Consider the following 72,089-nt stretch of genomic DNA (forward strand, 5'->3'; position numbering starts at 1 on the left):
CGAGGTCTGGCGGATATAACCTTTCACCCACTCCAGACGTCTTTGGAGTATTTGGGAAAAGGGGTCTGAATGAGAAAGCACGACTGAGTTACTCTAAATGTCTTACGTTAGTTTTATCGCCCTTTCCAAACGCGTTGGGCGCCATGTAGTGTAGTTCCTATCATCCCAATAGGCTCTGCGCATTGGAATAATACCTACAGCAGTAAAGGCCTAGACCAGACGTTAACTAGGTCTACTACTGTCGATACTAGACTTAAAGTTTTGGGTTTGCCAGCGTAGCTCAGAGTTCACTAGAAACTTTCTCGAATGTTCAAGGAGGACTTAACTTCCCTGATTAGACAAGAAGGGATTTAGTTTCTGACAACCATAGAACATGACAACTTTGCTCTCCCCTAATCAAGAGTAAATCTCGAGAGTCGTGTGAACAAAAGGCAATTTATTTTACTCAGTCAGTACGTGCATTCTTAGTCTCATCAGTTTGTAGAGAAAAGGAAGAGACGGGCGTGTTCAATAAAAAGGTGTTATTTATTGATCAGTCTCTTTTCTCATACAAGAGAAATGGATCGATATTATTGCAATACTTATAGTTAAGTAAAGTGCATACATTAAAAGCAGCAGTATAAAATAATACTGTAAAAACATTGATATGGTTTCTAAGCCATAAGATGTTTAAAATGAATAAAATATATTACATACACATATACTTTTGACTAAACGTACTCAACTGGTGTTTCTAGATACGCCTACCCCGTGTACCTGACCTAAGTCTAATACGAGGGCGGGAATAGAAAGTTACAGTTTAAGTTAAGTTTGTTTTTGCCAAGTGAATAACTAAAGAATTCTCTGTGAGGGGTTATTCAGTTCTGTACCTGGAATCTAGGTTGAATGAGGGATGGTATCTCTCGTCTCTGGTCTCGATATTCCAGGCTGCCTGTGAGGGCTACCCAGAAACGCCGGTGCTGGATTTCTCGGCAGGAGAAAGCAGCTTCTCTCAGCGCGTCAGGAAGGCGGGGCTGCGCCAGCGGGGTCTGCTCTGCTCTTCGCTTCGGCAAGTATGGCTGCTCCGTCTCGTCACCACGCGTGTGTTTGCATAGGGCAATATCGGTAATATTTATACCTTTAAGGTGCCGAGATTGACGTAAGGATGGACATAGATACGTCAATAAGGATGTCATACGACTTGCTCGTTAGCACATTCTTTTACTGAAGTTCTCGGTGAAATCAAAACAATGGCCGCAGGGTTTTGCCCAGGTTGTCATAGGTTTGATTAGTTATGAGAACTCCGTATGCCTTATCAGGGGCTGGAGGAATATCGCTTGTCTAATTAGATCACAAGCGTTATGACCTAATCAGATAACACGTTCCTGTGCCGTAGTGTGACTGCGTCAGATAACGGTATCTGCATCATGGGGGTTTTCTGCCTCATGGGCTGACTGTTAGTTAACTTGTTGGTTTGTTTAACCAGAATAGGGTCAGGAATAGGGGGATCGATTCAGAACCTATAGGAATACATCACAGAATGAAGTGATAAACCAGTTCCAGGAGGTCAATGTGTGACCTGAAAGTAAGCAACACTTGGACAAAGGCTTTGGTCTTGTCATCTGACCATTGGGAAACCACTTCATACTCCTGGGCTACTTGCCCTACCCTACATCATGTGCTCTGTGCTACGGGTAAGAATAGTCTCCATGGAGTACAGATAGACAGAATTGTAGTTACCCCCCCCCCCCACTAGGTGCCGTGCAGCTCCAGACACTGTAAGGAAAATGGGCTCTTGTGATTCATTCACCCCAAATATTTGGGAGAAGAATTGATTTCAATTGAAAACTTGGGAATGGCAACTGTTCCCAAGACAGAATATACGCTGGCCACACAAACCTATCTGGGGTTTACTTTTCACACCCGCAGATCTGCACAGTCGTGCAAAGAAGGCAAAACTTGAGAAAGGATTGTGGTACCCTTCCTTTTTATGCGCAGCTGGCACATTGAGGCTCGTTAGCCTGCATCCTCGATTGGAGCACGCCTACTCCCAAGTGACACTGACAACATCAGGAAGTATGATGCATTACTGCTACACCTTTTCTTCTTGTGACATGAGGACAGAACCGGCATTTGAGTCTGCAATTTGCACCATGGCTCCATGACTATGGGCCATATGTATCAACATCCTCATTTGCGATTCTCAAATAGCAATTTTTTAGAAATCGCTATTTGAGAATTGCAAAACGGGATGTATTAAAGAAATCGCAATTTTTTTGCGAATTCTTAGTATTCCTTAATTGCGAATAGCAAATTGCGAAATCGCAATTAAGGAATACTTTCCCATTCATTTCTATGGGCCAGGAGGCCCATAGGAATGATTGTGAAGTCATTCTCAATTAGCGATTCGCAATTTGAGAATCGCAAATTGAGAATAATTTCAAGGGTGCAAGGGTGTCTTAAGGACACTCTGATGCACCCCTGAAATGAACATGTGTGCGCATATGGCGCACATACATGCCCTAAGGGCATGTATGTGCACCACATGGCACCATTACAAATGCCAAAAAGTGCAGTTGTGAACTTTGAAGTTGGTGTTAATTTGCGATTTCTTAGGGAGAAATCGCACAACTTGGGTGCTTTATACATAGCATTTAAGGAATCTCAATTTGCGATTCCTTAAATGCTTACGCAAAATTAAGGATTCGCAAATTTTGCGATTCCTTAATTTTGCGATGAAAAAACAGCTCATACATCAGGTTTAGCGATTTTTAATTCGCAAATGCTGTATTTTTGCGAATCACAGCATTTGCGAATGAAAAATCGTTTGATACATATGCCCCTATGTCTTTTCTCCAAGCAGTGTGATAAGCCGGGTGGGACCATGTGACTGAGACTTGCAGCACTGACCGAGCTCCAAATTAACAAAATTACCCAGGCTTAATTTATTACAGACACTAAAAATGTTTGGGGTAACATATTGATCGAAGGTTGTCTGAACTATTTTTAATAATGATGAATTTGTTTTTATAGTGTTTATTATCGTGTTTATTTATTAATTACTACTGTGCCAGATGCATTTGAAACGTGTATTTTATCATGCAACCGAATATTTTGTAACTACCTGGCCACTAGATCTAAGTCAGTCGTTCTCTTTCCTAGTTTGAAATGTGTTATACATTTTTGTAACGGTTCTCATCACAAACTTGAAATGGCTTTTATTAGCTGAGTTTGAATGAAATAAAAAAAACCTGCAGCACTGCTGCAACTTTTTCTTCGACCAAAGTAGCAGACTGTCACAGACTTGTTCGACCGCTCATACCAGAATGGCTCGAGGAGTGCAGTCCCCGTTCCCTGCTTTAGTGAAGCATTATGGCAGTTATTCATGGTCTGAAATCAGGTATTGAACTGTGTGGTTAGAAATTCTCCACAGCAGACATTGTGCTTTGGGTACCAGAAGGGGATTTACCACTAAATATACCCAGTATGACTGGGCATAAAGCAGTAGTGTAGTACAAAGTTGTCGAAATGCCATTTCATAAAAATGGTAAAAGGCATTACAACTTGTTAAAATTGCTGTGCATATTTTCATAACTGTAATTAAAAGACATATCTTTTTCAAAAAGAATAACACTTATTGGACATTACATTAATTGTGAGTGATAAATGTGTTGTATAAAAAAAATGTTTACCCATAGCAGTTTCCAAAAGTAAGCCTTGAGTGTTCCACTTCAATATCAATGAAAGTCAACATCTAAAAAGCTTTGGCAAAACCAATAGGTTTCACCGATGTGGGAGCTATAGGCTTTGCCAATTTCTTTGGGCCATGTTGTACAGCAGGGTGGGTGCTGGTCAGCATGGCTAAAAATTAGTGGCATGGCTTAGAGCAGATTGATATATAGAAGAGTGGGGTAGAATGGCGTGGCGTTGAGTGGAGTGGCGTAGAGTGGCTTAAAGTGGAGTAGAGTGACAGACTGGAGTGGCATAAAGGGGAGTGGTGCAGAGTAAAGTGGCATAGGGTAGAAAGGCATAGAGTGGAGTGGCTTGGTGTGGCATAGAGTGGAGTGGTGTAGTGTGGCGTAGAGTGGAGTGGCATAGAGTAGAATGGCAAAGAGCAGAGTGGCATACAGTAGAGTAGAATACAGTACAATGGCATAGATTGGCACCAGGTAGACGGTCATAAAGTAAAGTGGCAAAGGCAGAGTAGAGGGGTGTAGAGAAGAGTGCCATAGTCAGGAGTGGTGTAGAGTAAAGTGAAGGGGCGCGAAGTGGCATAGATTAGAGTGGTACAGAGAGGGGTAAAGTAGAATGACACAGAGTAGAGTGGCATAGAGTGGTGTAGAGTAGCAAGGCATACAGTGGAGAGGCAGAGTGGAAAAGCGTAGAGGGGTGTATAGTAGAGTGGCATAAAGTAGACTGGCATAGAGAGGAATGATGTAAAGTGCTGTAGAGGACAGTGGCATGGAGTAGAGTGACATGGAGTAGAGTGACATTGTGTAGAGTAGCATACATTAGAGTTGCGTAAAATAGAGTTGCATAGAGTACAGTGGTGTAGTGTAGATTGGCATTGTGTGGTGGGCAGTGGCATAGAGTAGACTGGTGTACAGTGGTGCTGAGTAGTGTGGAGTAGAGTGACGTATAGTGAAGTGCTGTGGCTTAAAGTGGCGTAGAGCAGAGTGGCATAAAGTAAAGCAATGTAGAGTAGATTGGCACTGTGTGGAGGGGAGTGACTTAGAGTACAGTTGTGTGGCATAGAGTAGGCTGGTGTTGAGTGGCATGGTGTGGAGTAGAGTGGAGTTGCATGGAGTGAAGTGGAATGGTGTCGAATAGAGTGGTGTAGAGTAGGGTACAGTTGATTGGTGTACATTGACATAAACTAGAGTGGGTTAGAGTAGAGTGTTATAGTGTAATGATGCCCTCTTTGAAGTGGAGTGGCGCAGAATAAAGTTGAGTGGTGTAGAATATAGTAGTGCCAAGTTGAGTGGTGGGGAATAGAGTAGAGTGGAGTGGCATAGAGAAGAGTTGTGTAGAGTCTAATGGCATGGAGTGATGTAGAGTGGAGTAGAGGGGGTGGAGTGCAGTGGCATAGAGTGGAGTAGCATAGACTAGAGTGGAGTCGCATAGAAGAGTGGCATACAAGAGTGGAGTAGAGTGGTGTATAGTGGACTGGTGTAAGAGTGGAGGGGAGCAGAGCGGGGTGGTGTAGTGAGGAGTTGAGTAGAGTGGGGTGGCACAGAGAGGAGTGGCATAGAGTGGAGTAGATACAATAGAGTGGAATGGTGTAGAGTGACCAAAACTGGAGTAGCTTAGAGTAGCACAGAGTAGTAGAGCTGTGGGTGTAAGTAAGTAAAGTGTCAAACAGAGACAGCAGATAGGGTGAACGCAACCTAAATAAGAAGCCATATGCCTGTGTTAAAAGTAGGAAACCACTTTGCACGTCCAGGAAAAATACTGAAATGCTTATAAAATAAAATAATATAGTGTGTTGCAAAAAGTCGCGGAACAAAACATGTACTTGGTTCATGCTCCAGGGCAGAGCTAACACAAGAAAGGAATGGAAGTATCCCACAGGAGCTAAGCAATGGAAAGATTGCAAATGAGAGTGACAACGAAAACAACTAATGGTATGCTGTTGGCAGTTCTAAGCTCACTGAATTGTAAACAATATGTCTTGCAGCACAGTGCATGCACTCTGTAGGCGAGACCTAAAAAGGGGGTTCTTGGCATATTAGAGAGCCCTCAGCAGTTGTCCAGCCAGTAGATTGCTGTACTTCACAATGGCGCTACCAGGATATTAAAAAGAACTACTGTACCAATATACTGATCATCTTTGTGCATGCCTAGCTTAAGCAGACAGTGTGTTGGGACCATGCCATATAAATATTTACAGCTTATATTTACAGCTTATATGATCCTTGTAATTTTACAATAAAATAAAGAAGAGAGCTCTCAGTAGTTCCTTGTGTTTGTGTTTCCAGTGACAACAGCAATATGTCTAGTAAAGACTGTTCCTCTACCAGATAATAGAAATCGTAAGGCACGTCTCCTTTCCTACCCCTAAAGCTAAACGCACAACTGTGGAACATTCACCATGATCCTAGATTTCTCACCTTTGAAAGTGCACCTTCTGATTTTAAAATTCAAATTTTCCTGTTTCAATAAATAAGGATGTGAAAGTTTTGAATGGAAAAAGGCTTGTGAAGCTAAGTTACACATCCTGAAAACCTGTTGTAACTTCAGTACTTTGCTATAATTTATGCATTTACTAACAATAACATTTGCCTTTTTGGAAAGGGGGTTCCTGGCCCCAAGAGACTGCCCTGAAGCCAGGGGACTCCATCCCCCATCATGCCAGGAGGTGCGTTTGCTAACACTTGTTAGCAAACGTGCGTAGTCTAATCAAGCTACAAAAGGCTTATGCAGTCCTCTGGGACATTTGCCTTTCTGGAAAGGGGGTTCCTGGCACCACAGACTGCCCTGAAGCTATGGAACTCCATCCCCATCGCACCAGGCAGCGTGTTTGTTAATGCCTGTGAGGAAGGAGGCATGGCCTCATCATGCTATAAAGCGCTGCTGCAGTCCCACCATGTGGGAGGCACACGGGCAAGGCCAGGCCTGTCTTGTGCCTGTCTTCACCTGGAGGAAGCTAGGCTGGGCTCGGCCAACCCTATGACAACTGCAAGGCCAGAAGGTATTTGTGTGCTCCACTGTATATCTATTTGATATAAGCAATGGTATTTGACATGGGAACTTTGTGCGTTGTTTCACTGTCTCATGGTGCATGTCCCATGGTGCATGGTACTTTTAGAGGAAGAGGCTTGTACTTCACAATAGACTTTATTTTTGCCTCTGTATCTTTGCGGGATTCTTGGTCTCATCTTGACATAAGAGTCTCTGGTTTTAGTGATCAATATTGTATTTCTGTTAGTGTTACCAACTTGTTTATTCGAGCCCTGACTCAGCATTTTTTAACCATTTGGAGGACATAGGTGCTGTTCGGGGAAGGAAGGTGGTCGAAAAATTGTGCAGGGGATTTTTTGAAAGGCCTTCTGAAACCTAAGTGAAAAGAATTGGATCCGTGTTTGGGGGACTGATGTGAAGATATAGCGTTTTACTAGGTGCTCATTCAGTGATTGAGGCAGATGCCAAAACCAGGTTATCACTCCCCTCTAAACCAGTAGCAAATAGTAATCCCCATTGCTTTGACAAAGATTGTTTGAAAGCGCATAATTCTTTTAATGGCTACACTCAAAGCTCAGCCCAAAGACCGGTGTCAAATAGCCACTAGACGCATTGCCTACAAGAAGGTGCTAGACTCAAGGAAGAGAGCAATTAAGGAGGAAGCTTAGGGCCGATAGCAGTCAATTCTGGTAGGTTATTAATTGTCCATTATTTAATGATAACATGTCCCATACCACTTCCTCACATATCCTTCCCGAGAAGTGGGTTGAGCATTTTGAGGATACCTATAAATCTCTGGACATTGGTGTATAAGATGAACCATCTTTGTTAACTAGGCATCAATGCAATGTCATATTTAATATTGAAATTTAATGTTGTTGATTTCATGCTCACCATGGGATGCATGACTGGTCATAAGGCTCCTGGACTGGACCAGATCCCTGCTGACTTGCTTAACATATCAGCTGAGCTCTGGGTTCTGATTCTAAACCGTATACTTAACTTGGCAGTACGTGGAGGCCTCCCACTTTCATGGTTACAGTCCGTCACTATCCCAGTATACAAAAGGGCTCCAGAGACCAGCCAAGCTGTTACAGGCCCATCTCTCTGATTGATTTGGTAGTCAAAGTGATGGGCCGGGTTATTTTGGAGAGGACGATGTCATGTGCGGAGGATGGCTCTATTCTTTCAGATCTACTCTTTGGGTTTCACCCAGGTTTAGGGACGTGTTACCAATGCCTAAACCCTATTCTACTAACCAAAAAGTATACTGTGGTTGAATCAGGGCCACTGTTTATTGCATTTATGGATCTGTTCTTTGCCTTCGACAGAGTAAACGGATCCAAGTTATGGCCCATTTTGCTGCACAAGAGAATGGACATAGATATTGTTTATTTCCTCAGGGAGCTGCACAGGGATATGACACAAGCTGTGTGATGTAACTCAAATGGGTCCTGTACTAGTTCCTTCCCCTTAAAAGAGTGGGGTAAGACAGGGATGTATATTGGCTCCTTTTTTGTTCACCTTATATATGAATGGCTTGGGGGAGAGGCTGTTAGAGAAGCAGGTGGATTGTCCTAGAGCAGAGGCTTGTCAGGTCACTGTGCTGTTAAAAGCGTATGACACGGTTTTGCTGGTGAGAACTGCCTTGGATCTTCAGACACTGTGTAAGAAGTATTTAATCCAGAAAAGTTTTATTCCAATTGCAGCACAGTAACATATAGATTTCTTATCTTCATTAGGGTTCAGTGCAACTGACCCTTCAGATGGTGACCATTCTAAAGTAAGGTTCTTAAAGAATTAGAATGTAGAACAAGTAATAACAAGTATTCTTAGTACATGAATATTGAGATGTAACATATCTCCCTTTTTTGAAAAGAAAAGAAACAAGCATAAAAAGAAAAGAAAACAAAGGAAACACTGTCTAACAAAATCGAAAAATTTCATGGGTAAAAACCTTGAACGTGTAGAGTCTTTAACTCTACCAGCAACAGTGTCATTGTGGGAAAACATGGTATCAGAGATGTTATTTTGTTGTTGATGTGAACTTATTGGAATGGCTACATCTGAACCCAAATCAGAATTGTTAATTTTCTTAGCTTCAAACGTGGTCCTAAAACTTCCAGGACACTTAGCAAAACATGTCTAATATTCGATAACTTGCCATCCTGAGTGATGAGAGTATCTCCAAAAACTTTAGTGATCTTAATAGGTTTAGAAAACTTAGTCATACACTCACCCACAAAACCTGGTTTCTTAATTCTCACCAAATCTCCTACTTTTAAATCATGCTCCTTGGTATTCCACCATTTACCATATCATTCTTTAAAGTTATTTTATTTTTCTTTGACTTTTATACTGGTATCAAGCACATTATAATCATTTTTTAAATTATTTTTGCATTTCTCTTTTAGCCACCAAGGGCAAATATTAGAAGCAGGATCCCTGCCCTTTAACAGATGGAATGGACTCACTTTTGTATTGGAATGTAGAGTAATTCTATACATCCATAATCTTTCCCTTAACAAGTTTTTTCAATCATCACTTTGCTTAACCACATCTGCAATGTAACCCTTCAGAACCCTATTGAAGCGTTCCATTTGACCATTTTCATGGGGTGCATACAGGGAAGTGGTATCATGTTTTATATTGTGACACTTAAGATATTCTTCAATCTCTTTTGAAATAAGTTGAACACCATTGTCTGTTACAATGGTTGAAGGACAACCTTCCCTTGCAAACATTTCCTTGAAAAATTCCAACACTCTAAGAGCTGTAGAAAAAGGAACAAACTTGACCTCAGGCCATTTCGAATGATAATCAACTGGCACTAAAGCATATCATGAATCAGATAGAAGATTCATAAATGGGCCAGAAATATCAAAGGCCAATTTCTTCCAGGGCTCTTCTGGCCACTCAGTATTCTTAACAGGAGGAAAATTAATTTTGAATATTTTTTCACTTTAAATGCATATATCACATTCTCTTACTGTGCGGTCTGCCATTCGATCCATTCCTGGCCACCAAAAATAAGATCTTATTAAACGTTTCATAGCAGACGTCCCAGGATGAGAATTATGGGCTAACTAGAATCGCATCACACACACCAAAAGGAGGTAAACATTTACCATTTTTGTAAACTAAATCTCCATCTAATTCTAATTCCTCTGCAACATTGAAGATAGGCATTAGTTCTTCAGTAATATTTTTTTTGTTTGCCAACCTTCTATAATATACCTCCTGACATTTTGCCATAATGAATAATCCTCTTCACTGGACCGCCAATTCTCCTCTGAAATATCTGCAAAATCACCAACCAGCACATCCTGAATGGTAGTAACAATTTCTAAAACATCATCCTTTTTAGACAGTTGTGTCTCACATGGATGACGTGACATAAAATCAGCTGTGACATTTTTCTTACCTGGAACAAACTCAGTATTAAAACAATATTCCTGTAATCTTGAACTTAATCTAGAAATTCTCGCAGTAGAATTCCAGCCTCCTCCTGGTGAAAGAATATTACCCAAAGGTTTGTGATCCGTCCCTAATGTAAAATTGCTTCCCCATATATAATTCCTAAAGTGTTCAATCGCCCAGACACACGCAAGTAAATCTTTTTTAATGACTGTATACCGTTGTTCTGTTTCATGTAAAGTTCTCGAAGCAAAGCAAACATTCCATTCCTCATTTCTACACTTTTGTGACAAAACCCCACCTTACCATATTAACTTGCATCTACAGTTATAATGCAGTGTTTGTTCATACAAAAAGGTTTTAAAGTGGGTGCATTTACAATATCCTGCTTAATGGTAAAAGCATCCTGTTGATCTTTACCCCATTCAAACATGGCATTGTGTCTTAAAAGATTCCTCAAGGGCTCCATTTTTTAGGCAAAGTTAGTGACAAACTTGCTATAATACTCACACGTGCCTGCAAAGGACAATAATTGCTCCTTTTTACTTGGAGAAGGAGCATTTACAATGCCGTCAACATTCGATTTCTTTGGTATTACCCCATCACCAGTAAGAGTATGACCTAAATATTCAACATTTTTTTTAACATTTTATTTTTGTGTGCCTTAAGTGTCAAACCACTTTGTTTTAGCCTAGAACAAACTTCTGATAAATATTTGAGATGTTCTTCCTCGTTAGCTGAAAAGATTAATGTATCGTCTTGAAAACACTTTACGAAATTATCAATGTCTCTAAAGATGTTGAACATGACTCTTTGAAATACTGATGCCGCCGAGGCCAAACAAAAGGGCATTCTGGTATATTGAAATAATCCTTGTGGAGTGATAAAAGCCGTCGATTCTTCAGTAAGCGGAACTTAATGGTACGCAGACCTCAAATCAAACGTGGAAAACACTTTGGCACCCTCCAACAAAGAAACCACCTCATTAATGTTGGGTAAAGGGTGACAGTCCACAACAATGCCTGCATTTAATGCTCTTAAATCAACACATAATCTCAATTTTTTATCCGGTTTGCGAACTAAAATAATGGGTGAAATCCACTCAGGAGTTAATCGGTTCAATAATCCCTTCTGATGCTAGTTCTTTCAACATGTCCTTTAACTCCTCTCTAAAATTAATGCGTACTGGTCTAATCTTTTGTCTGACAGGTGTTACATTACTCTGAAGTTTGATCTGATGAGAGTAATCTTTGAGTTGTCCTAAAAAACCTGTAAAAACTTCCTTGTAACTGTCTTTTATATATTTTTCCATGTCTTCACAACCTGTAACTGAAATATTATTAGTGCCCATAGATTCATCCAAAATGACTGGTTCTTTAAGTCTTGGATTTAAAATTATCCCAAGCTTCCATTGGTCCCTCCGACCAAGTACATTTATCCCTTTGACAGATACATATAGCTGTATGTTGGCCTTTCTGTACTTAAAACATAGCTCTGTGTAAAAATAACCTACCATGTCAATACGTGAACCGTCATAACTTACAGGATTTATATCAGATGTTAAAATTTTATGAATATCAAAAACACCACTAAGTTTTTCTTCAAAATATTGTTTATAATTAATAGTCCAAGGAGATCCAGAATCGGCCATCAGATTTAAATCCACATCTGAAACTTGAACAATACACATAGGCGAATTCCTAATGGGCATGTCATCAGAATTTTTGATATTTGCTATGCTATCTACTAATGACACAAAACCTTTATTTTGTGAGGTATTATCATCGCCTCCATTTTGTAGACTTCCTGTGGGTCCCTCTAATGCACATGAGACTCTTGCTCGATTTTGAGATGAAAATTTCCTTTGATCTCTACACATTTGAAAAATGTCCAATCCGTCCACAGTTCTTACATTCTCTTTTTATAGCAGGACATCCTCCAAATGAAACCATATGGTTTTTGGTTCCACACCTGTAACAGGCTAACTATTTCTCATTTCTATCAAATCTCTTTAAATTATTGTAATTAGCACTATCAGAAGCGTTAAAATTAGGAGAGTCAATTTTGACTTCACTTTGACGTTTGAGTGCACAAACGTCTTCTGATTTATTAGACTTGTTATTTACATTTCTCACAGTATTCATCCATTTTTTCACTTTGCTCAGATGCTTTTGCAGTTGAAATGGCTTCTGATAGTTTTGGATCACTCATCACCCATAACTGTTCTTGAGTTTTTTTTACAACTTTACAACTCACATGAACAATAATTTGGTCCCTTATCATTTCATCAGACATGTTTCCAAAGTTACAATGTACACTCAATGTTCTTAAGGATGTTAAAAAATCATCAAATTACTAATTTTCCTCTTGTATCCTTATATAAAATTTGAACCTATTCAGAGCTATATTACTTGTAGGCTTAAACCTTTTTTCCATCCTGAGTAAAAGCCTCCTTGCAAACCTTAGTAGCTTCTCCATTTTATGCAATAACAATTTGCAGTAAAGCTCTGAAATCATTTGTCCCTCCAATCCTAGACAATGTAACAGAATACTTTTCTTTCTTTCTGCACCCATTCTATCACCATCAATAGTCTTCATGTAGTTGATGAATTCCTCCTTCCATCTGGACCATGGTAATGGAGGATCACCTTTTGATTGTAAAAACGTAGCTGGTGGTTCAAATTGCATATTTTCTAAATATGAGTTTCACAGAAATGATGTAAAAAATAAATTCCTTAGTTTATACTGTTTTTTTTTAAAGAAAATGTAACCAAAAACAGGGTTTGAATATATCGAAATATGTCAAATCAGGTTTAAAATATTGTAATATGTTCCTTTGAAATAATAAATTATATCCTTTTGTAACTATGAGTTGAAGACAAATCCTCTCGAGTATGTATTATTTATTTTTGTATTTAAAAATTAAAAGCACTTACTTAGTTAATAAATAACTGTAGAAACAGTTCTGGCATTAGTGATTTTGCTCAGCAAAACAATGTCAAAGTATGTTTAAGGAAAACTTGAGCCACGTAGTGGTTGCTATGCCCGTTGCTATGAACACATAAAATGGCTGCCACGTCGTGTGTAGGGTGCGCACACGCTCCAAACAATGCAGACAACGTTGCGGATCAGCGGTGCTGAAGCAAGGTGATTACATTTGAACTTTTGACTCGCGCAAAGCTAAACTTTTAAGTAGACAAGAGTTAAGTGCTTACCGTCAATTCTTCAAGCAATAAACAGTCTAAAAATCCCCATAAAGCTCCGGTTTAGCGTACGCTGATCCGATTTTCTTTTTTTCTTGATCAATATTTTCCTTTCATTTTGAGATGAATCGATGACTGTTAGATTAATAAATGATAAAAATATGGTTCAGGAACACAATTCTTCTGTGCTGCAGCTCCTTGTTGAGAATGGTGTTCCTCCCTTCGTCGCCAAGTTTAAAATAGTTTATTCCAATTGCAGCACAGCAACATATAGAAGTCTTATCTTCATTAGTGCTCAGTGCAACTGACCCTTCAGATGGTGAGCATTCTAAAGTAAGGTTCTTAAAGAATTAGAATGTAGAACAAGTAATAACAAGTATTCTTAGTACATGAATATTGAGATGTAACACACTGCTTGATGGTTTGATCACGTACATGAACTGCCTCAGCCTCTCTACCAACTATAGTAAATCTCAGATGATCGGTGTGGGTCCAAGACGGATGAAGTCAAGATCCTTTCATGTTCAGGGCCACAAACTAACCAGGGTCAGACTTACACATACTTTGGTGTGTTTTTTTTATAAATGATTCACCTGGGCCCCTTTGATAAATCTAAGAGATTATCCCTGTACCGCTCTGTAGGGGCAGGTTTCTCCTCCTTCAGAAGTGGTAGTAAGCCTCTAGGTGCTTTGATTGAAATTTACCAGGCTAAATCGGTCTCTGTGTCCACAGTTGGCGGTGACGTCTGGGGATATATGGAATTAAGGGAGTTCCAAGTGGAGACAAATGGATTCTGTAAACGTCTTTTGGCAGGGCCCATATCTTCTCCCACCTTTATGGTTCATGATGAGTTAGGGTTGCCCTACTTGTCAGGTCGTATTGCGTGTGCCCCATGCTTAGTATCCCACCATATGGGTGAGACCTGCAAATCACTTTAACAGAGATATACTCATGGATTTATGCAGCTACAAGCGTGGAGGTCAATTATATGGCTGGCATACAAACAGGACACTTTTGGTAAGCTAAACTGCTCTGTAAAACTCGCCACATAATATTCTGGAGGCAGATATTCATTGGACACAGAATAGTTATCTATCATGATCACCCAGGTGTATGTTAGATTTCCCATGTTAGACTAATGTTCTGATTTGTTACCTTTGCCTCAAATTGTAAAGCGCTCTGATATCCTTTGGGATCAAGTTTGCGCAATATAAAACTTTATAAATAAAGAAATAAAATAAAGAAATGGGAAACTGCTGAGAGAGAGGATGCAGAACTCAAGAAGACGTCGGTGCGGGGGGACACAGTTCCTAACTGAACCAGCTGTTAAACCCTATCTGCTTAACATGTCCAATAGTCACCATAGGTTTCTTCTTACCAGATTCAGGTTTAGTCAATTTCACTGGTTGCTGGCTTTTCCAATGCCTGACACCTGGAACATGCCTTTGGGGCCTGATCATTTTTTTGTGCAGGATCTTATGCATTTTATATCTTTCTGTGGTTTTTATGATGTCACTCATAGAACTATTTTATTAACCCTGCTGAAATATTTGAATTTTGCCCAGGTCAAGCCCACTTTTATGCACCTTCAGTTACTATCGGATGTTTCTACAACCTATGTTGTTGCATGTTTTCTGCTGCAACATTGAGCTTGGGGAAGACGCTAGATATGAGTTTAGAGCTAGAGTGATCCATTTTGAAGTATGCACTTTATTATTGTTTGAAATTTTTTAGGAACATCTGATGCCTGTAGGGCTAGTTGGCTCCAGTGGCAGCCGGCATAACTTGAGGGTGGTGAGGCGGGAACAGTCGCAGGGCTGCGCAATGCAAAAATAAATAAAATATATACACTTACCTTGCCGCCGGGTCCCGCGTTTCTGCTTCTGCTCTCCTCGTGGGTCTTAAGGAACAGAAAGTGAGGAAGAACAGCTAGGCTCCCCTGACCAATCACAACGTTGCAATGTGATTCGTTTTGAGCATCCTGGTTCAACGCTAAACCAGGAAATGGGGGTCTGGGCATGTTCTCCACGCAGGCTGTAACACAGGGAAAGGCTGCATGACTGTTTGGGCGTTCCGAGAGGGCCGCCAAACTGTCATCTGTACTTAGTAGTGGGCAAACCACTCCTGCTGTGCTCTGAGAGCACAGCAGCCCCTTACCACCTACAAAGGAATCATAAAATGATAATAACTCAAAGTTATTATCATTTTATATTTCCTTTACTTTGCACTGCTCAAAACTACTGGGGCGACGCTCCTCCGCCAGAGCGGAGGAGCCGCCTTTGGTTGGCAATGAATGTAATGTACGTTATTGTGATTTGCTGCTTTCATGGTAGTGTTTTGGTCTCTCCCAAGTATGTGATGGGTTGGCTAGAATTGCCTGGATGGGTTATATTTTTAGCTAACTTTTTTTATTATGTCAATTGTATTTTTTTATGTATATTCGAGGATGGAACTGGTGACATTTTACCCGATGCATTAACCTGTATTCGGTTTTTTATTGATTTTATCTGAATAATGATAATGCATTCTGTTTACGGACTGATTGAAGTATGTAATGATCTTAATATGCACTTTTATGGGCTAATTCAGACTACATAAAGTCACTTTGATGATGACTAACAATATTTGTAGTTGAAAATATGTTTTTGAGATCCAAAGCCATTATTTTTCTATGGAAGAATTCATGTGATGAAAATGAAAGTATGTCTTATAGTTTGAGTGTGGCGACAACATTCACATATCTTCACCTCTGAGTTCAGTTTTTGAATTTCAAATCTGTATGCTGAAGCTACATTCTCGAGTCAAGAGGCCGGCCTAACCTTAACGTAATATTATTGGTTCAGAAAAAGCTATCATTAACAAAACAATCGTAAGCACAAGAAAAAGTACATTCTAGTATCCTTGCATGGTTAAGCCATTGAGAAATCTTTTAAGATGGAGCAATCAAAGGAATAAAAGGATCTCATTCAGAGAAGGGCAGATGAGTGCCAAAGCACTGTTGGTTATGCAGTAAGGTAAATGCTGCAAGTGCTTTTTAATGTTTTGTAGGATTTCGGGAGATGTACCACACCACAGCACAGGGATGCAGTGTCCCAAAGGAGATGCAGTAAGGTTGTTGTAATGATCCACAAATAAATGCAAAAGAACTGGCGGAAACTTCAAAGCAAAGAGGTGCATCATGATTATGGATGTGGTAATGCAATGATCAATCAATTTATGCCTGTAGATTCCCCATTCAGTCCTGGATATTATCTGTAGGATATCAACTATGGCTACTCGCTCCTGAATACTTGTTGCTTGCACCATCATCTGACTGACTCCAGATCTGCAATGGCTGGCTGAATCCATCCCATGCCGTTGACTGGTCTTCTCCCACCCCTGAGTGGACCACATAGGGCTTCTATGCAGCTTGTCTCCAGGAAGCGGCCTTGAGAATCTCCACTCAAACTCCTGTGGGTCACTTAAGCCATCACCCATGGGTAGTCCACAAAGATATCGTACTATTATTGTATCTTTTCTGCCTGACAGTGACTTAGATGCTCCAGTGGACTTAGGCCTCAATCTTTGTTTTTGCCACCACATACAGTTGTCTGCTGGGCTCCGGGCTGCTATCCACGCCCCTGCTGCCGCCGAGGCCACGGATGCCATACCCTGGTGGGATTCGCTGTCCCGGGGTACATCGCACCACAGCACCCACATTGGATGCAGCTGTCGCTGGGGGAGGCATGGTGATCGTGCTATAGAGCGCTGCCTCGACCCCCGTGGTGCGGGACGCTCCAGTGGGCTTTAGCCCTCAATCTTTGTTTTTGCCACCACCTACCATTGTCTGCTGGGCTCCGGGTTGCTACCCACGCCCCTGCTGCCCCCAAGGCTACGGACACCATACCCTGGTGGGACTCGCTGTCCCAGGGTACATCGCATCACAGCGCCCACATTGGATGCAGCTGCCGCTGGGGGAGGCGTGGTGATCGTGCTATAAAGCGCTGCCTCGACCCCCGCGGCGACGGACGCACCCGGGCAAAGCCCAGGCCAAGGGCGGGCCCATCTGAGCCCGTCGGGGGCCGGAAGAGGCTAGGCTGGGCCCCACCTCTTGGTTTTTTTCCTGCAGCTGTGGGGCAACATTGTAATTCCAGACTGGGACTTTGTCCTTCTTTTGGTGGACTGTATGGAGAAGTGTATAGGTGTAGCACCATATTGCGGGTGAAGTATCACCCAAACGGGACTTCTTTGCACACTCACTGTTGTACGGCAGGGGCTTGTAATGGTCTGTCAGGCCGATATTGTTTCTTTCATCCTAATCAGGGTATTAGGTGCTGTGTTGTTATCTTTGCTTAAGATTTGGGGGCTTATTTTGTTATTGTGTCATGGGGAGGCGGACGACTCAAATGAGTCAAGGAGGGACAAAGGCTGTAACCAGGAATAATGTCACAACCATGGATGCTTTTCTATCGAGAGCTGCTTCAGTTATAGACAAGGAGATTGAATTAGTTAATAGGCGTCTTTCTAGATCTCCTTCTAATGGCCTATTCTCTCTCCTTACTGGTCCTATCAACCCCATAAGGGAAGTTGTTATGGAAACACCGAGTATACCCTTGTCCCACGTGCTGGGTACCGACTCACAGCCCAATGAAGCTTCATCTCCTTTGCAAGGAATCTCTTGTGAGGTGCCACATAGGCCATTTTCTCCTGCTGTTATTATTGTGAACAGGGCAAATGGTGTTTCTACGCTAACGACAGGGATTGGTGGCATTAATAGTCATAAGTCCCCCAGAAGCACCCAGTAACATTGGCCCCTCACAACAACCAAGGGTGGTCCAAAGGTCATGTGGGAGCACAAAAAGAAAATCGAAGTCTAGCGAGAGTCAAGCCAAAACAATAAACCAAATGTATCCACCAAGTTAGTTTCTAAAATCATGGTACCTGCATCACCAGTAGTAAATACAATTCACCCGGCTTGATGAAACCAGGAGGGGGTGATTGTATTGTTGTGAATTTCAATAGATCTCTACATTTTGTACGTACACATCGTGATTCTGGTATCCAGGTTCTCCCGTTGTTTTTTTTCTATAAGGCTGACTACATAAGGCGCTCAAACACAAGCATTTCATGTGATAGGTGGTTTCAAAGACCTCGTGAGGTTATGGGTGGTAGCCATCCACAATCCCAAGGGGTCCAATCCCGAACGACTGGGTATCAGCCTGCTACTTGGTTAGAGCTATCCAACAGATTTTCAGCTCTATCAAGGTTGGATGAGTGCGACTGACATAAGAGCTTAGAGCCCGTTGGAGAGTTACCGGATCATCAGGGGTCCCTATGCATTTCTATGCGAAATGTTGTGTCCTGCGCTATGGAGTCATCCGGGAAGACTAGTCCCCAGCAGCGGGTGCTTTCACCGGCTCCACACCAAGGGATGACCGCAAGTGCAGACACTTATAATGTACTTCATAGAATATTGCAGGCTTGTTGGGAACATTTCAGGACCCCTTATTGATGCAGTTCATCAGACAATTCCCTGTGATCTTCTCCAGGAGACTTGGCTTGTGAACTGTAACCTGTTTTTGGAGGGATATAAAGCCTTCTTTGTCCCTGCGTCCCCGTCTCCTTGTGGCAGAGCTAGGGGTGGTTTGGTGATTTATATATCGTTGGCCGTGAACTGCAGGATCCAGCAACTGCCTACTGCTAATAAGGACTCTCATGTTATCGCTCTAAGGAGAGGAAATGACATCATGGGCATTATTCATTTTTATAATGCAATAAGCGTTCAGGGGGAGTGCAAGATTGCCCAGCTGGGTTGCCTTATAAGACAGTCCTGCGGTTCTGTTGCACATAATCTCATGGTGGCGGGGATTTTAATATTCACCCTTGTGGTGATCCCAAAATCAGATGCATGGCTGAGCTGGGATGTGCCAGGATGCAGGGATTCCACTTCGAGCATTCTGTCCAGGGGGACGCACTGAATAATTTGCTTAATGAATTCGCCTTGCTACCATCAATGTCTTTATATGCCCCCCTTAGCATACAGGCCGGTTCCTTTTTTAAAGGATTAAGTGATGGTTCTTTTATAGATCACATCCTGATCTCCACTGGACTCCAATCCAATTTCCGGGGGTTTATAATTATGGATAACGTTTTTAGCGACCATAATCCTATGTGCGTGCACCTTGGAGTTAGGCTGTTGTCAACACAAGCTAGGGTGACAGGCCCAGGCATGTTGAGACCTGTGGATGGAAGACGCCGCCTAAAATGGTCGCAGATATCTCCAGACTCATTTTATGGCGAGGTACAAGTGTCATGTGCAACTGAATTAGCTTCCTGTGTGTCATCTAGCTCCCACCCAGGGGTGTCCTCAAGGCTTTTGACATCATTACTACCAAGATAGGGGCACTCTTAAGCGCCCCTTCACATAGGACGGTGCTATCCGACCCTAGATGGTTCGACCCACTATGTTCTAAGGAAGCAAGACAATTAAAATATGCTTTAAAAGCTACCCCGAGAAATTAATCCTTGATTTGCGCCCGCCGTCTTGAGTACAAAGGGGCATTGGCCACACGTAAGGGCAAACTGAAGGAGGAAATGTGGAGAGATCTATTGGATGCAAGTACCTTGGGGAACAGCGCAAGGTTTTGGGCATTATTAACCAACCTTTATTTGTAAAGGCTAGGGATGGAGAAGTAGGCACTAATATAACCGAGGATGAATGGGTGTCTCATTTTAAATCTATTTTTAGATGCCCCATAGATCAACCCCAACTCCAAGGCAGGGCTAATACCAATGCTCCAGTAACGTTTGAGCAGAAAAAGGTGGATAAGGGCATTTTAGGGCTGACTTGCAACAAGGCCACAGGCCTGGACGGCTTTCCTCCAGACCTTTTTAAATCAAACCCACTTCTCTGGGCTCCGGTTCTGACGGCTGTGCTCAATGCGGTGGCCAGGATTGGCTGCCCGGACTCCTGGGGCACCTCCACCATTGTGCCGGTTTTCAAGAAGGGCGATCGTAATAGCACTTCGTGTTATAGACCGATCTCCCTTCTTGACTGCGTGGTTAAGGTTGTGGGTGGGGTGTTACTGGGAAGATTATCCTCCTGGGTGGCAGAGAACAAGATCATCTTCGATATACAATATGGGTTCCGTACAGGGTGATCCACCATGGCCCAATGCCTTAACTTATATTTGATCCTGGGGAAGTATACAATCGCCCGCCAAGGTACGATCTACATGGCCTTCATGGATCTTTCCTCTGCTTTCGATTGTGTCAACCGGGGGAAACGGTGACAATCCATGAGGGCCATGGGGGTGGAGGATAATTTGGTTGACTTCCTGGAGGATCTGCATAGGGACACTAAGGCTAACATTAGATATGCCCAGGATCTCTGTCTATTTAGGGATTTTAAAGTAGAAAGGGGGGTGCGGCAGGGGTGTATCCTGGCTCTCTTTTTATTTAATTTATATATTAATGACCTGGAAAAAACTCTGGTAAAAACAGGGGTCGATTTCCCATATGTGGGGCGATGAGGTCTGACCGTCGTGCTATATGCGACTACGCGGTCCTCGTTGCTAGGACGTCAAGGGGACTTCAGACCCTGCTCAACACCTTTTGGAGCTTTATGGAAGCCCGTGACCTCGCAATTAATAATTCTAAATCTTATATCATGAAGGTCGGGACCCACCCGAAGAAACACTACCCCTTTAAAGTGGGTAATGAGGAAGTACCAATGACCTCGATATTCTCTTACCTGGGTGTTTTAGTAGATGACCGCCTGAATTGGGGGGCCCTGAATCAGAGGAAAAAAGGGGAGGTCATAAGGGTGAATGCAGCAATTTTCAACTTTGCCGCGAAGATGGGTAAGCGCCCGATTGCGGCAATGGTGAAAATATATCAGGCCAAAAGTGTTGCCATACCTAGTTATGGGTGCAAAATCTGGGGCTATGCAGCAACTGATGCTCTGCAGGTGGCAGAGAACACCTTTTTTAAAATGCCTCCTAGGAGTGCCCAGCGGAACATCAAACCTCGAGGTACATGGAGAATTGGGGTTGCCATTTATATGTGATACTTTGGCTATGCGCCCTTTGTTGTTTTGGCTTAACTGTTGGCTAAACAAAGGTTTAGCTCTAAACCACCAGATCTTAAGAGAAAATATGAGCCTTGATCATATGTCACGCATTCCATGGTTAACATACATTAAGGGCTGTTTTGAAGAGCTGGGGCGGCCAGGCCTTTTTTAAAGCCTGACACTATTACTTTGGAGGATGTGGAATTTTTAAAGAAAATTTTTACTACCCTAAAAAAGCTTGGTAGAGATGATCTAGAAATTGGAAAATCTAGAGTCTGTAAACATGTGATGCTTAAAACAATCACATCCATTGAGCCATATCTCTTGTGGCCATTGACGTCTCATGAGCGGTTTTTATTGATTAGGTTCCGATTCGACTATTTCCATCTGTTGCTTGCAGTCCAAAAAGGAAGCTGCAGAGGTCAGGTGTTAGCATCCTGTGGCTGCAACGGAGTGTCTCCTCAGGATTTGCTACACTTTATGTTTTTCAGTAAATTTTATGAAGTACCTCGCAGATATTTTTTAACTCCTCTTTTAAAGAAGTTGAATTTTATCCTGGTCCACCCAGCTCTTTTTTGTTTACAACTGCTGAAACCAGAATGTATATCTTTTATAGTAGGCTTTCTGAAATCCTCATTGAGATCTAGGATATGTATGGAGAGCTAGTAAACCCTCAACATTGGTAGGCACCCCCCAATACCACCTATAAAGATGAAGTTTTGTCTTTTGGCTGTGTGTTTTTGCACCCCTATTATACCTTGCACTAGATGTATATATTTTTGCTTTTTAAGGGACTATCTTCCTCCATATTACTGTTATGAATTGTATGTTTTAATTGCTATATGGAGTTGTGTAACTTTTATGGTTTTATTCTAAAACCGAATAAAGTATTTTGAAAGAAAGAAAGAAAGACTTAGACCCTACGTCTTCTGGAGGCACCTTCCATGGATGACTCAACGCAGTCCACCCACCTGGGTTGCTCTCCTCCCAGTTCAGCTGGATTATATTGATGCTCTCCAGTGACTGGCTGCATTCAGTGCATGCAGTGAATTGCAGCTTTGTTGCTCATGGGTAGAGGTATAAAGACAGAGAATCAGTGAGAGCAACGCGGTCAATCTCTCACTCCTTTTTTCAGCCATTACAAGCCCAGGAGCAGCGACCAATGACAAGATAAGAGCAGCATCACTCCGATCATTAATGCGCCTCACCGAAACACATCCACACTGTGCCCAACGCAGTTCAAAACTCTTACAACTAAGCACACAGCCTTGGTGCATCCTGCTAACCCCCTGCTAATGGCTTTGGTGCCTTGCCAGAGGACTATGAAGCACTATATTGTTTAAACACAACTCCAATACAATAGAGGGAAAACAGCATTTTCACTGTTGGAGTACACAGAAGCAGAAGAGGCAGGGAAATGGGTCTAAAATCACAAAAAACACTTAGACAAAGAGGAACAGCATGAAAGTAATATTTGGAGAAAAAAACGAAATATGGAGATTGTATCAGAAAGGACGGAGAGGCGGGATAACTTCAATTTTAAAAAGACAGCACACTCCTTCCCAACCTCCATACCCTCAACCTTATACGGAATGTCCACAATGAACATTACCACGCCCGCAGTCTCTAGTCTGCACAGCACCCCGTTTACAGAACTAGCCTGATTTGGGATAAAATAATATTATAATATTGATGCCTTACGCTATATACAATATCTTCCACCTCTCTCTTTTTAATCCTTAGAACTAAGCTCACTCCTCTGTATTAAACAAACTGTACAACGGGCAGGCTAATAATTCCTTATTCCCAGGATTTAAATCGTGATTAGCATTAACATTTTGAGGGGAATGCAGATAACAGAGTTTGTCACCAGAACCCTTTCATGGGTCCACTATAGGTAATAAGAGCAATAAGAGCATAAACCATCAATGTATTGATCAAAAAAGAAGACACTTATTCAATGTGAAAGTCCTTACTCTTTATTAAACAAATAGTAATAAATTAAAAAATTCCAAAAAAACATAATTCATGAATTACAGAAAGAATATTTGAAATGGCTGTGATTCTGGGTTCTTTTTAAACATACTGTGAACGTTCCACTTTTTACATCCAATCAGAGTGAGTGACCACTAAGACCCCTATGCCTGTGGTACGTGCTAGGCATAATTGACTAGTATTGTACAAATGGCCCAGTGTTTTATGGTTAGAGACCAAATTATTTTTTTTTTTTTTTTTTAGAGAGCTTGGTCTAGCTGGGACTCCAGCACTCTTTACTAATGTTGCACTGGGGTAAATAAGCAGCAGGCAGACTTCACTAAGGTGGCCAGTCTGAGCTCCTCTGCTAGATTGTCCAAAAACACCTACGAACTTAGGGCCTGATTTAAAAATGGCCAGACAGCCCTTTTTTCCACCAGGAGAACGGAGTAATTCACTCTGTTCCCCTGTTGAAGGGACCGCTCGCCACTGCCGTCATTTATAATGCATTGTCGGGAACCGATGTGATAGCGGCTCCTGCCAATGGATTTCACTGCTTAGTGCAGGACTCCATCACCAGGATAGAACCCTGCACTAAACAGTTTCATTTTCAAAAATAAAATGTTGTTTTTGAAAATAAAAAAATCAAGTGCCCATTTTGCCATGCAAGTCATCTCCCATGGTGAGGGAGGGTGCCTTATTTTTATTTTACTGACCCTCACCGCCTAGCGTTTGGCTGGCGGCGACGGGCAGTAAACAAAATGGCTATATATCTGCCCATCATAATTGAGGTTGTTGGGGGGCGGCTGAGAGACATACTGCTATTTTTTAGACAACCCTTACTCTATTAGGCCATTGGAAAGGCTTGGCTATGGAGGTGACTGAGAAGACACCCCTGTAGCCAAACCTATCGTCTGCTCACATCAAAATCTAGTGGGCAGACCATTATCTTGGAGGTATAAGTACTCTGTTGCCATTGGTTGTATGACATTACAACGCATGCTAATACATCGCATGCCATTACATTGCGGTTTTTACAATGCAAGTCGTTACAACGACTTGCGTTGGAGGGCGCTGGACTTAGGAGTAGTATAATTTACTATTCCAACTCCAGTCTACATACAGTAGAGAAGGTGTTGGATAGTAAATTATACTATTCCTTGTCATAGAGCGCCATCCAGCATCGCGATGTAATGACCGCGTTGTAAACGACGTTTCCCGTTGCCATTGCAATAGAGTACCGATACCGCCAAGATATAAATCAGGCCCTAGATCCCTTCCCATGCTCCTGGGGTGTCCAGTTTGAGTGTTCAATGTTTATTTAACCTTGTCAGAGTGAAGCGTAACACAATAGCTTTTTACCTGATCACCACATCAGAAAAATGGCAAAAGATAGACTCTGAGAGGATAGATGGACTCATGGCCTACATTGCAAGTTTCCCTTTTACATGCGGCATCTCCATAGTTGCTTTTATTCACACAAAAAGTCTTCAGCTGTATGGCCTGTGGCCTGTGCCAATTTCTTACTCGCATCAAGATGGCTAGAGCTAGAGGGACTCTCAATGAAAGGAGGCCAGTTATCTATACAGCCAACAAAGCCAGATCTATTAGAGTTATCAAGAACACGCACAAGCAGAAGAAATGCAATCAAACATGATTATATGCTCGCAGAATCTGGCTCTCATCCATTAGGTGAGTACCTATCTAATAATGGCATTGGAGAAAACTGGACTCATGTAACGGTCTAAAAACTGTTGCCAACTGGACCAAAAGCAGTAATTGGTCAAACCTAATTAAAGAGGTTGTGTTGTTAATAATACTTTCAACATTCTGTCAATTTCTATTTTTAAATTCTTCCAATCCCCATTTGTACCCTCTTTGTAATCTTGTACCTACATTGGCTGTCCTTGTTTTTAACTTCAACAGCTGAAACAGGGCCAGGCCCTGAGGGGGTGGGACATAATGTGTTGTGATCTCTTAGAGCAGCAGATGTGAACAACAACTTCCTTGCTTTGCACGCGGCTATTGTACCAGATCAACAACTAATACTTCCTGTCCTTCACTTAATTATGCTTCTCTGATAGGCTGAAGCAGAGCGGCATCTAGGTACCAGAATTGCCTGCAAAACAACTTTTCAACTTTTTATTATCCATCTGTGATTGCGTGATGGTAGACATCAAGAGTAGACGTTGGCAATAGATTCAGATATCTTCCCTGAGGTGGGAAATAATAGATGGGTAACATCTCAGTTTAGAATGTCCTTACTTTTTAGTAAGATTGGATGTCTCACCTGCTTTCTACTTCCACCAATGGATATGCAAGCCTCTTTTATTGCTAAATTAGTTTGAAAAGAAAGGGCGGGCTTTAAAGACGACTTGAGCTCTGCATCAACTGCATGTTCACAATCCTGAAAGAAGTCCAGCTTAGCAACTTCTAAAATATTCTATCAAAAGACACTCTCAAAAAAGTGCAATGAATGAGTTGTTTCTAACTTTTAGCATCAACATCATCAAAACAGTCAGAAAAAGGAAAAAGTGTATGTTTTGCTCAATCTATTGATTGATTTGCCTTTAAATTGAACAAAGAAAGATGTAAAAAGAAGACTTTGCATAGAAAATTGTTACATTTAAACAAGACTAATGTTAAGCAGATTCACGGTTAAGTTTGAATGTGTGTTGCCAGGGAGATAGATGGACCCCTCTAGGGTTCTTCATTATCCATGTTTTGTAAAATAGTACTCCGATCATTATATATGAATGGAAAAAAATTCTAAGGAAGTTCTTTATCATAAGCTTTCTAGACAGTACAGATCTTTCTGTGAGGCGGAGGAGGTCTACTTAACTTATCGTCATAACTTAAAACACATAAATAGATTACGGACTTCTTGTAATAGATTAAATACAATTCTAAAATGGGACATCATCTCTTTTAGTTACAGGACACCATGTTTGGAGTCCCTCATTAGGCCTTGAATATTCGTCCCAAAATGGATATCTCTATGGGCACATGCTGAAAAGGTTTCGAGTCCTGTGACCGTTTTGCTAAGTTGTCTCTGGTGCCTTGCATCCAGCAGTGATATCACAAGGGGATTTGCAGATTCTAGAGCAAATCAAACCAGTAGCGTATGTCCATCACGCTAATGACATTCTGAATTAATTAGTAACAAGTTGTCTTTACACGCTTCCCATTCTGTTCCAAGGGTAGAGATCCTAGCAACCTACACAAAGGACCACTAGTGACCATTAGCTTCAATGCAGAGAACATACAACCAACAAAATGTGATTGCATTTTCCCTTCTTAATAGATTTTTGCTACAGAAAGTTGATTAATAAAAGGTTCCTCAATGGAAAGAGCCACCCGTACTGGATCAATCCTTTTGCCCAGTCTTTGGCTTGGGAGGAAGAGCGGACAAATGTCTTAAATCTCCAACAAGTTTCCTTGCTCTGGGCTCCTGGAAGCCTTGTCTTCACTCAGGGCCAAATTGTCCTGCAGGCCATTAGGCGATGAGGCATTAGTGGGTGCCCCATCACCTCCCTCTACAGGCTTGCCTGCCACATCTGCTTCGGTGTGTGTTTTCTGGTGTTTACTCAGGTGGTCGCTGCGAGTAAATCGCTTGTTGCATAACAGGCAGGTGAACTTCTTCTCTCGGGTGTGCGTCCGGACATGCCTCTCCAGCTCGTCGGACCGGGTAAACCTCTTGCCACAAAACAACCAGTTGCAGACGAAGGGCCTCTCACCTGTGTGCCACCGTAGGTGAGCCTTTAAATGGGAGGCTTTTCCGTATACCTTACCACAACCTGGGATGTGACAGCTATGAATGGGCTTCTTCCTGAGGCTGGCTGCTGAGGCACCTAATCGTTCCAGCTCCTGACAGTTTGGACAATCACATGTTGACCGGCCGTTTGCTGCACCATAGGAGCCCCCCCGAGGAGGTTTTATCCCAATGGATCCCTCCATAAGAGAGTTGTTGGACACTGGCTTGGGTTTATACATGTCCTGAGACAGCATGTGCTGGCTAGAAGTAATGCCAACTCCCGGATAGGAAGCAGGGCTCAAGGTTGTGAACTCTGGACTGTAGCTGGAAAGTTGTGAGTTGATGGGCATCTGTGATGGTACTGAAGATTGCAGGCTGTCTGATTGAGACTGGGCACTCAACCAGTTAGAGTTGGAATGCATGTCCCACCATGATGCAGTTGCATTACTTGAGCTGGTAGATATGCTTGGGTGAATGCCTGTTTTGTACCAGGATCCATAGGAGTGTGCCAAGTCCAAAGATGTGTAGACGCTGGGAAGGCAATCTGTGGTTGTGTGGCTCTTGGAGGCCAGGATGGATGATTCTTGGTTTACAGATGACGAGGCGAAGGAGTGAGAAAAGGGGCTATAGTCTGTACTGTAGGCAGTAGAAGCCTGGGGACTGGAGGAAGGTGACAAAAGGCCATTGCCATTGGGGTATGCAGCAGCATAAGATTCACCCATCCCGTCAGAGACGCGGTTCCTTGGGGTACAAAAGTCAGAGCTAAGGTTGTAAAGCTTTTTGGATGTATCAGACACTGTTTTACTGAAAGTGGTTGTATCCTGAATTGGACTAGACCCTCCAAACTTGTTGCAGGCAGCTGTCAGCATAGCAAGCGGGCTGGAACCATACCTAACTTCTTCCTAGAAGATGTAAAGATAGTGGTATTAGTAAAAAAAATCTTGGGGCACAACATTTTCACATATGCATCCAATACTTCTCCTCATATACAGTAACAAAAGGCTACCATCTTTAGAGAGGGATTGGCAACATTCGGATTAGGATGCACGTAACAAAAACAAAACAAATTAAATGATACAGGTTGTGGTCCATGATGGTCATTTTTGTATACATTTATATTCTTATAATATACACCACTGCCCAAGTAATACAAACATACATCTTTCTAGTCTACACACAGCATTAGTTCAAACCCGTTGAGGTGTTCTCTTATAGATCAATTTGCTGAAATGGAAGCTCATTAGATTGTGGACTAATTCTAAGCCCTGCTTCACTATCCCAGGAAATTTGTATACGCAAACACTTGCAAATACGTATAGGAGGAAACTAATTTGTTACCATAAACTGTTTCTCCCACACATAGAAGGGTAAATATCTGGTCAACTGAGAAAATCCTTGAATTAGTGAGAATACAAAAACAAAGGCTGTGGAGCACGAGGTTGGAAATCAAAATAGAAGTCTCTTGAAGGTGGATAAGTAAAATATATTCACAAAAAATATTGACTACCAGGAAATGAATACTCAATTTCAGGATGTAGAGTTAGCAGTTGTCTTAGCATCAGGCAGTGTCACAAAATTACTCCTGCTCTTGTCAATACCATCAAGGGACGCAAAACAAAACAGTTTAAGAGGGTTATTAGATGTGCCCAAGTGTGGGCTCCAAAGGAATGAAAAGAGTATCCTTTGACTGAGACAGGTACTGAACTAAATTCACAATACTCAATCTTGTACATGCGGCTAAACTTGTAGCCGATTTGGGATCTGACCTCCAAGCCTTCCAAAAAATGGTATATTTAACAGAGCAAAATAGATGGCTGTGCTTCTTTGTCACACCACTGCCCCTAAAAATGTATACTAAGTTGAAGACTTAAAATATTTGCCTTAAGCTTCAAAGAAAAGCTTCTTCAGTGCAAAAGGCGATTATAGAGTGAATCCAGTAGTGGCTGCTACCAGCCCCTTTGGGGGAGGGTTGCCGAAAAAAGTTTTAAAAAACAAAAACACTTCGCCGTGACAGCCAGTCGCCACTTCTCCTCTGTTCTCTTCTTCCTGCCTCGAGTCTACTTCAAAATGCAGGAAGCACCCTCCCAGCCTCCCAATAGCCAATCTCAATGCTGCAATGCAACTTGGTGATTGATCTGAGTGCAGTGTTTTGGCACTCAGCCAGGGAAGGTGGCCTTGGCATGTTGTCTATGCAGGCTGTAATACAGCCTGCATGGAGAAGATGCGAAGTGCGCATAAATGGTTGGCGGCCCTCTTGGTCCGGCCAAACAGTCATGTGAACTTAGGAGTGCACTTAGGAGTGGGCAAACCACTCCTCCCCTGCTACTTTGTAGTTGGAGCAGCCCCGCCCCGAAAGCTGCTGCAGCAGAAAGTCACAGAAAATGATAACGCAAGTTATTATCATTTTAAGTTTTCTTTACTTCACTGCATTGAACCAGTGGGGCGATGCTCCCCCGCCTTAGCAGATGAGCTGCCACTAAATGAATAGCATCTAGTCATGCACTTCCTGTAAAACTAATTGGATTCATTACATTTTGTCCTTACCTTGCATCCAATTGTTTATATACTTGGTAGATAACACATCATTTAAAAAGTTAACAATCTTTTATGGTTTAAAGAAGAATAAACAGTTATGAAATTCTAAAAACTTGTTCTCTAGTTGCTGTATACGTTATAATTTTTTTAAGGAATCCTCCCTACAATTTTAATTTAGTATATTTTGTGCTACGTATGAGTCAGCTATACACACTACTATAAAACGATAGGCTACAATGTTGAGTATGTATCTAAAGATCGCTCAGTGCAGATGGCATTCATGCCATCGGCCAATATAAGGCTTACAACAGAAAAGAGTGCCTTTTGAAAGAGAAAAAAATGAGTTTTCAGAGCCGGACATACTAATTTGAAACCTCCCTGGCGTTTTTTGTTTTTTTAACAATGCTCCACTTATACTTGCTAATCTGAACAAGAAAAGGGGAGGGAACTCTGGGCTTACATTACCCTAGGTCTTTTTCTGAGATACATGAGCTTCAACACCTTAAGACAAAAGCACATCTGGCTGTGTTGCAAATAGCTGGTAAAAGAGGGTACAGACAAACACCGGTCTGTCGTGGTCATTTTTCTGAGATAAGAAGGCAGCCCTAAGACAGAATAGGGTATTGTTTTCTCTCTGGGAAAAAGTCACAGTCTAGAAAATTAAATAACCTTGACTTAAAAAGAAACAGTAAAACACTCAAGTCTGGAAAATAAGTTAAACATTTTAAATTATACAACATGGGAAATATATAATAATATGATTTTAAAAATGTGAATGGTGAAAAAAATTAACATAAAAAGCCCTGATGCATTGTGCATTGCATATTTGAAGGTGGATGGTTCACGTTATGGGAACAAAACAGAACAAGCATTTGGAATGCAATAGGTCTCACAGTTGTGAGGGTTTAAGCTATTGGCATTGTAAATGATAATGCGTTTTATTTATCTGTTTTGATAATTAACACATAAATAAAAGGCTTTGTCATTTACCATGCCAATAGCGCAAACTCTTGTAACTGCGAGACCTATTTCACTTCAAAGAAATGCCACCACTATCCCGGGCTGCTTGGAAAGTGAAAGCAGGCATAGCGGGCTGAATGTTGCAGGAAAGCATGTTGTGCCTGCAGTAGGAGAAACTCATTAAAGAAAATAGTGTTCACAGACTAATTAAGACATACCATGTAACAACAGAAGTAAAAGGTCCAGTCCTCATGGGAGGTTACAAATGAAGACAAGGCGGTACTAAGGAGGGACTGACAAGCTTATTAACAAATCAGAAGTCAGCATTTACAAAGGACAATGACCCAAGCCAATGACAAATATGGGCAGGGAGTGGGCGGGGCTTCAAGTCCATACTCGAATACATCATGCCTCGCAGAGCAGTGCATGCGCTGCCCAGGCTTGACCAAAATATGGTGCCAGTACATCTCACAGGTAATAGGCTAAATATTCCCTTATTTAGCCCATCGTCTCTTTAAAAGGAAAAACAATTGCAGCCTGAATGTACTGCACTCAACCCGAACCACGATTTATAGCCACACGAGAGCGCTGCATAAACAGCAATCCACTGCACAATATATGCAATCCAGACCACACAGGCGAGGGGGGGCTGCTTAATGCGATAACTACATATCCATTGTGGAACACCATGAAACCCCGCTAGGAATTAATGCAAATATGGTTTATGAATATATCTACCTTAGGAATTGTTATGAGTGTGAAACATGTCCATCTGTGCATTACCAGAAGATGAGGTATCCACAAAGTGATGGAGGGGTCGAGAAACTGCTTGTGAAGAAGGTGGTGACCACATGGAAGATAACCCTTTTCCATTAGGAGAGTGCAGAACAAGGGCATGTTGTGCACGAGCACCCTTCCTGAAAGCTATAGCCTAACATGGCATCCATCCTGCTGGAAAAGCAACTCCGTGGCTTGCAGACAAGCGGGCAAATACTGGAGTCTGGTATGACCAATCCAGCTTTGCTTCACAGTTGGCGCCTAACAGGCCGCCTCTTCTCGCGTCAGGGAGGACGTTGAAGTTGCCGTGTTTTAGAAACGTTTATCTAGGGAATTCGGAGCAAAGTGCAAGAATTGATGGAAGCGACACACAGCAGTCGGGAGAACTCCTAAGAATATTTAAAATTTCACAATTATTTCTCCTCAGACTCCCCCCTTCCCTGAATGGACTATCCTTCTATGTGAGCGAGGGCATAGAGATTCCAAGAGCACCCCACTCCTTTACTCTGAGAATCCTTTGGAGACTGGGGCCTGAAGGGACTAATGCTTAAAGGGGACCAGGAAAATCCAAGACCAAGAACCATAGACACAGGTTATCAGGAAGAAATATTTAATGGGACTGACTCAGAGGGACGCTTGAGCTGCAATCCCCACATTTCAAGGCTAGAAGAACTACACAAGTGACCACCAGTGTAAGGAGTGTATTGAAAATGCCACACATTTGTTAGGGAGCTTTCCCTGACATGAGAACGATCTTGAAAAATATGATTCACCTGTAACACAGAGAAATGTTATGTTATGTTATAAGAGACTTATAACGCGCACAATTACTCTGGAGTATCCTGGCGCAATACAGACTCATACGTGTGGAAGGAAAGGATTAAAAGAAAGCCTAATTAAAAAGGTGAGTTTTGAGAAGTCTCTTAAAGGTACCAAGATCCTGAGTGTGGCGTAAAGTAACGGGGAGACTGTCCCAGAGCAAGGCTACCTTGACCGAGAGTGACTGACCCCCCAATCTAGAGCGTCGGAAGCGCGGGGTGGCCATCAGACGGTGGGAGGCAGAACGCAGAGGGCGTTGCGGAATATAAAAGGCCACACGTTTCCTAATATAAGAGGGACCGGAATCATGCAGAGCTCTATGTGCCAAAGAGAGGGCCTTAAACTGCACTCTCTGGGCCACAGGTAGCCAATGAAGGTCGCAGAGGTGTGCCCTTATACTAGTTCTCTTAGAGATGTTAAATAAGAGTCCAGCCACCTAGAAGGTCTGAGATCCAAGACTGCTCCAGATTCCCATTGCGTCTGAGATTATGAGAAACCAAATCTTAAATTGCAAAAATGGGTCCTGAACCAAATGTGTTATAAACAGTGGAAGATGAAATTGGATCCTCAGAAGAGACAGAAAGCATAAATACGAGTACTCAGTTCCTACTGTGACCTTGTTTGGCATCCGTGACCTGGATGAAAATCATGGTCTAAACCAAAATAATTGTTTATTTGATCACAGTGCAGGACCACAGTTTATCTTAGGGAAGCCAAAACGTAGATCTGTTCTAAACTTGATTTGATCTACATTGAGGCAAACATAACATTTTCCTTTTTGTAGAGCCTGGACAAAATCCCTTTTCTTTTGGAAGATGCTTGATGCATTTCTGGGAACTACTTTACCACAACAAATTCCCTTGACTCTTCACTTGCAAAGCAGTATATGCTTCTTAAATCCTCATAAGGACCAACATTTCTTGAACAATTGATTCTCTACATTCCCTACAGGGAGCTCAAATTACATTTCAATAGATTATGTTGACACTCAAAGCAGAGACATGCTGTTCCGCTGAGATTTGTATGAGGAGCTTGGGTTTGGGACCTAATCGCAAGCACCAATCCATGTGCTGTTTTTTTGCTTGCTCTGAAACTTTGTAAATGTAAATATTAATGGTTAAGTGGACAGATGAAAAAGGCAATAGTCCAGAGAACACACACGTATATCCCTCATTTCACTATTATTTCTAATCAGAGATCTGTTCCTCTTGGGAGGGCTGCCTTTTCCCATCACAGCCTCAGTCCAGATTCTGAAGTTTCAATATTCCAATCCAAATAAGTTGTCCAATTATTTTTATAATTTATTTAAATGGTTAGAGGAAATGTTGCACTCTTCGAAAATCTAGGAAATGTGGAAAAGAAGTAGCGTGATTATTTTGGTAGTTGTGCGAAACTGCGTACTTTTTTCTAGTTAAATTTGAAGAAAAGTTGGGGGAACTGCACTTTCATTGCAACATTCTGCTTAACAGTATCTATGGGGGTGTTTTTTAAGCGAACGAGTCTGTGCAAAAATATTTCAAGCAATACCATCCTAAGGTCTACAACCTATCCATATGAGGTGCTGTGTCACTTAAAAATGTACACGAAATCAAGTAATGGGGATTTGGCTAACTTCAGTGGCCTGATCAGAATTTTACCCTGGCCTGCTTTTATAGGAGCTGGAGTATGGTGAGAATGGAGTATGGTGAGAATGGAGTATGGTGAGAATGGCCCATGGTGTGTAATTCGGGGTGGGGAACAGCAGCAGCCTCGCAGGGGAGGCAGTTTTTGCACTGTCCCTAAAAACATCTGAATGATATGGCTGAAGAGATAGCTTCCCTCGTATAGGCGGCCCGTAATGTATAGAAACTGTCTTAAAGCTTCCTAGAAGATTGTGCCCACTCCCAACTGAGGGAGGAATCGGTCCCTCGCCAGACCACAAGGCCAAGCTCGAGCAGCGCAAAGCACGACAGGCGACGTGTTGTCGCAATGCGCTAATTTCACAAACCAGGCCTTCGAGGCGCTGCTCGGGCGCGTCCCAGCAGGTGACTGGGTGAAAGGACCCGTCTCTGCAGACAGGGAGACGGAGGGCCCCGGGTCTCAGACAGGCTGACTGGCTGCTGTGACTGCATGCTGCGCCTTTATCTGAGCGGCGCAGCCCTGCCGATGGCCGGGGGGTCTCACGGGCGATGTCCGGGGCAGATAGATCTGGGAGCCGAAGAGAAGGCGCGGGAACACGCCCAGGCGAGACAGCGAAAAGCAGGGTCTGGCACAGAGACCGAGGAACAGAGGCACAACCGTCGGCGACAACGGAGCGAACGTGCTTAGAAGTAATCACAGAAAGTGGCGTGGGAGGTAGTGCAGGATAATATACAAAATACGGAAAGAAAGAATGGGCAAAAGAGGAACCAACTCAAATAAAGAAAGGAACTAACTGATGATGAAAAGATAAATGCCTAAAGTAAAAAAAAAACACATTGGAGGTAAATGGACAAGAATTGGCTGAAAAGACAAGGCACGTGGAACCTGGATAGAAGTCAATGAAAGTGAAAATAAATGAGAGAAAAGACAACCGTTAAGTAGGGAATCAAAGAGAAAATATTTATTGAAAAAAGAAAAAAAAAGGCAAGATGAAAAACACGAAAGATGGACAAGTTTGCGTAAGAGCGAAAAATGATGCGAAGCGTGACTGCATATCGAGGGCTATAGCAACAGGAGGGAAAACAACAACGAAAAAGGAAAATACAAATAAAGGAAACAGCATACAGGGATGAAGAGGGGAAAATGCCATACTTAAAAGTAAGATCAGGTGATAACCAGAGAGAAACATTCTGTTTAGAAACACGAGAGACTCATACAAAAACGCAAGCATGCAAAGTGACACTTATGAAGGGAGGAAGACGAGAGGAAAAGAAAGAAGCAAATGAAAATATGATGCCCATCGTAACTTTAGGACCTTTAGTATCCAAGGCCACTGCCTGCGTTTTTGCTCCTGCTGCACCAGGATATCCCTTTGGGGGTCATTCAAGCGCATTACAAATAACAAATAATAATGATATAATGTGTGATTAAAGGTATGAAAAGCATATAAAGAAAATGAAATTAAACTAAGGAAAGAAAAAAAATTAAGAAAGGAAACACAGAAAGAATGGCGAAGGAGAGAAAACGACATATTTGCTGATTAGCTCTACAAGAAAGCATAAAAGTGCATGCCCTCCTTCAGAAGTGCAGGCCTGCCCTCGGATGTAATGGGATATGGAATATTAGAAGGCCGGATGCAATAAAAACTTCAATATTAAGAGCACATTTACTGATTATACTGCCTTGCCATGTTGCTGACACCAGAGATTACCCACACACAGCTACTATCCCTCAAACTATTTTTAAAAGCCAGGGTTGCTTGGCAGACCTACATTTCCTCGTCAGCACTTTTTGTTGGGGATTACTCCATCTGAAATCCCCCTCAGGCTTTAAGGTCAGTTGTTAGCATAGGACCGACAGCCTAGGTGGGCTGGCCAAATCCAAAAATAAAATGTACACGTGTATAAAAAAAAAAGGAGGTAGCATAATTTAGGAAAGCTGCATGTGTGGCCGTTCACCACAGACCAGTGAGCGGGGCAGGCTGCAGCTGCACTCCAAGTAGCCCTGTGGGCAGTGTGCCCTGCCCTTCTGAGAGTCACTTATGTCCACAGGTAACAAAACAGGGCAAACTCGTCCAAGCTGACGCGGCACATCGCTAAAGCCACGGCCCCTTCCTTTCTTGGGGCCTTTTTTTCCCACAAAGAGGCCTTTTTTAACCTTGTATATTATCGCCCAGCATTCCTGTCTTAAAAGATCAAAAGTCCAAACAATTCTTCAAATATAAGGTATTTGCCTCCTTGGTGGGCTTTTCCGCTTGCTCCATTTTTTATTTGAATCGAATTTGGGTTTAAACAACAAAATGCCCCAACAATTGCCCCAGATAGGGGCATTTGATGTCGGCAGGATACGCACACCACCCTAAAAGGCATTGGCTCTTTGCACCTCTATCCCAGGAGGTTTTGTAAAGTATACGGAGTAGCGTGCTACTCGCCGAAAAAGCATTTTGACACCGCGCCAGGGGTAGTAAGTGCTATATAAATGCAATTACAATACAATACTGATTGTTCAATACAAGGGCATCGCCCACTTATGAGCCGGACTAAAAAAACAGGCAGTTGGCACCAGGATCAGGTGCTGTCATTTATGCTAAAGTTATTAGTATTGCACACAAAGCCTGAGTGTCCAATGGACTTGTATCAATGATGCATTAGAAGATGGTTGGTTAGTCTTGTAGCACTGCCTCTCAAGGGCAGACGAGTTGGTAGGAGTTCCCTCACGTGAAGAGTGAAGATACCTTCAAGTCTAAGTTTAACTGCAGGTGCCTTCAAGATCGCGGATTCGAAGGCATCAGGGTAAAAACAACTTGTCAAAAAACACAGTCCGTTAGAGAAAAGTAAGTAAACCAAGAATAACCTCTTTTACAAAGTGACTTAAATGGATCTCTTGTAACATTTCACCCAGCTGATGAGGACTTTCTGCTTTCTCCCTTATCCCAATTCCACTCCAGTTTTGCACATAATTTGGTGGCCAAAGGATCCCTGGATTCTTCATTCAACGATTGGAAAACATTGCAATATTCAGCTTTTCATGGGCTTGCCGTTAAAAATTGCATTTTCTACAAACATTTACAGAAATTGCTTTTGTGCCTATAACCATTGGACACATAAATTAAGGATGCGATGAAAGCATCCTAGGTAAAAAACGTACAATTTTTACCGAAATCGCTCTCTTACATTATCAAAGCATGCACCAGGAGATTAATGCAAATTTCCTCATGTTACGCATGCACAATGATGGAACTTTTATGATAAAAAGTTCCGAGCTGCAGCTTGTGATGCACGTATGCTTGCTGAGAGGCCCAAAACGGCAAAAGATGGCATCTTTTAAAAAAGAAACAACTAGTTTTTCAAGATACTCAATTTTAAATGAGTAGATGCATAGAATTCACGATGAGGACCTGAAAATCAAGCTTTTTCCCCAAGGAATTTAAAAGGACACATCAGTTCGAGATAGTTAATCCTTAAATATGGGGGGTAGTGTGGAAACTGGCATGACAATTGTGTTTTTCACAGAAGATAAACTGAGATTTTAGAATATTTTGTTAGTTCACCCTTCAGAACAACCTGTAAAACCAATAGTTCTTAGACACTGTGAAAAAATTGCACAGTTCAATGTTAAATTCATCCTTTGGAGCCCTTTTTTCCAAACATCCTCTTTGGAGGGTTTGGGCGCCTTCGCTATGCTTGCTCAGTCTAACCTGAGGCCAGTATGATTTGTTTTTTTGTCAGTGCAGCATTTATTTTCTGTTCTTCCTTGATGGTAATAACGTTAGCATGATGAAAAACACACTTTCCGGCCTGTTATCCCTCCCCTGTTTTGATTTTATCCACCTGCCTAACCAGTTTCTCGCCCTATTCATTCTCTATTTGCAGTCCTTACCTCTGTCAATCTCGTCTTACATGGTCAGCTTCTCTCAGTTCACAATCTCGTTCACCCTCTCACCGGTTATTTATTTATAAAGTTTATATAGCGTGAACAAGATCCCGAAGGATATCCTTTCCTTCACTTCTTCCTCCCGCCTTGTTTTCAGCCACGTCTCTCCCTCTCTTTTTACTTTTCTCCTGCCTCTCCTTACTTGATTTCTGTTTTTAGGCAATTCGTTTTTGGTGCCCAACACTGTACTTAGAGAATGTCAAAGGATCAATAAACACAACCACCAATTGATAATTCCATTAACACCGCACACTATCATGAATTAAGACAATTACTTCCTTCTCACCTTTGCACCCCTCTGCTTGCCCTCCTCACCCCTTTTTCCCCTGGTCTCTGTGTCTTCTTTTACTCTTTCTTCTTTTTTTTATTATTTCAAAAGATTTTATTAGAAAATATTGTATGTACAGTACAGATATAGTGATGTTTTTATCTCAATAGCTTTACTTTCGTCCCCATTTCCAATGCACTTCTCTCTTTTTCAACTTTTCTCTCAGAGACGTTTTAAGACATGGGCAAAGTGGGCAATTGCCCAGGGCTCCCACCTTCCAAGGGGACCCTTGGAAAAAGGAAATATCTCTCTGACTCATTTCTGCATTTTAAACCTTAATGCATCATTCAATATTATTAGGTAACGTAGGGGATGGTTGGATCAGCAAAAAAACACAACACAATTTAAAGTTGTTCCAACCAGGGAACCACAAAATATTTATAAGCTATCACTGCACTACACTTCGGCTTTTATTAAAAACCCTCCCTTAATATAAAACGAGTAATATCAAGAGGCGAGTCCCCTCTTCTGCAGACCAAGAGAAGAGGGAATGAAAACAGAGGCCTCCGGTGCACAACCTTGAGCAACAAACAGAGCCGAAGAACCCGGCCATGCTCGGAAGGGGCTGCAGCCCCTGGCACCGCCGAGATCACGTGACCCAAACACGGGCCCGGGGCTGGAATGTGCGGGGGGCGGCTCTGTCCTTGGAGCCTGTTTTACGGGTCTCTCGTTCACGCTTGCGGTGATGGCAATGGAAAGAGAAAGCTGGGAGCCCCCGACGCGTCCAAGGTCAGCCGGAGCGGTAAACCACAGCGCCTAGGTGGGCCGGGGATTCTGTGGAACAATAAATATCCATTAATGCCTCAGCAGAGACCGGGAGCTCCTGGCGCGGAGGAGACGAGAACGGGCCGCGATTGGAGGAGGACTGGGCTTAGAGGAGGGTATTCTGGGAATCCCTGCACGCGCTTCTCAAACCTTGGCGTAAGCCGGCCACGCGCAGGCTACGGAAGGGACGAATGCTGCTCTTTATACCTTCTCAGTAACAGAACGTCAGTGCTTGAGATGGAAGAAGAGAAGTTCAGGCGCTCACATAGTACCTGCTTGTTTCTCAGAAGTGTCGGTACTCCAGTAAAAAGGAATACTTTTTTTTTCTTAGAAGTGCATGTACTCTCCTTCGCAAAATAAAAAAAAGTGCCAGGACTCAGTAGCGGTCCATTCAAAGCACTGCATAACACAACACTCAAGTTACCCCACTTTGAGGAGAGCTATAGCATGAGGACAAATCTGGGGAAAATCTAGGGTGATGGAGGCCACTGACATTTCTTTTCCTCTACCACTAGGGGTTGACGCAGTGCTGCTGAAACATACCCAACGCTCAAGGTAAAGAAGGCCCTCATAACAAGTTCAAGTCTAATGTCCACTTCACGGGCAGGGCCGGACTGGCTACCGGGCAGTTGTGTGTGCTGCCGAGAAGGGGGATGATTTCTCCGTGGTGTGGGCTTATTTCGTTGTTGGGGACCTGCGTGCGCTTTGAAATAAAAAAAAGCATAACGAATTTTGTTTTGCACACACAGGTCCCCAACAACGAAATCATCCCCCCGCTCGGCAGCACAGACAACAGCCCGGTAGCCAGTCCGGTCCTGGTCACGGGGCAGACACTTGTGCCTCGCCGTTTTCCCAGATCAGCACCTCAAACATGCCAAAATTTACCACGGGGTAGATGCCTGGAAAAAATGGCAACACATGCAGAATTTAGGGCCATAATACCAAGCAAGGGCGATACATTATCGCCGCTTTTATCGGCAGGAAACTGCCGCTAAAGCGGCGATAATGGGCTTGATAATATGCCCTTGTGTTAACCTGGGCTTCTATGGGAACTCACAAGGGCATATTATCAAGCCCATTATCGCTGCTTTAGCGGCAGTTTCCTGCTGATAAAAGCGGCAATAAGTAAACCCCTCAGCCCCGGGGTAATGTATTTCCCGGATGTGGGAAATGTGTCACCCTTTTCTGTATAGTTTGTAATGAAGGCCAACTTTTTCCAAGTGGACGTCCTTCAATCCTGCCCCTTCTACAGTGACACTGTCAAATAATCTCTTATAATTCTCTTCCTTGCTTTGAGAGTGAGCACATTGCATATTGCACGTTTGCATATGTGTGTCGCAGTTATATAACGGTAACCTAGCCGAAAGGCAGCAGAGCACGGTATATGGTTAAAGGGGGAAATCAGTGGTGTGACAACAGCCCCGGCAGACCCCGCGGTGCAGGGGGGTCCCCTGAGCTCCAGGGGGTCCCCTCCAACACTGTGCACGGGCGGTGGGCCCCCGGCCTGAGAGCACCTGACTGGGTCGAGACCATGTACCTAGCAGGGGTGGCCCGCACAAGTTTCGTTACTCCACTGGCAGAGACCATGTCAACAGGTAATTGGAGGGGTAGCTGGGTTCTGAGAGTTGAAGCTGACTGTTACTTTGTCACCATGTGGGGTTCTTTAAAGAGGTGCGTCTTCAGCTCTTGCCTACGTTTAATCAATGCCCGTATTTCTGTCTCTCCCTGCATTATGGCGACGGTTTGGGGGTGGGCCTGAGAGAAGGAGAAGTTTTAAACTTTAAAGCTTCTTTATTCGTCCTTTTTTTCTAGAACGACCTACAAACCTCCAGGTTTTTGTACCTTTTTGGAGTAGCTGCTAAATTAAAATGTATTAGAAGTACAATGCATCAGCTTTTGAATCCCAGGGCCCATATTAAGATCTGGTTTATTTACAATTAATAAGAAACAGCCTGCAGTGAAGGCAGTCTTGTAACCAGTCCATAGTTGGCCTAGTTTGCAGAATGCGCTATACATAAACATATTCCTCCCTACTTCCTTGCCTCCCACTGTGCTCCACACGTTTTACAAGCTATCAATATACCCAAAGAAATTCACAGTTGATATTTTTAGCTTCCCACATCCTACCCATGAAGTTTTTGTCGTTCTGCACCACCTGGCACTTCTTGGAGCTGCTTCTAATATAAGCAGGGCTGGTAAAGATTTGTCGACACCCTCCCCAAAGGGGCACTTTATTAACACCACCACAATGGCACATGGCCAACAATCTGGCACATTTGAAGGTGGCGCAATAGGCATCCACGTTTCTAGAGTTGCCTTGCGCCTTGAAGCAAAATATAAGTGTAACAATTGCAAAAAAAGACCTTTTTCTCATGGTCAATGAGGTTCTCGAGATATGGAATAACGTCCTGATTCCAAACGTTGATCAGATCTGAGTCCAAGTGCCTCCCCCGTGAAGTCTTGCCTAGATGAAGTGCAAGTAACTTCATAACTGGGGCAGTACATTGGGCAGACACTAGAGACGGGCCTGGTGGTGTCTTTATGATGGGGAAACCTGAATGGTACCACTACACCAATGTGCAAGGAGAGAGAAAGAGAAGATTGGAGGAACAAGAGAACAAATAAAGAAGACAGGGAGACAGAAGGGAGAAAGTTTAGAAAGTTTAGGAGTCCGGGCTTCATTGCAGTTTGTTGGGAACTGAAAATGCTCCGATTTCTTGTGGAAATTCGAAATACAGAGTAAAATTCTCAGTTGTACTTTCTCCACTGTGGGGATACTATTGAGATGGTTATTATTCAAGGGTTGACTTGAAGCCTGTTTTTAGAATTTCCTCCGGATATCGGACAAAATTCAAATTCCTGCAAGCTGTAAACAAGGCCCTCTGTGTGCTATTGGTGCATTATTCTGCTCTTACATGTATACATTGTTCTGATAACGTTTTAACTCCTTGTGAATACTATGCCATGAACAGACCTCTGATCCTCTTTTCTGAGACTATTTTGTGCTATAAAGCACATTACCTAATTATTCAATTCATTAATTAACTAATTCAAATACAGCCCTGGTGTCTGTGCAATTGGGGGAAATTGGGAGAGTCCCATTGCCCATATAAGAAGAGGAGAGACCAGAAAAACAGACGACAGATAATTAAGGAGGGAGACAATAGCGTGAGTGACTTAGTGAACATGATTGTGAGAGGGGCCATCATGTGGGAGACATGAGGGAGAAAGCCTGTGTCTGTTTGAACAGAAGGAAGACAGCAAAGCGAGATTATGGAAGACAGAGAGGGACACAGAAAAGGGAGGTAGCCAGGAAGACTGACTATCCAGGGCTTAATTTGAGGTGGTGGATGCAGGTGGGGTCCACTGACACGGATACTTAGTGACCAACACCTATTTTTCATCATCATACTTTGACCCAGAGCATGAGGAGAAAAACACACAAAGAAGAAAGAGAAGAAAAACAGCCACAAAGGGAGGAAGCAGGGATGAAAAAGAACCTGCAGGAGTGAGATAAAGAGACAGGGAGTGTCTGGAGGTGGATGAAAGAAACAAATGGTGGAATGGAGAATAGACAGCATTGGTATTCGGCTCCTCTGCCATTCATTAGCACTCCCTAAGGGCTTCTGGGGAAAACTTCAGGGCTTATTCTTTTAGAAAATAAGCAATGCAAGGATCTGATCAAGAGAAAATCTTACATGGTGTAGAAAGTGTCCCTAACGTGGAAGAAGGGAACTGGGGACAGCGTTTGTATGTGGCAAACATTTCAGTCCTAGGAGCAGAAGCTAAGGCAGTGTTTCACACTTTAGTGGGCCTGAACTCCACGGATAAAGGGAGGATATCTACCACTAACCACCCAGTCCTAGCACCAGGACCTCAGGCAGCACAGCAGACATTACACTTTAATTCAGTAACAAACCAATCCCAACCCCCAGAGTGTAATGCAGTAACCTGACTCAAGCAGAAGCGAGGAGCGGCTCTAGCACCAACCAACCAGTCCTAGCTTCAGAACCATACAGATCCGGACTTTAATTGAGTAATTTCATTTCAGTGGATATGGCTTTGTGTCAAAAACCTTGGGTGGTAGCGTTGGATTGCCCATGTACCAGGCAAAGGACGCCCCCCTCACACAAAATGTAGCAGAAAGCAGTGTAAAGAGCTATTTAAGTTACCTTCATGACTATTTCCCAGTGCAAAAACAGTTTCGTGCCAGAAAGCAAATGCTTTGTCAGCTCAACATCCTCCACTGTAATAATTTCAATAACATGCATCAACTGTTTAGCAAAAGCTTAAAATAAGATCTCTATCTTGAGACAGACTTTTTTGTGATTTTGTAAACACAGAACAGAGATTTATTTGCGCGTTTATTGGGTTTTACTAAGTGCTCTGAACACTCTGAAACCATTGTCAATGGTAATTTCTGATTAAATTAATTTTTACTTATTAATGCAGACCTTTTTGAAATTGAAACAATAATCCTGGGATGGACACAACTATGTTTTCCTGGCATAAGCCAAACTAGGAATCTACTAGGCCTCAGCTCAATCCTGTTTTTTGGAGCATTCACAACATTTATTGTGTGTTTATTTCTCATTGACACAGCATGCAGCAAGGTGTGCACTTATGCTTTACGGTGACATACTGTTCTTGAAGAACTCAGGAGCAAGCCTCAGTCAATCTTCAAGGCCCTCCTTGCTTGCTCACTGTAGGTTGTTCATTCGTCGGGAAATACATATGTATGGTAAATACATGCACAGGGGCGGCTCTAGGCTCATGGCGGCCCTGGGCAGGGAGCGTAGGTAGGGTCGCCGGAAGAGGGGGTCCTGGCGGAGGTAAGTGAAGAGGGGGGAGGGGATCAGGGTGTTTGGAGGTGGAACAGAGCCGCCAAATCCCTGTCAGAGGGCGCCACGCAAATATGTATCCATCCTCAGAGAATTATTATATTAAGGATATATATTGACGTAGTGGCCCCTGGGGTTTGGTGGCCCTGTGCAGGTGCACAGCTTGCACATGCCTAAGGCCGCCCCTGACATGCACGCTAAAAAAAAGTGTGGCAAAGTAATTACCTGCGTTGTACTGTCCTACCACCATTCGTGAGACTTTGCATGTTTTATGTAACTTCAAATGACTTTAGGTCAGTGGGAACATACGATTATCCAGTTTGGTGACCAGTGCTCGGTTTATATGACGTTTTATAACGCTGTACTGTCATTTGACGATGTGTTGTTATTAGCGTCTCCTATATACATGGCGGGAATAAAAAACGAGGCCGCGGGTCTGCCATGTCATGCCTGTGTGGGGTGCACGTGTTCCCACTTACATTATTTATGAAGGAAGGCCCCTTAAATTTGATGCCCGTCTTCAAAAATAAATAAGTAATGTCCCCGTACTGGGGAGTTTCCTCTCGGAGCATGGGGGGGCGTTTGCGGTCTTTGTCTGCCAGACCAAGGGGGACACCTGCTGGAATGGCCTTTGGGGGCTGTCCAATACTGAACACTGTTTCTGTCAGTGTGGGGGTGGGGGGTCTTCTATAAGGAGGTCCTAGATTCGCACCGGGTCCGGCAGTGGTCACTTCACAACCTCTGCACACTCGGTGAGACAGAGGGAGCAAGAGGAATGGAGGCGAGAGCGAGACATTCACCTCGTTCCACTACTGGCTCCCGAATGAAGGGGCATATTATCAAGACAGGTGATAAAATTATCGCCACGGCAATAATGGGCTTGATAATAGGCTCTATGGAATTCCAATTGTAGCCCATGTTAGATGTGAAGGACATATAACATGGGCTTCAATTGGAATACCATAGAGCTTATTATCAAGCCCATTATCGCCGTTTTAGCGGCAGTTTTCTGCCGCTAAAGCGGCGATAATGTTATCGCCTGTCTTGATAATATGCCCCGATGTCTTTCTTCCATCCAAGCTCGATGAAAGGAGTACCACTGCGCTCGTTCATTTCGCGACTCATATTTTCATCAACGAGAGTTCGTTTCATGGCGGTTTCTATACAAACGTGAAACGGGACTTGTTTTTAAGTGCACGGCACAGTACAGTCACCCAATGATGCGCTCTCAGGATCACACAGAGTGTCACCCGTCCCGCCGCACGCCCCGCCGGGTCCGGCCACAGGGCCCCCGGGTAGGTTCTGCACGCCTGGAATGTGACACGACGGAATGGGTGGGTGCATTTCCGGAATGCCTGCGATTGCTTGCACAAGGTGCCTGTTTGGGCGTCCAGGTAACTGGCGGAGTCTGGGCCTGTGATTATGGGGTGACGAGGCAGGCTGCACGCACTGTGCCGAGCGGAGAGCGCGCCTCGGGGCCCTGTGGCGAGAGCCTCGTCCCACTACATACATCTTGCCCACGAGGCGGCAACCTTTGCGCCCTTTCATGCACAGATATGTTAAGCCGCATGGTGCGCAAAGACGCAGGACAAACTGCCTTACCTCAGGCTGGATCTTGTATGCAATTAACATAAACTTATGTCAACCCCACCGGAAAAACGTGTCCCTGATTCTGAACTTTTTCTGAGAATACCTCTTTGACCGACGGGGTCATGTCTGTGACGCGATGAGACTTTTGGAGCACATCATTTCAAAGGCTTTGCCATTGGGTAAAGTCTGGAGGAAGAGTGCTGGTGTGCAGGTCACGGTAAATAGTTACTTTCAGCTAACCTATGAGGATTAGTGAGTGGGTTAAAGCACGTATGGCCACGGCGGGGACTAATCCGCCTCTGGGCGCTGTCCCTGTGTAGTGCCGGTTATTCTCCTGCCTGTCTCAGCCGAGGGGGTTCCGGTGAGCAGGACGCCATCTTGGGGCAGGCTGTGTCCCACCCGGGTTTGTACTCACCGTGGAGTGGTAGGTACGGAAGGGCCTCATGACGAACCTAGAGTGAGGCTGGGAACCAAAGGTAGGACAAGACTTGGAAAGTAAGAGGGGAGAGTTGCTTTTAATTATTTTATAGATAAGGCTAAAAGTAATGGAACAAGAGAGCCAATTTCCTAACAGGGAAAGTGCAGCTGAAACGAGTGACAAAGCCGATAGTTTTTTTTCACTTGGATAGTGCATGAACACAGAACCACAAAGCACAGGGGCACGCACCCATACACAGACACCCAAGCACAGAGACAGTCAGATTTGCCGTCCCTCTGCAGGGCCACTGGCATTATGCGATTATGCGGCTGCACCGTTTTTCGCATAATTCTGGATCTGCCGCATTTGCCACATAATCCATCATCGGCTGCATAATCTGCAGATTTTAACAAAAAATTGTTCCTAACCCAAACGTTTCCGACAGACCAACCCTGCCCAGCGAAAAATATAGCCACCTTAACAAGAAGGCATCTACATCGCCTGCCTTTTGATTCGCTTCTATGATCCCCTCCGGGCCTTAACAAGATTCAACAGGAGACAATGCTGTTTATTGAAACAATGTGTGTCCGATTGCATTATGATAAATGTTGTAAAGCGCTCTGATACCTGCGGGTTAGGCAGCGCTATATAAGACTCTTGAAATAAAACGGTTCAAAACTTACTAAAAATGCAGCAACAAGTGTTGCTGCACACTGGAAGGCCCTCTGGAGAGGTTGACTGGTCACCTTTGTGTTGCTTATTGCTATGTTTGGGTATTAAACTGGTACTAATTAGATACAACCTATGCCCAGACAGTATTACCAAGTGTAAAAATAACAAACACATGGATTAATACTATCAGAAAATATGCAGTATTACACCACATCATTTTCCTTTTCTTGCCGCCTAATTTAGCTAACCCTGCCATATAATATGGTCTTCTCCCGCCTGACATAATTCCTGTTCCCCTTGCTATGCTCAAAGACCAACAGTCGCACAAGTGTAAACTCACATTTAACATACAGACACAATAGGAGAAAGGTCACTCTCCTCCACTCACAGATCAACACTCACACAAGTGTACACTCACACCTAGCACACAGACACCCAAGTACTGAGGTCACCAGCCTCACACCCTCCTCCACTCACAGATCAACACTCACACAAGTGTACACTCACACCTAGCACACATACACCCAAGTACCAAGGTCACCAGACTTACATTCTCCTCTGCTCACAGATCAAAAGTTCCACAAGTGTACACTCACACCTAGCACACAGACACAATAGCCCAGGGGTCACCATCCTTACACTCTCCCCCACTCACAGATCTACAGTTGCACAAGTGTACGCTCACATCTAACACACAGACACCCAAGCACAGGCATCACTAGACCTACTCTCTCCTACAATCTCAGATCAACAGGCACACAAGGGCACACACATGCTAACACATACACCCAAGCACAGAGGTCACCAGACTTACTCTCTCCTACACTCACTGAGCAAAAGTCGCTCAAGTGAGCGCTGACACCCTAACAGAAAGGCACCCAAGCACACAGGCCTGTAGGCAACCAGCTACACATAAATAGACATACAGGTACCCTGGTACCCTTGCACATTGATCAATAGACATGTGGGCACCATAGAAAAGGACCACCATGAATGTACATAGGACAAAATCACACATGGAGAGCAAATAATAGTAGGAGACATCCAAGCACCGATCAACACAGGCAAACAGGTTTACTGGCACGAATGCACACTGAGAGCTGACAGGCACCTATTTATATAAAGTGGCACTTACACACATACAAAAAAGACAAACTAGGTCACAGATGATAACTACATAGGAAAACCCACACTCACAGGCAACACACACGCAGGTAAACATAGACAATGGGAAGAATAAAATGCCAATGATGCCAGAGTAAGGGATAAGGGAAGTTGCACGCTTTTCTTTTAGTCTTTTTGCACCCATGCCCTTTACACACAGACAAACCATATAGTCACGTATGGCAGAGTGCGGGCCAAAAGACAAATGGGGGTACAAGTCGACAAACGCCCTCTCTTGAGCACAGATCAACTGGCTTAGAAGCACCACAGCAAGCACAGAAACCCATACACAATGGGACACACACACACAAACAGACAACACACTAACAGCGACACTAACACACACAGGATCAAAAGGATGTTGAGACAGATAAACAGATGGATAGATGCTGGACAGACAGATGCAGGCATCATGTCCAATTAATCATTAGCCAAACCTGCAGAGGAAACCTGGTTCTGCAGGGGATTGGAGTGTGTACTGACAACCCGTCCTGGCATGTCCTTGAAGAAATGGCATTTACTGGGTAATGATACACACGAGCCTCAATGCTTAGCCAACCCTTTCAGTCCAAACACTGACCCCGGCAGCGGACAGTGTGGCCTGAAAGCTCAGTCCACCTCTAGCCTGGCTGGTACACTCACATGTATTCCAGTTCCGGCACAGTTAATGTTTGCAGAGCCCGCTGTGTACACTGGGCATCATGTATCCAGCCATGTTTTCCATTTCACAACTCAATAAAGGGTGGTTTAACACAATCCGTGCAATGTAAACAACGACTATGGTGCCCAGATTCTAATGCAAGGACTTGTGCGTATGGGGTGATTTAGCATCCATGCAGCGACTTTACCAGGTTTCATATTTTGTACAACACATACGTTTGGTATTAATAAACTTACAAGTTGACTACGTTTTTTTCCAGATTTCAAATAGTTATATATGTTCCTGACCACAGATACCGTTTTATTCTGGTTGGCTGACAATTGTTTTCATTAGCCAGAGTTTACATTTCCCAGCAGACAAGACAATGAGTCGCTCCCATGCTATAAATTGTCTAAATGGGACAGAAAGATAAGCTGGGCTCTCTGAAATGGATGGCTTATTTAGGCCAGGCACTGCAATATACATGCACGCCAGCTATTGCAGAAAAAGTTTGGTTTCCAAAATGGTTTCTATAATAATTCTTTTTCTTTTTTAAAGCTTCACTTTTGAAAATGCAACCCTCGCATCATCATGGTTTAAGTCTCATGCATTTCTTGCTGAAGTCATAAAGCTTACAACCCCACATCGGGCACCGACGCTGTATAGTCTTAACGTCAGGGCTTTAAGTGCTCAGCAGCAGCAGTTCTAAGAAGCAAGTGCTGAGATGGGTCCCTATCGGGCTCTCTATTTTTGCCCTCAGCATGAAAAACACAATCTTAACTCAGCAGCAGAGCCAGTAGCCACCCTTCACTGATGTGATGCAACCTTAGAGGGACTCGTTATAGTACTTTCAGGCTCATCATTTCGGAACTGAAGTCTTTTCAACATTTTATACAAATAAGCCATAGTTGTAGCTTATTTATCATATGCAACTAACAACCACTGACAAAGCCAATAATCCTGACTTGTTGTAGGTATGGCGTTACTTGTTGTGTTATATATCTGGATGCAAAGACAGAAGCAGCAAATTGCCAGCCGGGTTGCACGCCATGCTAAGCACAGACTTTTAGCTTATGTGTTTTAAGCCACACCCTAATTACATCAGGCAAACGTCCCTTTGAGAGACCCCCTAGTTTTTTCACCCCACTTATCAAACCTACAAAGATCATTTTGTGGCAGGAGCTAAAGATTCAGGTTAATACGAGGCCCAGATTTACAAAGGGAGTAGGCGTGAGGGTGGCGGCCTTGGGCTGTGGCGGTGTGTAAAAACTTCAAGGCTATCGTGGAAAAACAAAACTGAATAGCACACATCTTTTTCTTGGTTAAGTCAAGACAGCTGTTGGTTATGTTTTCTTTAATCTGAAAGTCAACCCATCAGTTGGTGGTGTTAACTCTGGCTGGTATTAACAGTAGTTAGTGGTATTAATTCAGTAGGGTTTGAATCCAAAGCTCAAATATGGACCTTGAATGGGGAAATGATTGAGTATAAGGGACCCCATTTAAATTCAACATAATTAAAAAAAAAAGAGGACAGCCATTTGAATCTGTGGGTGGTGTTCTTTTGTTCTCTGTGCCGGATTTCGTAGAATGCGAGGGTGTGATGTTTCTCTTCGTGAACTATGGTGTCTACTCCCCGAGTGCTGCGGGGTTTCTTAAGTAGACTAGATGGGTATAATACTACATATGGTGGTATCTAGTTGTTCACCATCTCTGATCACTACTGGATTACATACAACCGGAGGCTGTGATGCTCCTCCTGGTAATATATGGTGGCACACAGTTTCTAATGCATGACGGGTTTCATACTCCACTGGAAAAGTTAGATTCCATCCTACTGTTTGGCCTTGTGTAGTACTTTTTTCTGGTGATGTGCGGTGCTCTCCCTTCTGCCTATGCTGTTCAGTCTGTTATTATAGAAGATTTTGAGGTTTCGTCTGGTGGTGTTTCTTTGTTCTCTTCAATTGGGCAGTGCGGTTTTTTGATGATCTTTGACGATCTCTTCTTCCTGAGCCAGGTGTTCCTTCTGCTCTTAATAATGGTTGTGCTCCAATCAGAAAGTATTACTGGTTGATTTTGGATGTAATAGATGCTCATCGGTCTCTAGACGATGCCAGTGGTGGCTGCGATTTAATGGCGCGGGAAGGGGTCGCAGGGGTGAAGGAATAAAAATATAAATAAACAATCACTTACCTGTGTGTCGCCACAGCCTCCTCTCGGTCCTCTCCGCCTGCGGACTGCTTCCAGGACAGGAAGCAGGAGCAGGAAGCACCCAGACTTTCAGGTTCCCTAAACCAATCAAAATGCACTGTTGTGATTGGTCTGAGTGGCGTGGTTCGGAGCTCATAAGGGGACAGGGAACCTGGGCATGTTCTCCACCAGAGCCTGTGCGGATAACATGCAAAGTGCGCGCGCTGATTTGGCAGTCCTGAGAAGGCCGGCCAAACCATCATGCGCACTTAAGAGAGTGGAAACTACTCCTCCTCCAGCTCCTCTGCTAAAGCCCAGCCCCGCCCCAACCCAGCTGAGCAACAACACAAAAATAACATGATAATAACAATGAGTTATTATCATTTTGTTTTTTTCTTTTGACCTGCTCTGCGGGGCGACGCTCCTCCGTCAAAGCAGAGAAGTCGCCCCTGGATGCAGCTGTGTTTCTTGCTATGACCGAGTCTTTGAGTTTCTCCTGGGGGTCTTTGCTTTGTCGTCTGCCTCTGGGTGCTGTGGGTCTTTTAAACTAGGAGATTTCTAGGTTTTTTCTTGACGCTACTGAATTTCGATAGACTGGTGTTCAGGGGATCCTTGTTCCATGTCCACTTCCGGAGGCGTGAGAACGGGTGCGCTCCTTTAGCATTTCTGAATATTCTCAGTGGTGTTGGGGTCCTATTGGTCATTGAATGTGGGTGGGACAATTGCCTGCAGGGTTTTATCAGTTTTTCCAGGTGGTTTGAGGACCATGCGGACAGGGGCTGGGGCACAACTGTTAACAGAAGGTGATCCATGGTGATATGGTAAGCATGCCAAGCATTTAAAGCGCGCCTTCTGTACCACTGATTACCTGACAGAAACTCACACAGCAGCGTGAACTGAAAAGATTCATCCTTCTCATCCGGTTTAACGCTGGAATGTTTCTCCTCTTAGATTAACTCTCACCCAACCTCATGTAAGAGAGATCTCGCCCTGAGTGTGTCTGATACCAGGCAGGTGACCCCTCGGTACACACTCAAGGTAAGATGCTCTAGGTAAGACTGGGGGGTGAGGGGGGCTCCTGTAGAAGATTCAGTCTCACCCGCTCCAGAACCTATAAATATCAGGGCACGCCCTCCGGCATCTCACCCACCCTCAGACCAGACAGATCTCACCTGTCACTGCGCTAATCAGGGGCGGCTCTAGGCTCATGGTGGCCCTGGGCAGGGAGCGTAGGTAGGGGGCCCCGGAAGAGGGGGTCTGGGCAGGGCGGAGCGCGGAGGCCAGTGAAGAGGGGGTGGTCAGGGTGTTTGGAAATGGAACAGAGCCGGAGGCCGCCAAATCCCTGCCAGGGGCCGCCTCACAAATCTGTATCCATCCTCAGAGGATTATTATATTAAGGATATATATTGGCGTGGTGGCCCCTGGGGTTTGATGGCCCTGTGCAGGTGCACAGCTTGCACATGCCTAAGGCCGCCCCTGCGCTAATACTGAAGAACGCCTAAAATGTCACCCACCCTCGGAGAGGAGAGATCTCACCCACAACTGAACCGGAAGAATGCAAGCACCCCGTCTCTATACGGCAAGACGACGTACACCGAACACAATCTGAGATCAGCCGTGGGGCACTATGGCCCTTCCACTACAACATGCGGCCTCTTATTCTTTTCTTTAAAAAAAAATGTTATAGAGTTTTATATAGTGCAAACTAGACCCGAGACATCGGTTATCAGAGCGCTATACATGAGCACCAGTTTCATTACAGATGGACACATTCATTTTTTTAGGCACAGGGAGATTAAGTGATTTGCCCAGAATCACAGGATGTTGAGCGTCGTTGCAGAGACTCGAACCCGGTTCCCCAGTGTTGAGGTCGACCGCTCTAGCCATTAGGCTTCACCCCCCCCTACACACTCCAGGGCCGCCTTAATAGCATTATAGGCCCCTGGGCAAATCAGTGCACTAGGCCCTGCCCATACAGCGAATAAACAAATGTTGCATAGATTAGCATGGATCCCCCATGCTCGTGGGGCCCCTGGGCAACTGACCAGCGTGCCCATGCGTTAAGAAGGCACTGCTCCACTCCACCCCAGAGCCCTCGGGTGCCCCCTTCCTCTGCCCTCAAACAGAAACAACCGATGGGATATCTTACTGCCCTTCCGAGCAGATTTCACCCTGTCACTCGCCCTTCCCCCTGCACCCGTCTAACAGTGAAATGCTTCCTCCAACATGTCGCTCACTCGGGAAATACCGATCTCACGTCTATCGTTTATACTGTCCCAGGTAGTACAAGCACTCTGTGTGCACACAGGAAAACAGCTTGAGTATTCCCTTTCTGGCCTCCAGCCTCCTCCAATCAAGAACTCGCGTTTCTCGCTCAGGTATGGACAAAAAACAAAAGTACTCCCTGGGCTTCTCACCCACTCTTAGAGTTCACACATGTCTCCTACACTGCACCAAATCCAATATTTCTGCAGAGCTGCAGCACAGAAGAAACCAAACTGCGATTATCCACCCCCTGTCCACAACTCGCTACTAGCGACAGAACCCACCGAGCTACCTCTGATCCCACGCCCTTAACATCCCACCCACGCTCAGGCCAGAAACACCCCCGCGGACGGTACCCGGCCCGAGACCGTCCTCGTCCGTCTACGCCACACCCAGAGCAAACTTCACCCTCACACCAGACGAAGAGGAGGCGCTTCCATCACCATCTCACCCACCTGTGGAGCGCACAGATCACCTCACCTCACTCGCCAAGAGCGCGCACACGCATTACACGCTGTCCTGACACGGCAGTCAATGTAAATTCATTTTTAAGAAAAAAAACTTTTACCTAGCGCAGTAATAAAAAAAACTGCATCTAGGCGCTGGAATGAATGAATCTGATCTGGTGCCAAAGCAGACACATCACTTCTTCGAACGCAAGCCCAATGCACTACTACACGCTGGTGGAACACGCATAGAAGCACACAGATAGAGACACACCAGTGAGCAAAACACACTCTATCATACTTAAGAGGAAAATGTAAAGAAAGTATCGTTGCGACTGCTAACACGGCACGTGCACAGCCTCCCCGGGCGGATCTGGAAGACACAGCGCTTACAAACCGCCGAACAGAGCTAGGAGGCGCTACATAAATGATAGATTGATAAACAGCAGAGGGTTCCTAAGCAGTGGCTCTGTGTACAAGGAATACCTTCCCTAATGACCACGAAGAAGCACATAAAAGGTGCCGCAGCTTTTATGCAGTAAAGATGTCGCAGTTCCTCACACACAGCATCTGCCTTAAATAAGCCTCCGCCCGGAGTGCTGTTGTGCAACACTTCCGGTGCCCGGTACACGCAGGGACGTCTTACCCTGGACTCGAGGGGGACAAGGCCTCATTAGCTCACCTACCGTCTTAAAAGGAATGAAACGCGCCTCTGCCGCCTTTCAGCAGCTCTGGCTCCCGAGGCCTGCTGGGCCATTCACTCGTGCCCGTCCTTCAGGTCCGGCCCTCTGAGGTGGGCTTCCTGCCTGTCCGGCAGCCGAACCCCCTCCTGTCCTGAAAGTAATAGAACATTGAACATCCTCTCGGGTGCCCTTGGAGAAGAGCGCCTGGAGGTCAAATACGGAAAAGGCTGGGAGAATCGGGTATTTGCAGACTGGGCCTTATTTGCACAGACTGGGGACATTTTTGCAGAAACTGAGCCCGGGTGTCTGCGGAGACTGAGGAGGTGTCTGCAGAGTCTAAGGAGGTGTCTGCAGAGACTGGGGAGGTGTTTGCAGAGACTGTGCAGGGTCTGTAGAGTCTGAAGAGGTGTCTGCAGAGACTGCGGAGGTGTCTGCAGTGTCCCAGGAGGTGTCTGTAAGGACTGGGGAGGTGTCTGCAGAGACTGGGGAGATGTTTGCAGAGATTGAGCAGTGTCTTCCGAGACTGTGGGGGTTGTTTGCAGAGACTGAAGAGGTGTCTGCAGAGTCTAAGGAGGTGTCTGCAGAGACTGGGGAGGTGATTGCAGAGACAGTGCAGGGTCTGTAGAGTCTGAAGAGGTGTCTGCAGAGACTGCGGAGGTGTCTGCAGTGACCCAGGGGGTGTCTGTAAGGACTGGGGAGGTGTCTGCAGAGACTGGGGAGATGTTTGCTGAGATTGAGCAGTGTCTTCAGAGACTGTGGAGGTTGTTTGCAGAGACTAAGGCGGCTCTGCAGAGACTGCGGAGGTGTCTGCAGAGACTGGAGAGGCTCTGCGGTAACTAAGGAGGGGGTTTCAAAAGCTGGAGAGGAGCTTGTGGAGACTGTGCAGGGTCTGTAGAGTCTGAGGAGGTGACTGCAGAGATTGAAGAGGTGTCTGCAGAGTCTAAGGAGGTGTCTGCTGAGACTCGGGAGGTTTCCGCAGAGACTGGGGAGGTGTTTGCAGAGCTTGAGCAGGGTTGTCAGAGACTGATGGGGTGTCTGCAAGACCAATGAGGCTCTGCAGAGACTGAGGAGGTGTCTGCAGAGACTGAGGAGGTGTCTGCAGAGACTGAGGAGGTGTCTGCAGCGACTGGAGAGACTCTGCAGAGACTGAGGGGGTGTTTGCAGAGACTGGAGAGGTGCTTGCAGAGACTGTGCTGGGTCTTCAGAGACTGAGGGGGTGTTTGCAGAGACCGAGGAGGTGTTTGCAGAGACTGAGGAGGTGTCTGCAGAGACTGAGGAGGTGTCTGCAGAGACTGAGGAGGTGTCTGCAGAGACTGAGGAGGTGTCTGCAGAGACTGGGGAGGGTCTGCAGAGACGGAGTGGGTGTTTGCAAAGACTTAGGAGGTGTCTGCAGAGACTGAGGAGGTGTCTGCAGAGACTGGGGAGGGTCTGCAGAGACTCAGGGGGTCTGCAGAGACTCAGGAGGTGTGTGCAAAGACTGGGGAGGTGTCTGCAGAGACTGGGGAGGGTCTGCAGAGACTGAGTGGGTGTTTGCAAAGACTTAGGAGGTGTCTGCAGAGACTCAGGGGGTCTGCAGAGACTCAGGGGGTGTGTGCAAAGACTGGGGAGGTGTTTGCAGAAATTGAGCAGGGTCTGCAGAGACTGAGGGGGGTCTGCAGAGACTGAGGAGGCTCTGCAGAGACTGAGGAGATGTCTGCAGAGACTGAGGAGATGTCTGCAGAGACTGAGGAGGTGTCTGAAGAGACTGAGGAGGTTTATGCAGAGACTCGGGCGGTGTTTTCAGAGACCGAGGGGTGTTTGCAGAGACTGAAGAGGTGTCTGTAGAGTCTAAGAGGGTGTCTGCAGAGACTCAGGAGGTGTTTGCAGAGACTAAGGGGGCTATGCAGAGACTGAGGGGGGTTGCAGAGACTGGGGAGGTGTCTGTAGAGACTGGGGAGGTGTCTGCGGAGTCTGAGGAGGTGTTTGCAGAGACAGAGAAGGTGTCTGTAGAGACTATACAGGGTCTGCAGGGACTGATGAGGTGTTCTCAGAGATTGAGGGGGCATCTGCAGAGACTGAAAAGGTGTCTGCAGAGACTGAGGAGGTGTTTGCAGAGACTAAAGAGGTGTTTGCAGAGTCTAAGGGAGTGTCTGATGAGACTGAGGAGGTGTCTGCAGAGTCTAAGGAGGTGTCTGCAGAGTCTAAGGAGGTGTCTGCAGAGACTGGGGAGGTGTCTGCAGTAATTTGGAAGGTGTCTGCAGAGACTGTGCAGGGTCTGTAGAGTCTGTGGAGGTGTCTGCAGAGACTGAAGAAGTGTTTGCATAATCTGGGGAGGTGTCTGCAGAGACTGAAGAGGTGTCTGCAGACACTGCGGATGTCTCTGCAGTGACCGAGGAGGTGTCTGCAGAGACTGTGCTGGGTCTGCAGAGTCTGTGGAGGTGTCTGCAGAGACTGAGGAGGTGTCTGCAGAGTCTGTGAAGGTGTCTGCAGAGACTGAGGAGGTGTCTGCAGAGTCTGTGGAGGTGTCTGCAGAGACTGAAGAGGTGTATGCAGGGACTCAGGAGGTGTATGCAGGGACTCAGGAGGTGTCTGCAGAGTCTGAGGGGTGTCTGCAGAGTCTGAGGGGGTGTCTGCAGAGACTGGGGCGGTGTCTGCAGAGACTGGGGCAGTGTCTGCAGAGACTGAAGAGGTGTCTGCAGAGACTGAAGATGTGTCTGCAGAGACTGAAGAGGTGTCTGCAGAGTCTGAGCGGGTGTCTGTAGAGACTGAAGAGGTGTCTGCAGAGACTGTGCAGGGTCTGCAGAGTCTGTAGAGGTGTCTGCAGAGACTGAAGAGGTGTCTGCAGGGACTCAGGAGGTGTCTGTAGAGTCTGAGGGGGTGTCTGCAGAGACTGAAGAGGTGTCTGTAGAGTCTTAGCGGGTGTCTGTAGAGACTGAAGAGGTGTCTGCAGGGACTCAGGAGGTGTCTGCAGAGTCTGAGGGGGTGTCTGCAGAGACTGAAGAGGTGTCTGCAGAGTCTGAGCGGGTGTCTGTAGAGACTGAAGAGGTGTCTGCAGGGACTCAGGAGGTGTCTGTAGAGTCTCAGGGGGTGTCTGTAGAGTCTCAGGGGGTGTCTGTAGAGTCTCAGAGGGTGTCTGCAGAGACAGGGGCCGGGGTGCTTGCAGAGACGGACAGCGGTCAGAAAGGAGGGTCGTAGTTGTCAGACGCCTGGCTCACCGTTCCGAGGCCCTGGGCAGCGGAAGAGGCTCGCGTTAAACTCTGGCTTCGCTGTGATGCTTTCATGAGGTCTTCAAGTGCGAGTTAATGACCTGAAAGCCCCTTCCTGGGGCAGTAATGAGCAGATGCCCTTCGAGTCTGCTGTCTACAGCGACCGCAGCAGCGAGAGGGGCCGGGCCCGGGCTCTGCCTCTGGCCGACGCGGGGAGAGAGGTCCGTTCTCGGCCGCGTATGGGGAGCAGAGAAAGGGCCACCTAGGAGGTGGCTGACCCTCAGTGGAGTCGCGAGAAGAGTTCCGCCGGACCTGGAAGTCAGTGGCATCCTCCCTATGCCCCTGACGACGGAGGTGTGTGTCCGGTGCCGGGCACGCATGTCGTGGGCACACTCGCCTTGTCTGGGCACCTCCTCCCAGCAAGGAAGCATGGCATGGACAGTGGTACGTCGACCTCTGACAGGACGGCACAGGTGTGCATGCACTCCGGTGCCCACCTCCTGACGGCATCCCCACAAGCCCCCGCTATGCTCCGTCGACAGCCCACAACCCACTGAGATACATAACAAGGGTTGGTTCATCAGGAATGCATCGTACGAGGTGCCAATAAAGTTCTCAGGTGAACAGCCCTGAACATCTGCCCAGCGCCCATCGTGTGCCTGCCCCGGTCCTCGCGGTGTAATAATGTATGAAGCACTTCCTGCCAGAGGCTCTCTGCTTCAAAGCACTTTAAACAACACGTGTATAGAGGCGACGTTTCCATTCAGACCTGGGTTATTTCGTATCAGCCCTGGCACTGAAAGCTCGAGCACATCTTCAGTGGAGACCAGCAGTCAGTCCGACGTCGCAGGCAGGACTCTCTAAGGGTGCAAGCCAGACGAGAACCTGCTTGGCGCACTCCCTTAGCCATGGCTCACTAAGGCTGCACGCTGGTGCAACAGGGGCAGACTGGACAACCCCTGTTCTCGAAAGTGCCGAGACGGGAAAACGCACAGTGCAGCCCTTCAAAAAAAGAAATCAAAGAAACAAATGAATGTCGGGTTGTTGTGAGCCCTTTGGAGAAAACAGGTGAGAGGAAGTGTGAAGGAGCATGGAAAGGGGAGATGGAAAGAAGGAGATGAGTGACACTTTATACTCTAGACACACACCTGCATGCAGTACATGGAGATTATGGGTGAGTCACAGGGCATTCCCATGGAGTGAATGTCTCTTCTTAATCAGCCCGTGAAGAGGCCCCTTCCACAGCACGGGCCCCTCAGCTGTGAACGCAGTACAGAGCGCCAGGCGCTGCCAGTGTGCCAAGCGCCCCGCGTGCCCTCCCTGTTAGGAGCGTCGCTGGACAGGGGCGCCAAGGTCCACCTAGCGCCTGACTTACCGGCTACCTACCTTGTGGAGCGGTGGGATCCTGGATAGATCACTTTATTGAACTGCGCCAGGCGCCCCTTATCGGCCAACAGTGTGACTTTTTAGAGAGAGTCGGCCACACAGTATTAGGGGTTACATAAGTGGGCCGTGACATTCCTATTTGTTTCCATAGTCCCGATAAGTCTGCTCTCTGTTACAGTCACATCTATATTCTCTTCCTAGAATATTAAACACCTGCGAAGGCTTCCCTTATGCTGTCCTCAACCCACGCACTCCACTTTATAGGGCAGGTCCAAATCTTAGGGGTATCCTTGCCCCAAAGACGCGGGCAGGGGCGCCCTGCCAGTTCTCTGTATGCGTCACATCACTGACTGGGCAGAGGTGAGATCCGTCGGCTCATCTGTGCGCTGCGTGTCATGGGAACTCACCTCTGATCCCGGCTTCCCCCATATGAGCGCGCTGTGATCCTGCGCAAACCCTTTCTCTGCGTGCGCCGCGGTGCCAGGAGAAGGGGCCGATAAGAGACAGGATGAGCGTCTGCATGAATCCCTGCCTCAAGAGTGGGCATCTCTGAGTGTATGCACTTCGAAGGTACCGAGAGATGCTGCCCTCCCTGCCCCGACGGCAGAGTAGATGCACATCTCAGGAAGAAGCAAGAAGTGCGGATAAAGTGCTGCATGAGGTTCGGGTACCGCAGAGCGCTCAGTCCCAGCTCTCCTTGGTACCGAGAGCGCCGCTACCTGCCAAGTACTGGCATAATCCGCTCTTCCTGCCCCCACATGAGCATAGGCCCTCGAGATAGACAGACACAAGCAGTGTACGCAAAGTGCTGCACGCCGCCGGGGCAGCTGCAGGTATAGCGGGGCTCTCCGTAACAGTTGGCACTTAGAAAACACTTAAATACTGATGACACCGCACTTCCTACTCAATACTCAGGGTACTTCGACCTCTCCTACTGGGACACTCTTCACTTCATACCCCCGTGTTAGCACTGATCACAATGAGAGGCAGAAACAAGACGTGTCCATAAAGTGCTTCAAACAGCAGGGGCAGCTGCGAGTACCCCATGCACAGTACCAGCACTTGTTGATACCTAGAGAGAGTACTCTAACCTCCCAAGTACTGAAAGAAGCCGCACTTCTACCCCAAGATAGCGCAGATCACCATGACAGGCAGAAACAAGACGTGTTCATAAAGTGCTTCAAACATCTGGGGCGGCTGCGAGTACCCCAGGCACAGTACCAGCACTTCTTGCTACCTAGAGAGAGTACTCTAACCTCTCAAGTAGCCTCTGAGCGCTTGCCCCTGAAGCTGCTGCCCAGCCCACAGCACGGGGGAAGGAGCGAGAGTTACCTGCCTCGAGCATCGATGAGGCCATGCCGGTCCGGGCTCCGCTCTGCCTCCGCCGCCGCCGCGCTGCTCCGCTCACCTCAAGCTGCTCTGGGCGAGTGGGCCGGGCCGGCGGCGGAGGCCTCTCCTCGCCTCCCTGCCTCCCTCCTCCCTCCTCCCCCCGCAGGGCCCGCCCTCTAATTACCACCCCGAGCCCCGAGCCGGCCAGTCTCTTCAACCCGCGCTGCACTTCCTCGAGGCTCGTAAAAGAGGGGGTGGGGCGGGGCCTGGCAACGAAGTGCCACCACTGGGGCGACAGAGACGCGAGAGGTGAGGGGACAGGTACAGAGGGAAAGAGCTGGCCCCACGGGCCTCCCAAGAGAGGCACTGATGGAGGGAAAGGGACAGGCCACCAAGCATCAGAGTGGAGGCAGAGAGTTGGACATACACAAGAGAGAGAGAGAGACGTGCTGGACTAGAGCTCTTCGAGGTGGGATGCAGAAATGAGAATAGAAATGTAAGAAAAGAGGGTGTTAGATATGGGGGAAGGGGGGCTAATACATTCGAGTGGAGAGACAACTAGCCAGATTACAGAGGAGAGAATGCGAAATATCAGAGAGTAAAGGGAGACTTACCAGGGGAAATCAGGGAGAAATAGGACAAAATATTAGCGAGGAGAGGGAGAAAAGTATTACATATTAGCGATGGGAGAAACTTTGAATTATTAGAACGGAGAGCGAGAACAATAAATAATAAAGATGAAGGGGATAAAGTATGACTTATTGGAAAGTAGAAACTTAGCAACAGAGGAGAGGAAAAGTTCAAACATATTAGAGAAGCGAAAGAATCCAAGAAGTGACAGAGTGAAAGCAAGAGAGGTTAAAAGAAAGAGACAGTGTGAGGAGGGCTGAAGGTGAAATATGAAAAGAAGGACGCGTCAGCAATCACAGCGAATTCGGAGGGTGCGCCCCTTGCTACCCAGGGCTTTCTAAACTCTGCGAATGTGGCGCAGGAGCAGGTATATTGTGCTGTCGTTGCACACAGCGCTGATACAAGCCACCGGGCCCAGGGGAAGGGAAGAAGGGGAGCGAGAGATAGCAGCGCTGTCTTAGCCCAGTTCACTTCCACATGCCCCCCAGCGAGCATAAGCACACGAGGCCTCAGGTCCCAGGACACAGATATCAGAAGCCCGCTCTGTGCAGAGACTCTGCTCCCCTGCACACCTGTCAACAGGCCGGACACTCCCCATCTTTAAGCCAAAACGGCTTCATTTTAGCTGTCGACCACAGGAAATTGCCTCTGCTTCAATGAAAGTGTGCAGGGAAAATACAATCCCCATTTTTTCCGTTCGTCTTTCAAAATGTTGGCACGTGCGCTCCCGACGAGGTCTGCAGGAGATCCTTCATAAACTGCTAAACCTCTGTGGCCCATGGAGGACGAACTCAAACTAAACTCCGCAGTCCTAGAGGACATTTCAAATGAATTAGAAATACCAATGTAACATAAACGGGCAGCTCGCTGAACGCACAAACGAATATATATCTATTGGAGGCCATAGTTCTGCACCATGGGACACGTCATGAAATCCACGAGCTGCCCCCCTGAAATAGGGTGCCTACCTCCCCGAAGCTCATTGGGGGCACAGTGCCCTGTCTTGGACTTCAGTGGGTCAGCCTAAAGCATTCTGGGTGTTGTGAACTGGCTCATTTAACCAACACACCTGAATTCACTGATTTGTAGCTAAAACGCTCAGCTCAGGTTTGGAGCTCATGTCCATAATTACCTGGAAAGAGTTGGCCACCCGAAGGAGAACCCCCCCCCACATATTATTTATATAAAAACAAGCTTCAAGCTATGAACCCTCTACCACGAAGAGCTAGATTGATTGCTAATTGATAAAGAGCTCCCTCCGATTGACAACCACTAACTCGGATGACGCCTCTCCCCCATGGAACGTATCCACTACCAGATCCAGCCATACTCCAGAACGACACTCACCTACAGACCCCCTGGACGCTGCACCCCTTCACTAATGTCATCGCCAATTTCACCGCACCCCACGCCCACGCCTCTACAGACTACATACTACTTGGAGACCTGAACTTCCACCTGCACAATCACAGCAACCCCAACACCTCTGCCCTCCTAGAGAACCTCACCAACATAGGACTTGTCTCCACCCCCACTCACACAGCAGGACACACTCTTGACTCCATCTTCGCCGGAGGAAACAACATTCGCTTCAGCCACACCACGGAACTGCTCTGGACCAACCGCCACTGTATCCATTTCGCCTTTACGAAACCCACCGCACACAAGCACATGGGTCGCCTCCCATAAAGAAGCTTGAACAAACTCTCCGAAGAACACCTCACCTCTGCCCTCACCTGCACTCCTCCCATAATTATGACAGCGGCAAGCAACCTCCACCAATGGATCGCCAACTGCTCCAACACTCTCGCCCTCCTCCAGGACACCATGAGACGACACAACAAGAAAGCCAACTGGTTCACCACGGCTCTCCAAGAATCCAAGAGCTCCTGCCAACGACTGAAAAAGACATGGAGAAAGAGAAAAACCCCAGAAGCACGCTCTGCCTACAAAACAACCATCACAGCACACCACCAACTCATCAAATCAACAAAAAAAAACTTCATCCAAGACAGAATCCTCTCCAACGCCCACAACTCCAAGGGACTTTTCACCATCATACAGGAATTTGCCAAACCCAACAGCATAACAACCAACGCCCCCCCTCCCAAGACCTCTGCAACATACTCAGTTCCTTCTTGCACCTCAAAATCAAGACACTCTATGACAACTTTGATGACCAAGACCACTGCACTGCCCCACCCACCACCCCCAATGACGCCACCCAACAGACCCTTCTCACCTGGGCCCACTCACCACAGAAGACACCTTAAAGACAATGAAGAGCATCCACTCCAGAGCACCCTCTGACCCCTGGCACTGCACCTCTTCCACAGGGCCACCACTGCCATCGCACCGAGCTACCCCGAACTATCCGCTGTTCCCTCAAGACAGCCACATTCCTTGACAACTGGAGCGTGCCAAAGCCAACCCCCTCCTAAAGAAGCCCTCCGCAGACCCGATGTACCTCAAGAACTTCATGCCCATCTCACTGCCTCCTTTTGCAGCTGAAGTCATCAAAAAGTCTGTCTACACCCAGCTAGCACACTTCTTAGAAACCAACAACATCCTAGACACCTCTCAACCCGGATTCCACAGCAACCACAGCACCAATACTGCCCTCCTTGCCTCCACCGACGACTTCCGCGCCCTCTTCAACCAAGGCCATACGGCAGCCCTCACCCTCCTGGATCTATCAGCAGCCATTGACACCGTCTCCCACAGCACACTAGCCACCTGGCTCCAAGACGCTGGCATCCAAGGAAAGACCAGAATAAGACTCCTGCCCTTCCTCTTAGAACCGACAGAGATTAGATGTGGAGTACCCCAAGGATCCTCCCTCAGCCACACTCTCTTCAATGTCTACATGGCCCCCTCGCAACCCTCGTCAGAAACCACAGGCTCAACATTGTCTCCTATGCCGATGACAACCAGCTCATCCTCTCCCTCACCAAGGAACCCGACATCACCAGGCACAACATCCAAGAAGGGAGGAAAGCCTTCGCAACCTGAATGAGGAACAACTGTCTGAAACTCAACTCAGAAAAAAGAGAAGTCCTCATCCTCGGCTCCACCCCCTCTTCATAGGACGACACCTGGTTGCCCCGCCCCCAGAGACTGACCCTCCCCAACAGACCATTTAAGCAACCTCAGCATCATACTCGACTCATCACATACCATAAATCGACAGATCAATGACGTATCCTCCGCATGCTTCAACACCCTCCGCATATTTCTCAAGAAGTTCAAGTGGATCCCCCCGACTCCAGGTAAACCCTCACTCACGCACTCATCACCAGCAGACTGAACTACAGCAATGCACTTTATGCCAGAATCAACAAAAAACTCCTTCGAAAACCCCAGACCACCCAGAACGCCACAGCCAGACTTATCCTCGATATCCCACAACACAACCACATCACCGTACACCTCAGGGACCTCCACTGGCTTCCCGTCGAAAGAAGAATAACTTTCAAGCTGCTTACACATGCCTACAAGGCCCTTCACAACACCAGACCCCAATACCTCAACGACCGAATCTCCTTCCACGCCCCCAAGAAAAACCTCTGCTCAGCTGACCTCTCCCTAGCCACCGTCCCACCACTGTCCCACCCTTCTACAGGACCAGAGTAGGTGGAAGATCCTTCTCTTATCCACAGCCAAGACCTGAACCAAACTCCCCCTTCACCTCCGACAGAGCCCAACACTGCATCAATTCAAGAGGGATATCAAGAGCTGGGTCTTCGAATGACCCAAACAGAGCTCCTAACACCCACTCCCAGCTCCTTGTGACCCTTAATGGTGAGTATTGCACATTATAAACCCTTGATTGAATGATTGACTGATTTGGTGGGGACATTAAACCTATACTTTTTTTTACAACAGAGTCATCTGGAACCAGAATCCACCAAAGATCAAAGCACAGGGGAATCCAGTCCAATGGGAAACAGACACAAAGTATCTCAAGGCAGCTATCCCAAGTAGAACAAGGACAACATCCACTGTTTGTAGTAGAAAAACAAACAGCAGAATGCTGGATACTGTTGGGTGAAACGTGGCAAGAAATCTTTCCTGTGCAAGTCCAAGGAAACTCAATAATAAAACGAGTTACAAACAGTCCCTACAGTAGAAGATGAACATCCACAAAACATAACACAAAAACTACATGAGTGTGCTTTAAAAAACATAAAAAAATATGAGCAACAAAATGGTAAACTCAAAAAAAGACAAAAAACTCCCAGGCAGCTGTAGATGAATACTTGAAAATGAAATGCACAACTCACCAAGAAACATCAGAAAAACATTTAAAAACAATTTATTGAAAATGGGCAGCAAATTAGAAAACCCAAAAACAGACAAAAATGACACTCCACAAACAACTCCACAAAAACTATATCCTACAGGACATCTGTTAATACAGAAAATTCCTAAACATAAGCCATTATGGATCAAGACCCGACTCAGCGACCGGAGGCCAGTGACCCAAGAAGGAAAGCACACTAAAGCACCGCAAAACCTCAGCGAGCGGAGGCTGGAGACCCAAGAAGGAAAGTACACTAAAGTGTCGCAAGACCTCAGCGACCGGAGGCTGGAGACCCAAGAAGGAAAGCACACTAAAGCGTCGCAAGACCTCAGCGACCAGAGGCTGGAGACCCAAGAAGGAAAGCACACTAAAGCGTTGCAAGACCTCAGCGACTGGCGGTTGGAGACCTGAGATGGATATCTAACTAAGGCCCTGAAGACCTCAGCGACCAAAAGCTGGAGACCAGAGAAGGATAGTACACTAAAGCGGTGCAAGACCTCAGCGACTGGCGGTTGGAGACCAGAGATGGATAGCTAACAAAGGCACTGAAGACCTTAGAGACCAGAGGCTGGAGACCCAAGAAGGAAAGCACACTAAAGCGTTGCAAGACCTCAGTGACTGGTGGTTGGAAACCTGAGATGGATAGCTAACGAAGGCACTGAAGACCTCAGCGACCCGAACCTGGAGACCAGAGAAGGTAAGCACACTAAAGTGTTGCAAGACCTCAGCGACCGGAGGCTGGAGACCCAAGAAGGAAAGCACACTAAAGCGTCGCAAGACCTCAGCGACCGGAGGCTGGAGACCCAAGAAGGAAAGCACACTAATGCGTTGCAAGACCTCAGCGACCGGAGGCTGGAGACCCAAGAAGGAAAGCACACTAATGCGTTGCAAGACCTCAGCGACCGGAGGCTGGAGACCCAAGAAGGAAAGCACACTAATGCGTTTCAAGACCTCAGCGACCGGAGGCTGGAGACCCAAGAAGGAAAGCACACTAATGCGTTGCAAGACCTCAGCGACCGGAGGCTGGAGACACAAGAAGGAAAGCACACTAAAGCGTCGCAAGACCTCAGCGACCGGAGGCTGGAGACCCAAGAAGGAAAGCACACTAATGCGTTGCAAGACCTCAGCGACCGGAGGCTGGAGACCCAAGAAGGAAAGCACACTAATGCGTTGCAAGACCTCAGCGACCGGAGGCTGGAGACCCAAGAAGGAAAGCACACTAATGCATTGCAAGACCTCAGCGACCGGAGGTTGGAGACACAAGAAGGAAATCACACTAAAGCGTCGCAAGACCTCAGCGACCGGAGGCTGGAGACCCAAGAAGGAAAGCACACTAAAGCGTCACAAGACCTCAGCGACCGGAGGCTGGAGACCCAAGAAGGAAAGCACACTAATGCGTTGCAAGACCTCAGCGACCGGAGGCTGGAGACACAAGAAGGAAAGCACACTAAAGCGTCGCAAGACCTCAGCGACCGGAGGCTGGAGACCCAAGAAGGAAAGCACACTAATGCGTTGCAAGACCTCAGCGACCGGAGGCTGGAGACACAAGAAGGAAAGCACACTAAAGCGTCGCAAGACCTCAGCGACCGGAGGCTGGAGACCCAAGAAGGAAAGCACACTAATGCGTTGCAAGACCTCAGCGACCGGAGGCTGGAGACCCAAGAAGGAAAGCACACTAAAGCGTCGCAAGACCTCAGCGACCGGAGGCTGGAGACCCAAGAAGGAAAGCACACTAATGCGTTGCAAGACCTCAGCGACCGGAGGCTGGAGACACAAGAAGGAAAGCACACTAAAGCGTCGCAAGACCTCAGCGACCGGAGGCTGGAGACCCAAGAAGGAAAGCACACTAATGCGTTGCAAGACCTCAGCGACCGGAGGCTGGACACACAAGAAGGAAAGCACACTAAAGCGTCGCAAGACCTCAGCGACCGGAGGCTGGAGACCCAAGAAGGAAAGCACACTAATGCGTTGCAAGACCTCAGCGACCGGAGGCTGGAGACACAAGAAGGAAAGCACACTAAAGCGTCGCAAGACCTCAGCGACCGGAGGCTGGAGACCCAAGAAGGAAAGCACACTAATGCGTTGCAAGACCTCAGCGACCGGAGGCTGGAGACCCAAGAAAGAAAGCACACTAAAGCTTCGCAAGACCTCAGCGACCGGAGGCTGGAGACCCAAGAAAAAAAGCACACTAAAGCGTTGCAAGACCTCAGCGACCGGAGGCTGGAGACCCAAGAAAAAAAGCACACTAAAGCGTTCCAAGACCTCAGCGACTGGCGGTTGGAGACCTGAGATGGATAGCTAACGAAGGCACTGACGACCTCAGCGACCCGAAGCGGGAGACCAGAGAAGGTAAGCACACTAAAGCGTTGCAAGACCTCAGCGACTGGCGGTTGGAGACCTGAGATGGATAGCTAAGGAAGGCCCTGATGACTTCAGCGACCAGAAGCTGTAGACCAGAGAAGGATAGCACACTAAGGCTGTGCAAGACCAAATTGTTAAACCAGGTGACCTGTGTCTCACAGAAAATAAAACACACCACCTCCTGCACTGTCCTAAACATGAGGGACGTGAAAGTTCTACTATGGGGGTTTTCCTGCAAGACCACAGACTTCAGAGAACAAGAAATCTTCACCTCAAATGCAACTCAAACTGGGCAGCAGACTGGCAATCTGTGAGATGGAGACAGCCGCGTGGACCCAGAAAGCTCACATGTAACACTATTGCATCCTCTGTGACTTGGAAAGCTTTAGCAGTCCTCCATAGCAGCAATCCCTGCGCGTGCAGCATTACTGGAGGCAACGGACTCGAAACATTGTTTAAAATCAACTCAAACAGTGGCGAGGAGAAAGGGAGAAGAAGGAGCGACAAACGCAGAGAGTAGGAGGCATCAGTGACGAGGCAGGGGAGGTACAGAAAAAATCAAGCACAGTGCAAGGACGAATGGCAGGTGAGAGGAGGCTCGCGAAGGAAATTGTAGCGAGACAGCTGTAGTAAAAGAGAGCGAGAGAGAGAAGGAAGGGTAGGAACAAGGAAAGGCCCACGTGGGCAATGACACATCCATCTGGATTTTACCCGGAGGAGGGGGACAAATACAGAAATTAGTTAAGGGAGCAACGGCGGAAAGAGTGCTGGTGGGAAGGCCAAACCAGAAATATTAGACAGATAGACGGATTGACGGACAGATAGATAGATAGATAGATAGATAGATAGATAGATAGATAGATAGATAGATAGATAGATAGATAGATAGATAGATAGATAGATAGATAGATAGATAGATAGATGGATGGATGGATGGATGGATGGATGGATGGATGGATGGAGGGAGGGAGGGAGGGAGGGAGGGAGGGAGGGATGGATGATGGATGGAGGGAGGGACGGACGGATAGATCAAAATATGGTGGTGAGAGCTTCAGAGCAAGAATTAGTCTGGAGACGGGAGAGGGAAAGTGAAATGTACAGCAGATAGAGAGGGGCCAACAAGCAATACTGGCGGGGAAAAATGTGAGAGGATGGAGAGGAACAGAAGAAAAATATTGAAGAGGAGTGAAGAAGGACAGAGTGATATAAATGTGAAGAAGCAACATAGGAGAGTAGAGAGAAAGCGGAGCACAGGAAGGGCAAAGTGCGGCAGAGCTAAAAGTACCAGAGAGAAGGGCAAAACCATAACTAACTCAGGGAAGGGCAGAAAAAGAGCAAGTAGCTGAATAAACGTATTAGAGAACAAGGGGAGAAGGCCTGGAGAGAGGGCTTAACAGTAAATAAAGAAGAAGAACAGCAAAATACATATTCGAAAGTTTCGATAGACATTGGGCAAGACGAAAGAGAGCAGGAGAAAGAAATATACTGAGAGCGAATAAGTGTGCACGAGGACGAGAGACAGGGAGGAGAGAAATAGAGGAAAGGAGAGAGAGAGAGCGCGCTAAAAACAGAGACAATATAACAAAAAATAGATGAAGGAGAAATAAAACAAGAGAGAGAGAAACAATGCTTAGAAAGGTATAAAGACAATGGTTATAGGTGAGAGAACGGGGAATAGCTGGTTTGGGAAAGGGGGAGTAACAGAGTGAGATGGGCTGCAGCAAAGTAGGAATGACAGGGAGATAGAGTAACCGCGCAGGTTGAGACCACGGGGTGGAGTGTGGGAGAAACAAGGGGGGGAGGGAGCATACGTGTACCCCGCAGGACCTGTGTACACGGTTTACGCGTGGCAGACGCACCCCTGGTGAAGGACGGCCCCGGCGAGCTCGAGGCACCTCTCCAGGCGGGGGCGGCCGCGGGTACATCGAGTTTCACCGGGTGGGGGAGGGGCTGGAAACTGCCGGTCACTGGGAGAAGGCAGTGATTAGCATGGCCTCCTGTTAATAAAGCACATCAAAGGGATGGGCGGAGGGGGCGGGTCCGCCGAGGCTGGTGGGAGAGCGCTGCCAGCTCCTGGAGTGGGCAGCACTCCCGGAAGCGGGGAGGGGTCGTGTGCTTTCAAAGTGAGGGAGAACACACACACACACACACACGCGGTATTCACGTGGATAGCTACGTAGATCCACGTGCTTGCTCTGCTTATTGATGAGTGAAGGAGCTGGTGATCAGAACCGGTGACGACGCCAATATTAGGTCTGACCATAGCAAGCTCCTGTGATGGTTCTATTTTTTTAAAAAACATTTTCAAACTATTGCAAACATATACCACTAAATAAAAATAAAAAGAAGCAAAAAGGGGCACCCCCCAACTGTGGCTGCCATATGCGGGCAATAAAAATTAGAAACCAATTAAATTAAGCAGTCCTTAATTTGTAAACAAACAAAAAAAAGTGCCAGGGCACTATCAGGAAGTCACCGATGCTTGCATCACACATTGCCCCTGCAATGCTGCCAATGATGGTATCTAATAGCACAACTATTAACCATCACATTCCTACAAAAGTGAATATCCGGACTATTTCAGGCCCCCAAAGCTATAAGAATGGCTTGTGTGGCAGGCAATAGTTATGTTTAATGTATATTTAATGCATAATGAACTGTTGTGGTGATCTTTAAATTAGCCAGACAGCACCAACTTGAGGCAGACTGTCAACAGCGCTGGCGTTGACAATTAAGTGCTGGTGCCGAGCACCGGAAAACATCCACTGAAATTAAGCACTGAAAATAAGTTTTGAATATAATTTTAATAGAACATGGAAGCTGTTTCTGAGCAGGCAGGTGTACTTAGCATAGGCATAGAATCCATTTTTAGTTTTAGTTCATTCACATACTGGTAAGGCAGAGGGCTGGCTCAAAGCCCCTCTATTGATGTATACATGTTTAAAAAAAATTATGAGCTGTTTTGATTACACATGGCCAACAAAATGAACATTTCTCTAGGCCATACGTGACATATAGTTGATATTTCCTTTAGATACTGCTTCTTGCTGAACATTTCTGGCAACTGCAGTTCTCTTCTAACCAGTAATGACACTGTCCTATTAAAAGTGAAGCACGCTGGCCAATAAATGCCAGGTCTGTTGAATTAAAAAGTGCAGCAGCCCTGCTGAGAAATATGCAGAGTCCTACCAGAAGTATAGCAGGCCCACAAGAAGAAGTCATTTTTACTAATGTGCACCACAGCTGCTGAGAAGTGCCGGTACTAACCAATTTCAAATATGTTAACAAGTGTCCTATTACAAGACCTACAGAAAGTGCTATACTGTGTCATTGAAAGACTAGCAGTCCTGCTGAGAAATGCTAACACTGTCCAATTAAAATTGTAGCAGGCCTGCTGAGATGAGCAGGGCTATTCTGCTAACAGTAGAAGTATAGTAGCCTTGCTGAAATATGCTAGTACTGCCCTAATTAAAGTGCAACAACTCCGATGAGAAGTCACAGCACTTCATGGTGAAGGTATAGAAATCCTTCTGCAAAGTGCCAGCGCACTCTTATTAAATGTTCAGTAACCTCAATAAAAAGAGTTAGCTGTGCCCTGATGAATGTATAGCTGAAATACTAAAAGTGGTAGCATTGTCCTAATCAAAGTGTAACACCGCTGCTGAGAAGTGCCAACGCTGCCCGATTAAGAGCACAGCAGATACTAACCATTCACACCTGCAATGCCAGATTTGCCCGAATAAAAGTGTAACAAACACCCTGGCCTTTAAGTGGGCTGGGTCCCTCAGCGTAATGAAATACATTGACATGAGCTCAAGATTCATATTCTTGACATTATTGGCAAAAACACTGACCTATTTCTGTACAATGAATGTAAAAAACTTTAAGGTAATCCATGTCAGCAATTTAGGTCCTGGTTCAATATTCTCTCGCGCCTCCTCTATAGGTAAAACGCTCTTTTCTCGAGATGTATAGGGGAATGGCTTCTATCTTATCCTATGGAGCAGGAGTCTGGGGTTCTAGATATGTGGGCGGTATTCAAATTGAGAAAAATAGTGTGCCGGCGTATATTGGAGTTCCTTTGTCAATATTGCATTTTGCAATCCATCAGGAACTGGTCTTAGAGTACATTGAGGACCTGATGAATCCTATGCTGCTCTGGTGCTCAGTCTGGCATAATGAGGAAGCCAGCCTAAACAGAGAAATCAGCCTGGGCTGTCTTTCTTGTTGTTAGGAGTACAGAATCTCCTGGCTTTAGTACATCAGGAAGACAACTCCTGCCCTAGGCTGTCTCTCCATTTATCAGAAACCAACCGATATTTGTAAGAAGGAAGGAGGGTGGGTCAGAGAGTGTTTTGTATCCCACAGAAGGGCTCAGAGGGAGGGTCGAGAACATACAATTTGGCATCTGCTTTGTATCATGTTTGTACTTTTTAATGGTTTTGCAGACTCCAATGTCTGACAACTGACTTTTACCATGTTTGCATTCTATTTCTTTTTAGCTTTTTAATCCTTGTTATAACTATTTATGAATTTACATATTTATATTGTGTCTTTTATGTTCTGCTTTTAAAGGATCGAATAAACATTACGACTAGCTCCTGTTTATGTTTAACGTTTAATTAATCTTGCATTCCTTAAGAGTGTTAGCTTTTCCCAGGATGTTGTGTTTCTGTATTTTTTATTTTGTATAGTGCATACTTTGAACTGAATCGTCTCCTGGTGTTTATAACAGACCACAATCGAGAGCTCTGGAGTTGAGGCTGATGGCAATTCGAATTTCTCACAGCGCCTGCCAGTGAGTCCGAGAGGTGTTCAGAATAAGAGGCCATCCAATCCTTGGCCTCTGTGCAGAGAGTACACAAGGGCGACTCCTCTGTTATGGCAGAGGAGCGTCGCCCCACTAGATGGCAGCAGAGGTAAACACTTGAAAAATAAAAAATATAAACCAACTTTATTATTTTATTTTTAGGTCTCGCCTATTCCATTCCGCAGGAATGAATATGCAAGTCTAATGCCGTCAAACCAAGACTTAAACCCAAGGCTCCCCAAAAGCGGATTTCCAACAGTTCATGTGAATCACGTGACCACAAGCACGCGCATTTCCCTACATAAGAGGCATCAGCCTCCCTCCCACAGTCTTCCCCAGCGTGCGCTCGGCCGGCCTCTGCCAGTTCTCCTCCCCTAATTATTC

At 45.6% G+C, this 72,089-nt stretch overlaps 1 protein-coding gene across 1 annotated transcript; it reads right to left on the reverse strand.

Moving 5' to 3' along the window:
• Positions 1-23,293: 23,293 nt before the first annotated feature.
• Positions 23,294-59,701, reverse strand: SP7 (Sp7 transcription factor). Its single transcript, XM_078687636.1, has 2 exons — positions 59,605-59,701; positions 23,294-27,960 (listed from the first exon to the last, which is right to left on the reverse strand). Exon 2 carries the CDS (start codon positions 27,925-27,927, stop codon positions 26,722-26,724), a length of 1,206 nt encoding a protein of 401 aa, XP_078543762.1. The 5' UTR covers positions 27,928-27,960; positions 59,605-59,701; the 3' UTR covers positions 23,294-26,721.
• Between the last annotated feature and the right edge of the window lie 12,388 nt (positions 59,702-72,089).

Source organism: Lissotriton helveticus, chromosome 1_1 (genome assembly GCF_964261635.1).
Source record: "Lissotriton helveticus chromosome 1_1, aLisHel1.1, whole genome shotgun sequence".
In the NCBI taxonomy this organism is placed as follows: Eukaryota; Metazoa; Chordata; class Amphibia; order Caudata; family Salamandridae; genus Lissotriton; species Lissotriton helveticus.

Excerpts from the sequence above, each read along its gene's own strand:
- SP7 (XM_078687636.1), bottom strand. The coding sequence starts at position 27,927 with ATGCTGACAGCTGCCTGCAACAAGTTTGGAGGGTCTAGTCCAATTCAG.